The following is a 60,201-nucleotide window of genomic DNA, read 5'->3' as shown; positions in this document are numbered from 1 at the left end:
TGCATAACTGCCGCTGAACTCTGCCGACACACGGCAGTAACTGTCACCGCTCGCCGAAATGAAAAACTCCGTGTGCGTTTTTCTTACTTTAAGTGCTCTCATTATATACCAATGGTAAACATACCTGTTAGTCTTCGAAGTGTCATCAGGCGTCTGAATACCGACTGCCAGTGAAGAATTAAAGTCGAAGCTATACCACAAGTCTGCACCGAGGCGTCCGAAGTATTCCAAAGTATATTTTTTTAGGCCTAAGCACATAGCTGTACCTTCAGGAACTTCCTCGAGCACCTTAAATGTAAATTTGACTGAGCCATTCAAACGCCCTGAAAAGAAGACAGTAAAAATCGAAATAACATATTTATTGTTCAGCGTATGGATATTACAAAAGTTGCTTAGGAAACACGTTCTTATTACAACAGTCTAAAAGCACAGATATATTCTAACAAGATTCAATCAGAAAAATCATTTATATGCTAAACATCAAGTATATTAATGAATACAAACCAGAATGAAGACACGTACTGTGCGCGGATTTTGAACTTAGTAAGGCCTTTCTACGTCTGACGAAGAACCACATCTAAGGGTATAGAGAAAGAGAAAGCGGAGGGCGTGATAACCTGGACGTTAGAACCCATAATCATCATCGACATCGAAAAGAAGAAAATTCTCAGATAAAATAATCAAAATTATTAAGTTCTCTTGCTCAATATTAATTTCATTAATTGTCTGTAAAATATTAAAATGGGCATATTTTTAAATACCTTCGAAAAGTTTGACAAACCTCAACATGTGATCAGAACAGGTTAACAACATCGAGTGCAGTGTTCGATTCTAGTTTTGTTATGTTTCAATCTGATTTTCTTAGAACAAAGGTATCTCCTGACATGTTCTAAACACATGTTGTATCGAGTACCGTGTTCGATTCTAGTCTTTATCACTTATTTAGTGTTTTGAACACATCAGTCAATGTTCTAATCACATGTTGAAGTTAACGGCATCGATTCTAGTCTTGTTATGTTTTTAATCTGATTTCCTTAGAACAAAGGTATCCCCTAACATGTTCTAAACACATGTTGTATCGAGTACAGTGTTCGATTCCAGTCTTGATCACTTATTTAGTGATCTGAACACATCAATCAATGTTCTGATCATATGTTAAAATTAACAGCATCGATTCTAGTCTTGTTATGTTTTAATCTAACCATCTTAGAACAATGATGTCCCCTGACATGTTCTAAGCACATGTTGTACAGTGTTCGATTCTAGTCTTGGTCACTTATTTAGTGTTTTGAACACATCAATCAATGTTCTAATCACATGTTGAAGTTAACAATATCGAGTGCAGTGTTCGATTCTAGTCTTGTTATGTTTCTTTTGTAATCCACAAGTCTAAACATGCACAATGATGTTATCGCTGCACACTTTTACCCTCGCGATGCATGTTCGATAAAGCTATGCCTTGATAGAGGATGAGGAGGAGGTGGTGGAGGAGGAGGAGGTAGCCATAACAGCCGCCGCCATCTTGTGTAGTAACCTCTAAGTAGTAATTAGCATTCGAAAGGTCATCTAGTCGTATAGTCTCCTTCAAGATAGTAGATGAGAGGTTAGGTTCGCGAATGCACTAATGTTTAATGATGATAGCTAACGGAACATTTTTCAAATTATCCGCCACCACATTTCTAAAGTAGTAGCTAAAAATAGCAGCACGGTGCCCTGTTGATTAAAGATGATATCTGGATAGAATTTCAAACTGCCGCCACTACATGTTAAATGTATGTAGCTAAAGATAGCAGCACGGTGCTTTGTTAATTAAAGATGGCAGATGACAGCTGTTTAGAATTTTTCAAATTACCCGCTACTACGTACGTAAGGTAATAACCGTAAAGATAGCAGCACGGTGCTCTCTTTATTAAAGATGGCGGATGATAACTATCAAAAAAGCACGTGGGTTTGTTTCCAAACAAGACCACGCGGAATTTTTCAAATTGCTGCCACCACATTTTCAAAGGTAAGTAGCTAAAGAGTGCAGCACTGAGGTTTGCGATCCAAGATGGCGGATGACAGCTGACGGAATTTTTTTAAATTACCAGCAGTGCCGTAAAGAGGGCAGCACTAAGGTTAGCGATGCAAGATGGCGGATGACAGCTGTTACGTAGAATTTTCCCGCCACCACATTTCAAAAGGTAAGTAGCTAAAGAGGGCAGCACTGAGGTTTGCGATGCAAGATGGAGGGCTAAAGAGTGCAGCACTGAGGTTTGCGATGCAAGATGGTGGATGAAAGCTGACGTAATTTTTAGAAACTAGCAGTGCCGTAAAGAAGGCAGCACTAAGGTTAGCGATGCAAGATGGCGGATGACAATTTAAAATACCCACCACCACATTTCAAAGGTATGTAGCTAAAGAGGGCAGCACGGTGCTCTGTCGATTAAAGGTGGCTGCTGTCAAATAGAATTTTTCGAATTGCTGCCACCATATTTCAAAGGTAAGTAGCTAAAGAGTGCATCACTGAGGTTTGCAATGCAAGATGGCGGATGACAGCTGTCAAAAAAGCACGTGGGTTTGTTTACCAATTCAAATCTCGCGCTAGTAAGGTTTAGTTGGCAGAATGAGTTTTAGGCCCGTCAAGATGGCAGCAGTGAGGTTAGCGACGCGTTGTTGTCGATAACAGCTGTCAAAAAGCACGTGGCTTTATTTACAAATTCAAATCTCGCGCCAAAATTTAAATTTCTCGCGGGAGGAGGAAGAGGCCCCTGAGGAGGGCCCCCGGAGATGGCGGTGGAAGAGGCCCCTGGGGAGGGCCCCCGGAGGTGGCGGTGGAAGAGGCCCCTGGGGAGGCCCCCCAGCAGGTGGCGGTGGAGCCCTCTGCGGAGAGCCGGTGGCGGTGGTGGCGCCAGAATCCCTGACTATCTACTGGCCATTACCAGATAAGACAAATTTACGATGTAAGGATTTGTCTGGTCCGAGGGGGACCGTGTTGTCTCCAAATGTTCTCAAGCATTTGTTTCCGTAAGTTTCCTTCATTCACCAATGCAATATCAATCCCATGCTAATGATACATTGTGAATAGCGCTGATAATGTTATGATTCTGCGAAGGACGTATTCCTCCCCATTTTTATGTATCAAATTAGCTCGTGATAGGAGTTACAGATGTTGTACCTCGGAAGCTGGAGAACGTGGGTTCGACCCCTGTCGGAACAATGGATTTAATCTGATACTACATGGCTTGACTATGCCATACCTTTAAGATGTATTGTTTGCTATATGTTTGATATTTTTTGTATGTAATGTATTTATGTATTTCGTTATTCACAAGTGTTTATGGTATGGTAGGATACCAGCGTTGGTTGGTTTGCTTCGAATAGGGTCGGGTAAACCCAGGATACATGTATGTGTTCAGTATAATATGTAATTGATGTGGTAAAATAGACTATGTGTTTGATATACGGCGATGCAATCTCGTGCATGAAAAAATGTATTGATCAATACGCATAAATTCCACAACCATGACAATTAACTAACAATACGATTTAATGAGAGAATGCCATCCTGACTTCTGGTCAGTTCATTCAGATAATAGATACCATCGAGTATCTTTGCTTAGAGATAAATAAATTTGCGTACGTGAAATGTGTATATAGTATCAGTGCGCGTTAATAAAGTGATTTAAAGTGTGCCAAGCGATAACCACAACAGTGAACAAACTGAAAAAATGTTAAGGCATCTCTCTCTCTCTCTCTCTCTCTCTCTCTCTCTCCAGTCGTTCAACACATGACTGAGTATCGTGACCCAAGGACTTTGTTGTTTCTTTTATAAGCTGATACCATTCTGTACGTACTTGTGTTTTCCGGATAGTAATTCTCCATGGTAAATCCATGACCTCTGTTACTTGATCAACCCATCTTTTTGCGACCCGTCCTCGTGTCCTTGTGCCACAAACTTTTCCTTGGACAATTAATTTTTCCAGTTTGTCATCCTCTCTTCTCATAATGTGACCAAGGAATTGCAGGATTCTCTGGTACACAACTTGGCATAAACTTTCTTGTATTCCAATTTCCCGGATGACAGAATAATTTGTTCGCCTGGCTGTCCACGGTATTCGCAACATCCTTCTCCAACACCACATTTCAAAGGCGTTGATTCGGTTCCTGTCTTTAGCTTTTATGGTACAAGTTTCACATCCATACAGGAAGATCGAGAACACAAGCGAATGGACTAATCCTTTTTTCGTATTCATAGATATTGCTCTATCTTGCCAGATCTTCTTTAATTTTGCCATAGCTGTACGTCCTAGAATGATGCGACGTTTGATTTCTTTTTCATAGCTACTTTTATCCTCGATTATTGAACCAAGATAAGGAAACTGACAGACTCTTTGGAGATTGTTAAGGTGCTGTGGCAGCTGAATTTCTGCACCTTTGTTGACAATCATTAGTTTTGTCTTGTTCCAATTAATTTCCATGCCAGGTTTGTGACTTTCCTGTTGTACACGATCCATTATCTTGACAAGCTCCTGTACACTGCTGGCTACAAGTGTGGTGTCGTCTGCAAAACGGAGGTTATTAATTCACTTCCCACCAATCGAAAATCCTCCTTCCCAACTGTCAAGGGCATGCCTCATGATATATTCACCATAGATGTTAAACAATTGAGGTGATAAGAAGCATCCTTGTCTCACACCTTTGGAGACTTTGAAACTTGATGATAGATCACCATCAACTCTGACTTTGGCCAATTTGTTATCGTATAAGCCTTTTATAAGTGAAATGAGATGAGATGGAATTCCCATTTCCTCTAGAACACACCACAACTTCGGTCGCAAAACACAATCGAAGGCCTTTTGGTAGTCAACGACGCACAGAAACAAAGGAATGTTGAATTCATATGCCTTTTCAACCAACTGACGTATATTTAGAATCTGTTCTCTAGTTCCTCTTCCCTTGACAAAGCCAGCCTTTTATTGATTATTTCCTTTGTTTATGTGTAACAATATGGCATTATCTCATGTATTTATCGTGTGGTTCTATCAGTTTAATAAAATGTTTAGTAAATATTCTTAACGAAGATTCTTCTCATTTAATGATATTAATGTATTCCTCTTACATTATAGAGAACCCTACTTTCTTTATATTTAATGTAGTGCCTATTTTTCTTTTACGAACATTCCATTACCCGTATGCTTCTGAGCTTTAGCCGTCGATGCAATGAAGGTAGGGAGGATGGGACTTCGAGCCCCGGGAAGTGATTTCCGAAGGTTCTCATCCAGGAATTCCATTTATATATTTGTTTGTGAAGCCGAATTATGTAATTGTTGTCCAGATATGCCCGGGATGGGTACAATATTATGTAAATACTTTTACAGGTGCATGTACTTCAGTAGATAAGGCATACCACAATCATACGTAATAGCAACTTCTGGCTCAGTGAGGAAGGCATCGGTAAACTACATTACACCTTCCTGAGTACACTTTATAGATGAGTAAAACAGTCTATGGTTTGGATTTTGAATAGGACTGTATGTCCAGAGGGATCGAATGTTAGTCTAGTAACTCCATTAATACCAGTAAAACGCATATCATATTCCGTAGGTGTCATTAGACTTAAGTTAATTGTGAGAGAAATAACGTTGACCTGTCAATTTTTAGATATTTCGTAGTTATTTGGACATAAATTGTGATGTGGTTAAAATGTGTCTGAGAGGAATTGATTTGCTCACAGATAAGCCAGGTTAACAGGTGTTCACATTTATACAAGGCGGACTACTTCTGAAATAGAAACGATGACACGGGGCGTGTTATAACATTGTTAATTGCTAGAGAATGGGAAGTTAGTTGAATTTAATTTTTATTTCATAGGCAAAGATAGAGTGGATCCTCAGTAACAGTTCCGATCATTTGAATTAGTATCCCTTTTCGATATTATCATGACACAGTGCTAGTTCGTATTCCCATTGAGTAATGTATTATAGTGGAAGATAGGAAGATGTCTTTAGACATTTAGGATTTTCATTTCTTTGATATGTTCATATTGTAGCTAGGTGTTAAAGATTGTCTGTCGATGGTGTGTTCTTGAATGGGGACGTAGGTTGGTGGTTGAAGTTCATTGAAGAGATTCATGGGATAGCGAGGCCATGCTAGGGTCGGTGAAATGATGTAGCTAGCCAACTCTTCCTAAACGAGAGGTGAGCTTCCTAGTTTGACACAGGAAGTCGGTGCTACATAAAAATTCTACAGGATATAGTAGCACTTCACCATTAGTCTACGTGATACCAAATACAGTAGAGACAATACGCGACACTCAGCGAGATATCGAGGGACAGCTATTGGAGCTCACTCTAGCGGATATACCTGAACAGTACTGATTCTCTCATAAGAGCACGTGTACTTTTGTTTGAAGTTTTTGGTGTTTTTTATGCGTTTTCAGTGAGTTGACGTAATTAAATAGTAGCGTGCGCCATTCCTTAATATCTCCCCTCAACATGAGGGGAAAGGTATGTGCTGTGTTTGGCTGCAGTAACTATGAAACAGAGAAGAATGCGCGGTCGTTCTTCAGGTTCCCTCGTGACAAGAACATGTAAGTAATATTGTGTTTGTATATATATTCTTCCAGTGACAGAGATTTTTATAGTACTTCATAATCTTCTGACCTGCTCGACCCATATTTTAACTGGCATAAAATGTAATACGCATATTTTATTCTATAGTGCAGCAGTTAACCTTCAATACCGATGTGTTGTTCTAGGTGTGATCTGTGGGTTTTGAAATGTCACAGAAGCGATTTGGATAAGGTGTACAAGAAAGAAGGGACGTTACGCTTATATAATAATTATAAGATCTGTTCAGATCATTTCCAGGCCAGCGACTTTAGAAATCCTCGACAATACAGCCAAGGGTATGTTACATTTTTGCTCTAATTGTACGTAAATATTCCTTAAAGCATCACTATCGACAACATTTTCATACTTTTCTTTCTTTTATCCCTCTTCTCAGATTAAAGACGAGATTTTATAGATTTTCTTTCTGTTAGTAGGCTTCATATTAAGAGGAAAATTGTCCAGATTTTAATTGTTAATTTATTGCATCATGTGTGTAAGGAATGTGCTGATATTTTTATTGACAAGTGTCTTAATGTGATGATAAAATGTTTTTTTAAATGAGAAAAAAGACAAATCCAACCGTAAAAGTTCAGGCTGGAATGCTAAAGCTAAAAAAGTAATGCATAAATGAAAGATCAAGCCATTTCACAGCAGCCCATTTCATATCTTGTTTATGTGTCTAATTTCAGTCTTTGAATAATTCTTCTTCTTTTTCTACCGCTTTTCCCACACCTGTGGGGTCGCACATGTGGATTTGGCCCTGTTTTACGGCCGGATGCCCTTCCTGACGCCAACCCTATATGAAGGGATGTAATCACTATTGCGTGTTTCTGTGGTGGTTATTAGTGTAGTGTGTTGTGTGAATATGAAGAGGAAAGTGTTGGGACAAACACAAACACCCAGTCCCCGGGCTAGAAGAATTAATCAGAGACGATTAAAATCCCCGACCCGGCCGGGAATCGAACCCGGGACCCTCTGAACCGAAGGCCAGTACGCTGACCGTTCAGCCAACGAGTCGGACCAGTCTTTGAATAATAACCTTTTAAATAATTCTTCATTCATTTATCCAGAATTGCTTTAGCAACTTCGAAGTTAATATCTCAATAACACTTTCTTTCTAGACGTAATTTATTTATCCATTTCCGTATATACATTTTCATTGATATTTGAATTTAGTGCGATTTGTTCAGGTCAAGTCACTAGGAGCGCCACCGTCGAATTGTCTCCCATTTTAGCAAGGCGAAATCCGTAAGTGTCGCGTATTATCTCTACTGTATTTGGTGATACTCTGATTTACGGTCATGTTGTATATAACGTAGTTGAAATGTGTTTCGTGTTCACAATTTTAGTAGAATTATTTAAGAGAGTGTAGTTTAATTCCGTGAGCAGGTGATAATCAAGGGCAACCCGTGAGTCGAGTCTACTTCAATATTTTATGTTACAATTTGAAATAAGGTTATAACGAAATGATAGCAGGGTTAAATTGTTGTAGTACAGGATTTCTTTTCGCAGGTCTTCAGGGATTCAACCTAACAAAAATGTGTACGATGACAGAATTATATTAAGTTCGGTTAACTGCCGTAGGGAATTATCCAATACTCTGAAAACCACTTAGTAAATCCGGAATAGTGTTCGTTTACCATCAGGTGTTGGTCAGAATAGTTATTCATTTTTTCTTATTAACTCAGAATCGACTTGCCTGTGTTCTGTTAAAGCCAAGTGTTCAACTTAAAGTTATCATGGAGGTTATAGCTGTACCTTTTTGTTTCTGAATTAACTTCATTCATTTAACTTAAATATTACTGTTACCGTGTTTTTGCGGTAGTTAGAGGTGAAAGAAGGTGCGGGTGTGAACGGGTCTCAAGCTACGAAATTAGAGTTCATGTAAAATTAACAAGGTTATATTTTCTTTTCAAAATAAAGAAATAACAAGCATGGCAGGTACAGAGTAGCAAGGCAACAAAATGTAGTTACAATATTTACCGGATTTGGGCTTCGCGCCCCGACTTCACAATTCTTGGGCAGTCAGCCCAACCTTACTCCAAAATAAGTTTTAACAGAGGGGCAGAAAACCCCATTCATGCTCAGGAGCACTTGCTCCAAATTACACAGAAAAGCCTCCCCGAGGCATACAACACTCAATTTTCGAGAAAGAGCCACTCGCTCTCAACATTAAGCCTATTAAAGGCCATACCAAACTCCACCTTCAAGTTGTCCTCTAAGGACATAGATACAGGGGTAAAATACCCAACCTACTGAGGTCTATTAAGTAAGAAAAAAGGTTAATTACATGACCTCTAAAATAACCACTTGAGAGGAGGCGACCTGCACTCCTAATACATTTGTTTAAAACCTACTTGGCACTAGGCCCATTAATGCAGGGGCTAATCCCATACTAAAGAGGTGACTTTAGAAAGGAACAATTTACATTACGTTAAAGAAGAATAGGTTGAGAAAACATAAGTTCACCTCAAACAATATGAGTGGGAGCTCGAGAGGGTTAAGCACTCTCTATCCCGATATGCAGTTTAAAGATAGAATAGATACCAAGGGTCTTTACATTTTAAGGAAGGTTACATTATGGAAAAACTTCGGACCCGCCCCGAGAGTTAAACTGCTGAGCTAGCAAAGAAAGAAGTTATTAATCGGCCATTACCTTGTTGTTGACGGCTGCCGAAGAAAGAGGCGCTTCCCGCCCCCTGCTATGTACTTTACACACTAAAAGATGGAACAGAAGTGGCGCAGAGACCCAAAAATCAGCAGTTTATATACTCTCGCGGAAAGTTCCAGGCGTTTTTGGAATGAGAACACCCTCCCACCAAAACTTTATTGGTTAGGGATAAGCAGCATATTCAAGTTGGGGGAAGATACATCAGATTGGTCAGAAATTAATTAAAGAAATTCGGGATTGGCTAAATGCAAAACAAGGGGAAAGAGAGGGGTATACAGCCAACTTAAACAATAACAGAAAAAATTTAACAAGAAACAAACTTTTGAAATAAAAATTTCTCCAAAAAACAGTTCCTTCACATCGCACTAGGGTGCACCATTGTAGTTTTTCAGTAGTGTCCTCTAGAAGAGAAAGTTCACACTTCTTACTAACGGTAAAACAAAAATACATCAAAAGTGGCACAGTTCAAAAACTCCAAACTTTCCACGTAGTGACATCTTCTGAGAAACTTGAAAATTAATACCGTCGATAAAGTTCAGACTTCCTCCAGCAGAGGAGTTTCAACTGGCGCACATTTTAAATTAGCGGCGTGGAGGTGTACCGCCCGGTACAATTACTATTTTTCTTTGAACAGTTTTTGTAAATGCAGTGGTGAGTTTTATATTATTAATTCACCTGAAGTGCATATAAATTCAGTATACTTATCATACCGTGCTCTTGCTTTGGAAAGTTACGTTGGCCAACGGGCTCGTTTACTTAATCTTAACTTAACTTCATTGAATGATCACTTTGGCCATCAGCCACGTTCACTTAAATTATGTGAAGGATCACTTCGGTCGTCAGCCACGTTTACTTAAGTTTAATTTTATTGGATGATAATGATAGGACCATGATGAGAATTGGAGGTTACTCAGATTCAATTACGTGTCCAGGTAACTCGTCCTACGCTGATTGTCAGTTAGTGGACAGCGTTAATGAAAGAGAAAGTCTGGAGATCAGTTCCTGATAATTAGACTTTCCAGAAATCGGAAGTTAACTCACAGTTGTTTATGGAGCCGAGCGGATGGACTTCCAGGATGTTGTTGTTGTTTTCGTGTTAACCTCAAATAGGTTTTCTGTAAATAACTCCTTCGGATATTCTCTTGCAGTGAATACTAATTTCATCTTGAAATCGTCTAGCCTCAGCTTTATATTAACATCATTGAACTCAGAGCATTATTTACGTTCATATTTTAAACACACCCGTCATCAAATTTCATTGTTTTTGATTTAATAGTCAGATTATCTCAGTTTTTGATTTAAGTAAGTAGGTCTTCGCTGATGCCTGATAGTCATGTCGGCAAGTGACGAAGAGCCATTAACACTCCCGAGACACAAGAGTCAACGATTTATACTGAAGACCTACAATAGGTAACAGTCTTTATGACATGACGACACCAGTTCATTATAAAATAATGTGTCAACATTCTGGCTGATAAAATGTAATTTCACCATCTTTAATTATCGTTTCCGATGTAACTACAAAAATGACAGTCTATCACATGCAGAATTTTATCTGCACAAGAAGATGTTAGAGGAGCATTGGCCCACTGTAACGGACTCCTCACTTCACCGGCAACTACTGTTATGAACTTCGCCACGCACATAACCCTTTTTTCTACTATTCATATGGACTTACCCTCATCTTGATATAAACCGTACTTTCACTGCAACTGGGACTTGCATACTTCAGTGAATTTGGATACATCATATTTTGCATGAACTCCACTCTATCCATCTCTACGATCTACGATAAACTGACTTCCTTCTCGCCAGCTGACGTCATACGACATCGCCCGGTTTGTCGCGCATGCTCCAGTAACCTCTGGAATCGTCCAGATATAGTATTTTCTCATATTTCCCCTCTACTCCACTGTATAAATACCTGGCCTCTCTCTGGATATTTTGAGGTGAACTTTGGCCTGTGTGGAGGGAGGAACATCTAACGTCGTCTCCGTCCTTAGCGACATGTGCCCAGGAGTCTCCATTTTCGGGCAGTACTACTTGTTTCATGATGAGGTATGACAAACTGATAATTTATTTTCTGTAAATACTTCTAGTTGCATCGGGAGCTACTTTCCTTGCAAATTCTGACAGGGAGCATGGCATTTCCAGGCCGAGATTTCACTCGTCTTTCCAATATTTGAAGGAACCTAGTAACAGCTTTGTTTCTAAATGTGCGTGTGGTATATTGGCAACTCCGCGACTCCTACACACACTTGTATCTTATCAAGTGCTACGCCATTTGTTTCTGAATGTCTTGAAACTGGTTCATTTGAAGTATATAGTGATTTCCGCCTTATATCAACGTTACTTAGTGTCAATTCGGGTGGTAACTGAAGAGGTTATGACTTGCATATTACATTTGGATTTTGCTTCGAAGATTTCCTGCTGGTATACTCTGATTTTGTAATTGTGAACATATTTTTTTATTCTTGTTGTTGTTCTGGGCTTCTCTTCTTATAGCCGTATTTATCCTTTCCTTGTTTGTCCCTTTCCATTCCCGTGCTATTCTCATTTGCTTTCTTTCTCTTGGATATCCTATTTTTGTGTAATAGATTTGTATTTTGTATATGTGGTTGGGAAAATTCCATATTTGTATATTCTTCTTTTTTTGTAAATTTCTATAGTTTTGATTTAATTATTTCAATATATCTGTTTCCAAATTTTATCTTGGTTTCTCATCTTTTTTCACTCGCCATGTCCCTTATTTCTCCTCACACTCACCTCTAATTTTCTAATGTTATTAAGCACTGATTCCTACTACGCTATGTGTTGTTACTCTGGAATGCTTGTTGGAGATTTTGATTACCAGTCCGCATTTACTTCACGGCGTGAATATTACTACCTACTGATTTGAAACTATTCGGTGTCATCGATACATTGAGATCTTCCCTTGGCACTATTATACTTATATATGGATATAACCCCCATGACGGGTTACACCACATAAGACTGCATTCTAAAGTATAAAGTTAAAGAAAAATGTACAAGCTTACTCACCTATATGAAGATCTGCATTACATATTAAAACATTCTCTTCGGGAACGAAGGAAGGTGTGCAATTGTAGATCTCAGAAATGTCCTTAAGCTCTCTGTGGGCCGTGTCTGGACACATGAGAGATAGCTCTTCACTCAAAGTTATTTTACACAGCGTGGTTATAAGTTGCACCACCTAAAGGAGAAAGAAAATGTATTTGTTTATTTATTCATCTAACTTATGATGTACAGAGGAAATGAAGAAAACAAATTTAATCAAATGTAAAATACTGAAGGGTATAAATTGGCCGGGATGCATTCATCTGGGTGGAAATGTAGTAAGCAGTTTGGTCTTTCCTCTGGCATATATTCTGGAGTCATGTGAAGTGTTTGAAGGAGAAATATGGACTGGAGCATAGAAGGTAAGGGAAGCAGAGGAAAACCAGGCGACGATTGTCAGACGCGGTATTTAATAATGAAGATAAGAGGTGAGAAAGCAAAAGTTGCCACACAGCTAGTGTTAGTGCACAGAGGCTTGAAGACTGAACGCTGTAAGCCCGAGCTGAGTGACTCAGATGGTTGGGGCATTGGCCTTCTGACCCCAACTTGGCATGATCGATCCTGGCTCAGTCCGGTGGTATTTGAAGGTGCTCAAGTATATCAGTCTCGTGTCGGTAGATTTAATGGCAAGTCAAAGAACTCCTGCGGGACAAAATTCTGTCATCGAGGCGTCTCCGAAAACTGTCAAAATTAGTTAGTAGAACGTAAGAAATAACATCATGATCATCAATCAATCATAAATTATCTGTATTTACGGTGGTTGCCCAGGTGGCAGACTCCCTATCAATTGCTCACTACCATCAGAATCAGTCTGAGAGGGTCACATAACAGGTGTACGCAACATTGACAGGTGTATGACACTGACACAAGCCCGGAATGTAACATCTGGCGATGAGGAACGTACGAATTTCGTTTCGGTGTTTTCCAAATTCGAAAGTTCCTCGTCGCCAGATGTTTCATTCCGGGCTTGTGCCAATGTCATACACCTGTTATGTTATGTAACCCTCTCAGACGGATTCTGATGGTTCCGTCAGCTTCCGCTTCGAACGCTAGCTCTGTACAGCGTCCGGGGGGCCATCTGGTGACTAATGAACGTACCATTTCCACTTCTATCATAACGTCTAAATTCAAAGCTCATTGTCTGATAAGCCTTTCTCGTGGACAGTCGAAATTTTCTTCTGATGACGCAGAGCAAAGTTCTCTGCGAAACGTAAAGAATTTCACCTTATTTTCTTGACACGGCATAAGCCTATATCTTGTCAAGAATAATTTTAATTGCTTTACATCCCACTAACTACTTTTACGGTTTTTGGAGACCCCGAGATGTTGGAATTTAGTCCCAAAGGAGTTATTTTACGTAAATCTACCGTCACGACGCTGACGTATTTGAGCACCTTCAAATACCACCGGACTGAGCCAGGATCGAACCTGTCTAGTTGGGGTCAGAAGGCCAGCGCCTCAACCGTCTGAGCCACTCAGCCTGTCTTGAGCACTATTTATCACATCGACCTGTCTTGAAAGAGAACAGCACCACCAAGATAAGACTCGTTTTTGACGCCTCTGCGTAGCAGAGGAACGTCCCGTCTTTAAATGATTGTATTGAGAAAGGACCTAACCTTATAGAGTTGATTCCTATTTCATTACTGATGTTCAGAGAAGATGATATTGGAGTGATTGCAGAAATAGAAAAAGTATTTATCCAAATAAGCGTCCATGCTAGAGACCGTGACTTTCTAAGATTTCTTTGGTGGGATAAGAAAAGTACACGGAAGATTAAAGTGTTTCATTACAATAGAGTTGTTTTCGGTCTTGCATGTTCTCCTTTCTTGTTGTCAGCAACAAGAGAATTCCATTTGAACGAGATGAAGAGAGAGGCAATTGATAAACAATCCCTACTTGATTCCGACAAAGGAAAGGCTGAGAAAATGCTTCCATGTAGACAATTGTACAACAAGTGTCAGCAATGCAACTGAACTCAATTCATTCATGGGAGAGCAAATATAATTATAAGGAAGGCACCTTTCAATCTGCGAGGGTGGAAGTATTTTCACGACAAAACAACTGAAAACCTGTCGCAAGTGTTACGAATCATTTGGAATGAGAAACGATACTATTGAGTTGAATCTGACACATGTCTTTTATTTCAAACCTGACATAATAACAAAGAGGACAATACTAAGAGCTGCCCATAGAGTATTTGATCCTATTGGTTTTCCATGGCCTGTATCTCTCTGCCCTAAATTATTCTACACGAACTTTGAGCCTCTGAGCTGGACTGGGACACTATAGTAAATGACTCATCAAAAGAAATGTCTCTGAAATGGTAGGCAGAACCACCACATCTGGCTAAGATTAAGATTCCTGGATGTCTGATTGGAAGGCTCCCATCGGTTGAACATATCTCTATACATATATTCTGCAATGCTAGTCAAACCGCATATGCCGCAGTTATATTCTTGTGAATACAGAGAATTGATAACGTGGATCTACCATTTATACAAGCAAAAACACGAGTGGCACCCAAGAAGAAGGTCACCAGACCACGTCTGGAATTATTAGCAGCTACTGCAGGTATTCGACTTGCCACATCAGTGTTACAATCATTAACGGCAAAAGAAATTACTGTTCATTATTGGAGTGACTCATCGACAGTGTTATCTTGGATAAAATTAGACGAACCTCGAGGAACTTTCGCATGGAACAAAGTTCAATAAATCCTAAGATTATCCAGAATCGAACAGTGGCGACATGTTCCTGGAACCATGAATCCAGCTGACCACACATCAAGAGGATGTGATGCAATGTATTTACTATAACAGCGATGGTGGGAGTGTCCGAAGTGGCAGAGACAATCCCCTACACAATGGCCCTGTTCCGAAGAAAAAATCAACACTATAACCGCATTATAAAATAAGTCGAATACGCCAGAGTGGCACCTCGACTATTCCTCAAGTTTTCGGAAAACAGTTCCTATGATGGGGTGGATCTTGAGATTTCTGTACAATTATCGACAGCAGAAATTTACAAGGAAATATTCAGAATTAACAGTGGAGGAGACGACAAGAGCGGAGAAAATCGTGATGAAGTTCATACAGAAGGACAGTTTTGTTGATGTAAAGGACGAGATATTTAGCATACTCTGTATTTTCATTGATGACAAGGGAGTGATGAGACTGAAAACAAAGATAATAGCACGTCGGAATGATTACACTTTCCGCTGTCCTATTATCCTTCCTGCAAATTATGCTTTAGTTCGTGATCTCATTAGGGAAAAACACAAAGACTTATGTCATGCTGGAACAGAGATTCTACTCAGTGGGCTCCGTCAGAAATACTAAATCCTCTGTGGAAGAAGAACGGTAAAAAGTGAAATAGCACCATGTGTTGTCTGCCTAAGATACAATGGAAAACATCTTGAAGCGGAACAGGCTCATCTACCCGTTGACAGAGTAAGAGAGTCTTCGGTTTTTGAGATATCAGGAGTAGGCTTTGCAGGACCCTTGATTTTGAGAGGAGGAGAGAAAACCTGGGTCTGTTTGTTCACGTGTGCTGTTTTCCGTGTGGTCCATCTGGAGCTTGCGACGACTTGGGCCACCTCAACAATCCTCGAAGCTTTTTGACACTTTGTATCCAGATGTGGATGGCCAGCAATAGTCTATAGTGAAAATGGGACGAATTTTCATGGCGTCTATAAAGCCTTGGAGACGATTCAGTGGGATAAAATTGCGTAATATAGCACTGCAAATGATACTGAATGTAAATATATTCCTCCCGCTGCACCATGGTGGGGAGGTTGATTGGTAAGCAAATGCTTAGGAAGGTTTCGGGAAATTCATGTCTGTCGTACCAAGAAATGATTGAAGTTTTGTGTAACATCGAAGCTGTGATGAATTCTCAGCCACTTACTTACCTGTCCAATGACGGAAGTGACCTGATGGCAATAACCCCTGCGATGTTTCTGCAAGAGGTCAAGGAGGTCGGAATGCCCGATATCGACATGACTGAATATGTAAGATTGGACAAAAGATACTGATATAGACAGAAAATAAAAGAAACTCTAAGGTTGAGATTTAAAAATGGATAACTTGGACAACTAATTCAGAAGATCCACCCTCCAAAAAGTCCGTACAAACCCTTAGTGGGTGAAGTAGTGCTAGTAGACAACGACAATCCCAAGAGACTGAATTGGCCATTGGCAAGAGTGATACAAGTTATACCTGGCAAAAATGGTTTTGTGAGACTTGTTCGTCTGAAGACTTCAAGAGGGGAACTCGTGAGACCCACTCGAAATGACTTCTGCAGAATACCATGCCTTCAGACAATTTAAGCAGTGTGAAGATGAAAAGAAAGAAAGTGATCAAAGGAGAATTAAATCATCGACCAGTAGTTCCAAACTCAAAACTAGTAGTGCGAGATTGGTGATTAAACCAAAAAGATATGAGGATTGCGTGACATTTTTCTCTAGTGTTCTTTTATTTTGAGTTCTAAAAAGACAAAGAAGGGAGATGATACTGAATGGAAATTTAATCCTCCCGCTGCACCATGGTGGGGAGGTTCATTACTGTTCTCAAGCAAATGCTCAGGAAGTTTCTGGGAAATTCATGCCTGTCGTACCAAGAAATGATGAAAGTTTTGTGTGACATCGAAGCTGTGTGCTGTTTTGAATTATGTACAGTAAATTCAACTTTTTGTCCTTTAAATAATGTCATTTTGTATTGATCAATTGTTATGTAAATGTGGATAAATGATATGTTGAGTTTTTCCCACAACTAAAGGAGGGAGGATGTTGAGTTGGTAGCATGTTTAAAATTAAATTTAATACGACAGGGTTGGCGGCAGAGAGTAGAGAGAGTGAGTGTGAGAGAGAGAGAGAGAGAGAGAGAGAGAGTGAGTGAGTGAGTGAGTGAGTGAGTGTGTGTGTGTGTGTGTGTGTTTTTCAAAAAGAAAAAATGAATGACATGTATAAGTACCTGTTTTCTTCTGAATTTATAGTGAAAATATATTATTCCAACGGGGTGTTTACAATTTTGAATTGCTGAACCTAACAACATTATTAGCAAGAATTTGAATACGATGACCATTATGAGCAGTAGAATTGTTAACTTACCAACAGGGCACTCGTAGGAAAACTCATTTCTTCGTGAGAGTTGATTATCACTGGAGTAAGGTCTGTTAAAAATGTATTTGTTTTGGTTCTCTTCAGTGCATCTGAGTACAATCTAAAACGAAAATGAGAGAGAAATCATTAGCAGAGAATAATTGATGACTAACTTTTAAGGAGAAATTGAAAACGTATTGGAAAGTATACACATACATTTCTAGCGTTAAGTTTGCTAGTATCCGTTAATAATTTCCGACCTTCCATGTTTCATATCCTTTTGCCGTACGAGGAGTAATACGGAAGATATTCAGGATTATTACATTATTCAAAAATCTCCCAACTACCCTCGGAAATGTTAATTCTATCAATGTACAACAATTGTCATAGAAAAAATATATTTATGTGTGATACAGTACTACCGTAAGATCTGTAATAATGGAAGTAGACACGAATGTAGTATTTTATTGCCGAGTTCACCAACGGCGAGCATCGCTGACTTGGACAAATTATTCATTCGTCATGGTAACGAAATTGCTAGCTGTGGTGTAGGTGGTTCTTGTGGATTTTATAAGCAGAAAAGACCACGTGGTCATTAGCCAAGAGCTACCAACCGCAGATAAATTTCACAACGCAAACGGATAATCTTCCTTGCATGATAATTGTAAGGATGTAGGAACGGACTTCACAGAACTCGGCGGAAATGTAGGAAGTGATACATTTGTGATAATAAAAGGAAGTGTTCGTGTGTGTGTGTGTGTGTGTGTGTGTGTGTGTGTGTGTGTGTGTGTGTGTGTGTGTGTGTGTGTGTGTGTGTGTGTGTGTGTGTGTGTGTGTGTGTGTGTGTGTGTGTGTGTGTGTGTGTGTGTGTGTGTGTGTGTGTGTGTGTGTGAAGCCCAGACAAATACATGGCACGTAGAGATCTGAAGGTTTTAAAATAGGTAGATGGAAGGGAGTTTAAATACACCTCGAAGTTGAATTTTTAATTTTCGCGTTCGTTGGTGAGTTATGAACTAAAAACTGGCCAAAAACTTGTGTTGGGATATCAAAATCCAACGTGCTGTCACCAGGATTAAATTTATACATTCACTGTATCTCGGCAACGTAGATACGGAAGGTAATACAAGTCAACGAGCCAATTTAAGTCCATGGCGTAGGAAGCTATTTTATGTCCCCGACGCGAGAAGCCATACTCAGTCCGTGATATTCGGAAGTGTTTGGGTATGTGTGAGATACCCTAGCCAAACCTACGACACGCAGAGATCTGAACATAGGAACATTTATTTATTTCATCACGACGGCGAATACTTTTGGTGAAGTTCAGTGTCATATTTATATGATAAAGTGGCAGAAGTTCAGACTAGCTAATGCACGCGTTCTGGTTTGGCTTAGAGACACCTTACACGTACACAGAGTTGTTGACTTCATCAGTGTGGAAATCACTGATCCAGAAGAAGACCAAAAACTTTGAATACGGTAACGAAGCAGGTGGTGCACGGCCCCTTCAGTTGCAGAAATATCCGCTCTTCATGCATGAAGGATGGAATGTGCACGAAGCGATACCTCCATAAGAGACTTGGACGGTGCAGGACGGATATCCATTGTATCCACCATACATGCCCACACGACGAGGAATTTACCGCAAACATCAATGTTAAAACGGCGGAGGGATTGTGGATCGTTCCGTATTGCCCCCGTCGTCAAATGTCACCAATTTTTAGAGTATAAAACATTTTACACGTTTAATGAACTTCATTTTTATCATATCTCAAACAAACACTTCAAGACGGAACCGCCAAATTGGGGTGAATGTGAAAGTCTGCAGAAAATCATACATACCTGTTATTTTTGTTGATATTTAATTTTCAGTTCGTTTTGGGGGATACTATGTATTACCAATAAGAGATGTGTACGAGATAAAATGTTCCACAAGTTTTATCTAAAAGGCTTTGAGGAACGGAGCCATTACGTTCGGGTGAAAATGGAAAATGACACATATCAAAGTTAATTGCATTTATTAATAACTAGCAAATATATCCGTGTTTCGCTACGGTATTCTATATTGTATACGGATATCGAAGTAAATTACAGTACACGCAGTGAATCAGGTTCTTTTTTAAGTGCACGTCTCTTAGCGTTATCCAAGAAACAGTTGTTTTCAATGTAAAGTGCGAGTTGTGGAGCTCTGATGATAACGGCAGGCTCACTTGCTTATTGCCATTCACAATCGAGTTGGGAAGTTTTCATTTTAACAGAACGCCCCCTTGTCTACTGGGTGGTCTTAATCGATTTGGGGAGTTTTCGTTACAATGGTAGGCCCCTTTCCTACTTCCACACATCATCAGGTAGGGGAGTTTTGTAGAAAATTGCATGGTCTCTTGCCTTCTGCCAGTCAAATCGGGAAGGGAATTATTCATTATAATGGTAGGCCCTCCTTACTAATGCTAGATACGCAGGAGTTGGAGAAGGACCCCATTCCTACTGCCAGTCAATGTCGATGTGGGGAGTATTGATTACAAAAGCAGGCGCCAACCTGCTGACAGTCAATATCGATTTGTAAAGTATTAATTATAATGAGAGACAAACCCCCTCTGGATCGCTACAAATCAACTTCAATGAATATATATAGATCAACATACGAAAGTATATGCATGTTTACAATATTGCAGACCTTCATTTACAGAATAACTGCTGCTAAAAGGTACGTTATATGGACAAACGGATTGTACCATAAGACGCCTCTTCTAGCTATCGAAATGGCTTATTCTGTGACATTTCCTCGTATCTCTTCTATTTATTGGTTAGACTGAGTTAGAAACTTTGAATAGGGAGAAATTAGGGTAAGGTTTTCACACACACTGCATTACTTTTTGGATACTTATTTGATAGCTAGAAATGTAGAATTTGGCACACATATGGCTACTGGGAGGGCCAATGTTCCTGCCGAATTTGATGACTCTGTATTTAACTAACGCATAAGGGACAGAAATACGACAAAAAGTCATATGACCAAAGTTGTAGATCACGCCAAATTAAACTGAGATTGTGCCATCCGTTTTGTGATACGACTTACCATTCATCCACGAAATACCTCGAAACGAAGGACTGCACGGTCATTAAAATTACCTCCATATTTCGATATTTTCCAGGGGTAAAAAGTGAAAAATGTAAACATCTTAAACATCTTGGAAGTTTTCTGTCGGTTACAGACTAAAACATATAATTTTGCCAAATTTCAATTGTTTACCTTGTCGGGCAGATTGTTTCGCCATGTTGATTATGGGAAGAGGAGTAAAAATATGGACCTTCAGCAAACGAAAGTTAAAATATATACAGATGGTCATTATTACACCTGAAACGGATAACTGTACGAAAATTTCGCCAAAATAATCAATGTACAGGCACACGGTCGTTGCGATTTTATTTATATAGATAAGTATCATAATAAAAATACTTCAACCGCTATATCACTTCTTTTCAAGCCCTCCACCCCGCGACAATTCAGTGAATTTTCCGAAAACAAAAAGTACGTGTGTCTGTATTTTAAAGGAGATTCAAAAATAATGTTCATGTCTGTAACATCTTCAGTTTTTGATATATGTGTATCCTCATAAGAGGTATTCAACCTGTTTTCAGTCCATTCTACAGCCCCCTCCCACATCTCTTAGGTGGATTTTGCGAAAACAAAAAATACATGTTTGTTTATTTTTATAAGAGATTCCAAATACGAATTTTCACGTCTGTAATAACTTCAGTTTTTGAGATATAAGTATTCCCATAAAAAGAAGTCAAATCATTTTTCACTTTTCTTCACCCACCCCCTTAAGAGGATTTTCCGAAAACAAAAGAATACGTGTTTCTTTAATTTTAAAGGAGATTCCAATTACCAATTTTCACGACTGTAACATGTTACATTTTTAAGATACACTCTTGATATACTCACTTTAAAAGTTCACTCACTTTTCACTCCTGTTCACCCCCCGTTAAGTGGATTTTCCGAAGACATAAAGATCTGTCTGTCTGTTCAGTCTTCAGCCCTAAGGCTGGTTGGATCCTCAACAGCTCCGCCACCAGCTGTCATAGATGGCCTAGGTAGTGTCCCGTTGCTTTCCTCACTGAGCCAGAAGTTGCTATTACATATCAGTCTGCCAAGCCCCCTGAAATGCATGCACCAACCGACCCTATGAGCAACATTTTCACACCATTCATAGCAGGGACTGGCTGCAGAAAGAATGGCATTACTATCATCACTCATACCTCAGTCACTTTCATATTGTCAAAGCCAAGTATAAGACAGAGACAGATCAATGAAAGTAACAAAATTACTCTAGCCTATACCGGAAGACATAGTGCACTGTAAACACTAGGTCCTGCCAGCAAAGGCAAGACAAAAAAATACGCGTTTCTTTATTTTTAAAATAAATTCCAAATACCAATTTTCATGTGTGTAACATCTACAGTTTTTGAGATATAAGTATCCGCATAAAACGCATTGAACCACACTTTTTTTCATTTTAACGCCCCCCTAAGGGAATTTTACGAAAACAAAAAATACGGGTTTTGTTTATTTTTAAAGTAAATTACAAATACCAATTTTTACGTCTGTAAACTGGTAAATGTTTGAGATACAGATGTACTCATTTAAACAGTTCACCCCCCTTTTCACCCCTTAGCGACGGAATATCCAAAAATTATCTCTCTTTGTGAGCCCCTACACTGTGTATAAATATATCCCCAAAATTGCATTTCTTTATGTCACGTAGTTTTGGCTGGACGTTGATTACAGCCAGGCGGAGTTAGCCTTTTATATATGACTAGCAAGATACCCGTGCTTCGTTACGGTTTTAAATTGAAAGTTACTTTTAAATGTTCTACATTTTTTAGAGTCTACTGTATACTAAGCGTGTAAAATACACCCTCAGTTCGTACGTCAAACGGTTTTGGGGTTAATTTTCTTATCCAACGCGCGTTCCAACCCCGTACACAAGAATTGGAGAGTTCTTAAAACCGATCTTATTTAACATCTAGGATGTAAAAGCGATCAACCTGTGATATTTAGATGCTCTACGTAGAACAGTAATGGAGGAATGAATGTTTCTTAGGCGGTGAATGTTTTAAAACATTTCTTAACATCTAGGGCATAAAAGACCATTCTTCACGTAAAATTTTAAAATCGTGTCTGAAACAGTTTCGGAAGAATGGATATTGTGTTTTTGAGAGACAAGCACCATTTAAACCCCTTAAAGGAGAAATATTTTGAAGTATACGATATTTTTACATCTAGGACATAAACAAAGAGCCTTCTCGTAAAATTACAAATTTGTACGTCAAACGGTTTAATAACTTAGGGGAGGAATGTTTTAAAATATTTCCTATTTCATACTTAGGATTTCAAATATATGCCGCTAATTGGAATTTTGTCTACCTACGTTAACCGGTTTCGGAAGAAGGAATGATTACATCTGTTTTCGGATTTTAACCCCCATTTAACTCTCTGAGGTGTTAAATTTATTTCAAACTTTCTGATACTTAAAACCTAGGATGAGATTTGAAATTTTAACTTCGTCATTCAAACGGTTTCATAGAACTGAATATTTTTGTTATAATTCCTCATAACCCCAGTCAAAACCCCTTTGCGGTTTATTTTTTGAAGACCTTTTCTCATTTAAAATCTAAGACAAAGAATTTAGTATGTATAGAAGGCAGCACCGAACTCTGATAAAAATCGAAATGAAACCTTTGTTATTTAAGCCTATTATCTGTATTGAGCTTGTGGAAAGTGATTAGTAATTTGAGAAGTTTAAATCTTGAAATATTGGACATTCAACGTCCGCATGAATTCGTAGGTACCATTGATGGCATACAGTTCCAAAAATGTGTCCTCCGGTTGTGTATCATGTTCAATATTATTTCCGTTAAACATCTTAGTTCTACAAATAACTGTTTTTGGCAATAAATAAAAGGAGTCGGAAATTCGGTCGAATACCTTGGCTGTTGTGGAGACTTAGTTGTACAACTTCAACAACTTCTACCTGATCCAAATCCTTATACGTGAAAATATTTTGAAATATATCATATTTGACACCTACAACATCCAAAGTTCTTGTAAAATTTTAAATTCATGAGTCAAACGGTTTGTAGTGATTAATCATGTTGTCATAAGTCGTCACCCTGACCCCGGCCAAAACCTCTTAGGTGTATTGTTTTAAGACCACTTTTTATTTTAAAATCCATTACATATAGCAGCAACCATCATGTGAAGTTTCAACCTCGTAAGTCAAACAATTTCAGAGATACGAATATTTATTTTTCAGGCCTTTCCGCCCCGGTCAAAACATCTTGAGGATGCATTATTTTAAGACCACTTTTATTTAAAATCTAAGACATATAGGACAACCATCATGTGAAATTTGAAGCTCGTATGTCGAACGGTTTGAGAGAAATGAATTTTTATGTCGTCAGCAACCCCTCACCTCCAGTCAAACACCCTTAGGTGTGTGTTGATTTAAGACCACTTCTTATTTAAAATCTATTACATATAGGAGCAAACATCATGTGAAATTTCACCTCACATGCCAGTCAATTTCAAAAATATGAATATTTGTGTTTTAGGCCTCATCCTCACAGTCAAAACCCCTTATGGGTTTATTATTTAAAGACCCCTTTTTATTTAAATTCCAAGACATATAGAAGCAACCGCCATGTGAAATTTCAAACTTGTACGCCAAATGGTTTGAGATAAATGAATATTTATGTCGTCAAGACCTAACCCCCTAGTTAACCTCCCCCACCCCTTAGGGGTGTATTGTTTAACGACCACTTCTTATTCAAAACATATAGGACAACCAGCAAGTGAAATTTCAAGCCCATATGTCAAATGGTTGGAGAGGAAAGAATATTGTATGCTGTCAGCCAACCCAACCCCCCCCCAGTCAATACCTCTTAGGGTTGTATTATTTTAATACCACGTTTTATGGAAAATCTAAGACATACAGGAGGAACCGTCATGTTAAATTTCAACCTCGTATGTCAAACGATTTCAGAGATATGAATATTTTTGTTTTGGGTATTAACCCCCATTTAACCCTTAAGGGCTGATTTTTTAACTTGTCCTATTTAAGATTTAGTACATAAAGAAGAAATCATTGAGTGCAATTTCAACATTGTCTGATAAACGGTTTTGGAGAAATGACTATTTTGGTTTTTAGGGAGTTTTCCCTTTTCATCCCCTTTGGGGTGGAAGTTTTTGAAATCCTTCCTTAGTGTGCGCCTACTGCCTTTTACATATATAGATATACCAATCTTCACGTCTGTAACGTCTTCAGTCTTCGAGATGTAAGTATCCTCTTAAAAATAATTCGATCTATTTCACATCCCTCCCCACCCGTAAGCCCCTTAAGTAGATTTTCCGAAGAAAAAATGTTTCTTTATTTCTAAAGGAGATTCTAAATACCTATTTTCACGTCCGTAACATCTTCAGGTTTTGTGATATACTATACTGTTACTCATTTTAAAAATTCACCCCAGTCTTCGCTTCTGTTCGTCCCCCTTAAGTGAATTTTCCGAAAATGAAAAATACGTGTTTCTTTATTTTGAAAGGAGACTCCAAATACCAATTTTCATGTCTGTAATTAGTTTTTTATTTATAATTAGCCTCATAAAAAGGATTGAACCCATTTTCACCTGTTTTGACCCCTCCTTAAGCGGATTTTCAGAAAACAAAATATACGTGTTTCTTTATTGTTTTAAATAGATTCCAAATACCAATTTTGACGTCTCTAAATAGTCTAGTTTTTAAACAATTCACACACACACACACACACACCCTTTTCACCCTCTTAGCGGCAGAATATCCAGAAACACTCTCTTAATGAACACCAACACTGTAACATAGATGTATCCCCAAAATTTCGTTTCCTTTCTGTCCGGTAGTTTTGGCCCGGCGATGATGAATTAGTCAGTCAGTCAGTCAGTCAGTCAGGACAAGTTATTTTATATATTTCAGTGATATGAAGTGGACTAATAATAATAATAATAATAATAATAATAATAATAATAATAATAATAATAATAATAATAATAATAATAATAATAATAATAATAATGGCTTTACGTCCCACTAACTACTTTTACGGTTTTCGAAGACGCCGAGGTGCCGGAATTTAGTCCCCCAGGTGATCTTTGATGTGCCAGTAAATTTATCGACACGAGGCTGACGTATTTGAGCACATTCAAATTCCACCCGACAGAGCTAGGATCTATCCTGTCAAGTTAGGGTCAGAAGGCCAGTGCCTCAACCGTCTGAGCCACTCAACCCCTAGATATTAAGTAGGATAAAAATAATATTCATACATACATCATCATTATAGACAATTATGCCTTTCAGCCTTCAGTCTGCAAGCCACTGTGAATTTACTAAACGTCACCACAACCCTCTATTTGCAACTAGTGCTATGGTCTCATTTAGTTCTATACTTCGTCTTGGTCGTCTTACTCTCCCTCTATTTCTCTTACCTTTCATAACAGAGTCCATTATTCTCCCAGGTAACCTATCCTTCTCCATTCGCCTCACATGACCCCACCAGCCTGTTTATGCGCACAGCTTCGTCCATCGAGTTCATTCCTAACTTAGCCTTTATCTCCTCATTCCGAGTGCCCTCCTGCCATTGTTCCCACCTGTTTGTACTAGCAATCATTCTCGCTACTTTCATGTCTGTTACTTCTAACTTATGAATAAAATATCCTGCGTCCACGCAGCTTTCTCTCCCGCAAAGCAAAGTTGGTCTGAAAACAGACCGATGTAAAGATAGTTTCGTCCGGGAGCTGACTTCCTTCTTACAGAATACTCTTGATCGCAACTGCGAGCTCACTGCATTAGCTTTATTGCACCTTGATTCTCTAGCGACATCATCACAGTGATGTCCGACTTGTTGGCCGAACGGTCAGCGTATTGGCCTTGGGTTCAGAGGGTCCCGGGTTCGATTCCCGGCCGGGTCGTGGATTTTAACCGTAATTGGTTAATTCCAATGGCACGGGAGCTGGGTGTATATGTTGTCTTCATCATCATTTCATCCTCATCACGACGCGCAGGTCACCTACGGGTGTCAAATAGAAAGACCTGCACCTGGCGAGCCGAACCTTTCCTGGGATATCCCGGCACTAAAAGCCATACGACATTTCATTTTTTCATCACAGTGATGCTTGCCTTGACATTTAACAGACAGACTGATTTGAAATCTACTATCTACTGAAAACAATAGTTTGAAAAAAAACATTCCATTGTTATCAGCAATCCCTAAACGCGTAACAAACGTCAACATTGGACGTTATAGTCGATATATTTATCGGAAAATGTGATAAAATTACGCTGTTTTATACGATATGTCGTAACATCGATGCCCTACTAAGCTAATTTTTTTAATACAGTGTTTATATAGATTTTATACAGTGCCGTTGGACTTCATCGTTATACCGGTATCCAGTATGTTAAAAGGGATGTTGCAATAAACGTTTTAGACTGTAATAATAATAATAATAATAATAATAATAATAATAATAAGGAGTTGATATACGAGTTAACTATCAGAAATGTGCAATCTGGAGGCACGGTTGCAATCGACACCAACAAGCTTAGAGAGTCCCTTGATTTGCCCATTTCCATCCCCAATTTGGGAGAGAAAGAAATTGATGACTCTCTTTCCACGATCGTCGAGAATATTACTGGGCTAGCATCTGTAGTCAGCTTTTTTGATGAAAACGATCCGTCTCCTAATCAAATTAAGCGTGTGCAAGGCAGGCTGTATCACTTTGCAAATAGAGTTAATGATCTGTTGTCTCTAAAGGTGAATGACGTTCAGAGGAAGGACGCTAATACGCTCCTTGAAACTATTTCTGAATTGTCTAATAAGGTCACTCAATTGCTAACCGGCGAAGTTCCTCCCAAAACTGATCAACCCGCCACGGTGAATGTAGGTAACGAGGAAGAGCCTCCTCAGGGAGAAGTCAATAGGATAACCGTTGCTGCTCAAACTATCTCTGCCCCATCGAACAACGAATCTGAACGCCGTGCGTCATTGGGTAACATCCGCTCTGAATTAACTTCTTTGCCATTGAAACCTTTAACGACTATGTCACCTGGGTTCAGTAGCTTGCCTCATCCATTGGCAATGTTGCTTAGAGGTATCTCTAAGTTTTCCGTCAACACCACCAGTGATGTAATTTCATTTTTAAGATTTCTAGTGGAATTTCAGGATCATGCTCTTGTTTTTTCTCTTTCGCCATGTCAAATTTTGCAAATTATCTATCCGTATGCTATTGGTATTCTCTCTGATAAAATCGTAAGAGCCATTGCCGAGCAATCATCTATTGAGGATTTCCATGCCCATTTGCTAGCTAACTTCATCCCGGCTAGGGCCAGGTCCTCCCTGATTCAGAAGTACTATTACCGTGTACAGCGCTTGGATGAAAACTTGGCTGATTTCATTCAAGATATCAAATTCTACACTAGGGTGTTTGCTCTGCACTTTCCTGAAGATCAGATTGTGCAGGCTATTGTAGAAGGTATTTCGCCATCCTACAGGTCATATTTGTGTTTCGCGGCGTGTCCGCAAACCTTCTCTGAACTTGAAGCATTGGCCGTCTCAGCGGAAGGGGTTAGATACGCCGATTCTTTGCGTGTCGCGAAAGAACCCCCGCCTTCCTTTAGTAACACTCGGCCTCCACCTCGCCGACCAGTCAATCCCCGTAAATGATATGCTTGCGGGTCGCCTGACCATCTGCGGAATAAGTGTCCTCTGATCAAGTCAAGTGGGACAAGGAATGGAGCAGGGTCATCACAAGGCTGTTTTAAGTGTGGGGCCTTCTCACATATCGCCAAGAATTGCCCAAACTCAAATAGCACCCCCTCCTGCTCAACTTCTGGTGCAAATTCCAGCTATGCCAATAATAAAAAGTGACTAGTGGCGTCGGCTGAGCCGACTAATCCATCTTCCCGAGACTTAGCCCCTAGTAAACAGGTTGTAAATGCAGAGAACGACCAGCCTTCAAATTCATCTTTTGAATGCCCTAAAGAGTGTCTTAGGATTGCGGCGGATACCCCCGCACCTGTTCCTTTTCTTAAGATTGAGTTAAATAACGAGCCTATAACAGCTCTCTTAGATTCAGGCAGTGTTTGTTCCATTATTTCGGCTGATTGGTATTCTAAATTGAAATCTGTTTGTAAACTCCCTGACTATGACTCATCTCCTGTTAAATATGTTTCGGCTAATTCATCTCCATTAGAAATTCTAGGTTCCTTACATGTCAAAATTCGGGTTTTTAAATTTACATGGAAGATCAAATTGTTTGTGGCCAAGCGTTTGTCTTGCCCCATCATATTGGGAGCGGACTTCATTTCTCACACTGGTCTTGTGCTCGATCTCCAGAGTAGGTCGTGCACATTCAAATTTGCGTCCAATTGTAGAATTCCCTTGTTAAAGTGTAATTCTGTATCATGTTCATCTATTTCGCCTACCCAGGATGAGATGTTGTTAGACCTTAGACATCTACCTGAGGAGCAGGCTGATAGTATTCGGAAACTGTGTCAGTCGTTTCCCGAGGTGTTCTCTGATACTCTTGGTGTTACTGACCTTATTGAATACAAAATTGAGGTCACGGATTCGATTCCTGTCCGTTTTCCACCGTATAGGCTATCTCCACCTAAAATGAAGGCTCTGAAAGAAATCATCGATCAGATGTTGAAGGATGGTATTATTAGGCCCTCTAAGTCAGCGTATTCTTCGCCTATTTTTCTAGTCCCGAAACCCCAAGGAGGCTTCAGGCCTGTCATTGATTACAGGGCTCTCAATCGGAAGGTGGTGTTGCAATCTGTGCCCCTTCCCGACCTTCATTCTTGTTTTTCATGGTTTCGTAAGGCCAAGTTCTTCACGATCTTGGATTTGAATCAGGCCTACAACCAAATTCCCCTTGCCGAAGAGTCTAAACATCTTACAGCGTTTGCCACGGACTGGAATTTATATGAATACAACCGCGTGCCTTTCGGGCTCCCCACGGGGGCAGCTGTGCTCACTAGGCTACTAGATAGGGTCTTTTCCGACATCAAATTTGAGTACTTATATCACTACTTGGATGATGTCGTCGTATTTTCCGAAACCTTTGAAGAACATCTAGATCATTTGCGAGAAGTTCTCAATCGCCTTCGTAAGGCTGGGTTAACTGTTAAGTTGTCCAAGGTTGCCTTTGCTAAGCCCTCTATGTCATTCCTAGGGCATATTGTGTCACCTGATGGTGTAGCAGTCGATCATTCTAGAACACAGGCCATCCGTGATTTTAAACCTCCCAGGGACATTAAAGGTATCGCCAGGTTCATTGGCATGGTGAATTTCTTCAGGAAGTTCATTCCTAATTTTGCTAATAGAGCGGCGCCCTTAAACCTTCTCCGTAGGAAAGGCATCAAATTCGAGTGGGGACCGTCTCAACAAGCCGCTTTTGAAGACCTTAAATTAGCTCTCTGTAATGCCCCTGTACTTGCTATGCCTGATTTCTCGAAGAAATTCATCGTCCAAACCGACGCGTCGTCGTCGGCGGTAGCTGCAGTCCTTCTTCAAGAGACTGAACTAGGGAGGCGCCCCATCGCCTATGCATCTAGGACTCTCTCGGCTCAAGAAGCAAAGTACTCCATATATGAGCTTGAAGGTTTGGCAGTTTTATTTGCCTTAGAAAAGTTCCGTCTCTATCTGGAACATGTCAAATTCGACTTGGAGACAGATAATCAAGCCTTAAGCTGGGTCTTAGGTAGGCCGCGTCGTACTGGTCGTATAGCCCGTTGGGCCATCCGTATTTCTGCCTTCCAATTCGATGTACGACATATCAGAGGTACTGAAAATGTTGTTGCTGATGGACTCAGCCGTATGTTTTCTAACGACGTCGAGACCCATGAACCTGTCGACAGTTCATCACCTTCCGAGTCCATACTATCTGAGGTTAATGCCATCCTAACAGATGCTCCCATGCTCTTTAGGGATATCGAGAAATACCAACGTGAAGATCCGACGCTGGGTCCGATAATGGAAACCCTTTCTTCTGGGGAACATGTCGTCCCTTATGTTCTGAGGAATGGTGTTTTGTGTTGCCCATCGAGGCATGATAAGATGATGAAGGTTGTCGTGCCAGCGGTTCTTGTGCCTAGGATCTTCAAGTATTATCATGAGACCCCATTAGGAGGGCATCTTGGAATCTTTAAAACCCGTGAAAAAATTCGTGAAATGTTCATTTGGAAAGGTATGGACGGTGAAATCCGTGAACTTGTAAAAGCTTGTAAATCTTGTTTGCTTAGTAAACCCACCATGTCCACCAAGGTAGGCCTTTTGTCTTCGCATCAAGCGTCGCGCCCCATGGAACGCCTGTATATCGATTATGTAGGACCCTTCCCCCAGTCAAAGGGTAATGCTAACAAGTTCATCTTTGTGTGCGTAGATGGCTTTACTAGATTTTCTTGGTTATTTCCGACTAAGCTGGCTACCGCTCAGTCCACCATTACTTGCCTAAATTCTATTTTTGCTTCTTTTGGTCCGTGCCAATACATTGTATCTGATAATGCTAAAGCTTTTACATCAAATCTGTTTCGTAAATTCTGTTTTGACTTGTCCATCTCTCATGTAACTACATCTGCTTATTACCCTCAACCATCTCTGGCTGAACGGGTTAACCGTAATCTCAGGTCCGCACTTATTGCCTATCATCATGAAGATCATTCTAGGTGGGACACGTCCCTGCATTGGTTAGCTTTTGCTTTGAATTCGGCGGTTCATGAATCACACAAATTTACTCCAGCTTCTTTGATGTTTAAGTTCGTTCCCAACACGCCGCTCTCTAACCTCTGGTCTCTGAATGACATTCTGCCCGAGACAATAGATCCGGACAACATTAAAGATCTTTGGAAGAAGGCTAAAGCTAATCTTAAAGTATCTCATGAAAAGGTTAGGGAAAGGTATGATCGTGGACGGAGACCCACCACTTTGAAGGTAGGTGACCAGGTTATGGTCAAAAATTTTGTTCCCGCGGGCAAGCTTGCCCCCAGATTTCATGGGCCTTGTATCATTCTCGATTTTCTTACGCCGGTTACCTTATTGCTAAGTAATCCAGCCACCGAGAGGATATTTAGAGTTCACCTGTCCCAGGTGAAACCGGTGTAATTTCTGTGTTAACTTGCTTCATATTATTTTGAAAGGATATGAAGGTTATATTTTTTTTTTTTTTGAGTTTCACTTTTAAGGCATTCTGCCCCTTCTGTAATATTTTGGTTTTAGATGTAAGCCTTGTGTAAAACCTGCCCCGACCCGTTAAACTGCCATCCTGTTCTTGCCACGGCCATTACCACGCTCCCGTCTCCTGCTCCACCTTACACTGTGGCTTCATAATAGTAAATGCCATGGATATCTACACGCCGCTGGCCCCTCAACCTCTCCACAAGCCTGTACCCTCAAAGAAGATGATTGTCCAACACAATTCTGCCGCCTAGCTTTAATGTTTCAGCGCCCCCGCAGCCGCGCAGCGCCGTGCAGCGACTGGGGAGGGGGATGGGCCCCCTCCTCTCCAGCGAGGACGACATGTGCACGGCGAGCCGGAGCTCTCCTCCCGGCCAAGGCTGATGTGCGGCGCACGACCTGCTACATGCCCGCAGCCTGTATCTGTTCACCGCGGGCGCGGCGTACTTCAACACCTCTGCTCCCCTCATAGTGCGGGCGAGCGGTATCTCAGGGTACTTGAGGGGTCCGAGCGGCCTCCGTTGGACGCAAGCTGCAACGGCCGGTCTGGCCATCCGACTCAATCTACATCAACTACATGGACAGTCACCATAAGCAATAACTACACTTGGGAATTCAACAACAATATTTGGTGGACATTGCAAAATTTTTCTTCACCTTTAAGTATTAAAAGTTTATCTTCAGAAATTCAAATTCTACAAACATAAAGACTTTCATTCACCTGCAACAACAACATTTTGAAACTGAATTAAGAAATCTTGTAAATGCTTCTGCTATCTATCTTCGTATCAACATCATTACTTGGACTTTGTTTCAAACTGAATTCATGTGTCACCCCTGGAGGAACTTTTGGGGGGGGGAGGTCTGTACCGGGCGGTACACCTCTACACCGTTTATTTAAAAGTTGCGCCAGTTGAAACTCCTCTTCTGGAGGAAGGTTGAACTTTATCTATTCTATTAATTCTCTACTTTCTCAGAAGATGTCACCACGTGGAAAATTTTGAGTTTTTGAACTGTGTAACTTTTGATGTGTTTTTGTTTCGCTTGAAGTAAGAAGTGTGAACTTTCTCTTCTAGAGGACACTACTGAAGATCAACAATAGCGCACCCTAGTGCGGAGTCAAAGAACTATTTTGTTGGAGAAATTTTTATTTCAAAAGTTTGTTTCTTGTTAAATTTCTTTCTGTTATTGTTTAAGTTGGCTGTATGCCCCTCTTTTTCCCCTTGTTTTAGATTTATCCAATCCCGAATTTCTTTTAGTAATTTCTGACCAATCTGGTGTATCTTCCCCCACCTTGTATCTGTTGCGGGGTCCTATCCAATAAAAACATTGTGGGCGGGTGTTTTCATTCCCCTAACGCCTAGAAACTTCCGCGAGAGTATATAAACTGCTGATTTTGGGGTCTCCGGACCACTTCTGTTCCATCTTTCAGTGTATTAAGTACATTGCAGGAGGCGGGAAGCGCCTCTTTCTTCTTCAGCCGTTCAACACCAGGTAATGGCCTATTAATAACTTCTTTTCTTGCTAGGTCGGCAGTTTAACACTCGCGGCGGGTTCGAAGCATTTCCATCATGTAACCTTTTCCTAAAATGTAATTACTCTTTTCATCTTTTTCTTGTAAAGCTACATATTGGGATAGAGAGTGCTATCCCTCTCGAGCTCCCACTCACATTTGTTTTGAGGTGAACTTATTTTCTCAAACTATTCTTCGTTTATGTAATGTAAAGTGTTCTTCTCTAAGTCACCTCTGTAGTATGGGATTAGCCCTTGCGTTAGTGGCCCAGAGCCAGATTAGGTTTTAAAAAACAAAGTGTATTAGGAGTGCAAGTTCGCCTCCTCTCAAATTGTTATTTTAGAGGTCATGTAATCAACCTTCTTTTCATGTAATAGACCTCAGTAGGTTGGGTATTTTACCCCTGTGAATACGTCCTTAGAGGACAGCTTGAAGGTAGAGTTTGGTGTGGCCTTGTGATAGGCTTACCATTTTGAGAGCGGATCGCTCTTTGAAATTTGTTTCTGTATGCCTCGTGCAGGCTTTATGTGTAATGTTTGGAGCCAGTGCTCCTGGGCATGAATGGGGTTTTCTGCCCCTTGGCTAATTTTTTTTTTTGGAGTAAGGCGGGGCTGATTGCCCAAGAGTTATGAAGTAAGGGCACTGAGCCCGAATCCAGTAATATTGTACCTACTTTTTTGCTACTCTGTACCTGTTATGATTGTTATCTCTTGTTTTTGAAAAGAAAATATAACCTAGTTAAATTTTAAATTAATTTTACATTGCACGTTAATTTCGTAGCTTGAAACCCATTCACACCCGCACCTTCTTTCACCTCTACCTACCACGGATATCTCCGTAACAATAATAATGAGCTCATAGTTCTGTATAAATTTCTCGCCCACTGTCGGCAGCCCTGAAAATGGTTTTCCGTGGTTTCCCATTTTCACACCAGGCAAATGCTGGGGCTGTACCTTAATTAAGGCCACGGCCGCTTCCTTCCCACTCCTAGCCCTTCCCTGTCCCATCGTCGCCATAAGACCTATCTGTGTCGGTGCGACGTAAAGCCAATAGCAAAAAAAAAAAAATTCTTGCAGATACAGTTTTCTCATAAACAATAATTGGACCTACAGATATAAAGTGTTTGTTGTGGACGGTGACGTGGCGTAATGATTTGAGGGCTGTATGGTCAAGCTATTAAAAATGATACGTATTTCTGTTTACTTGTACATCAGATCAATTGGGTGGCCTTTTATTTAAAAAAAACATATTTAATGGAATCACAGAATTTCGGTCTTTTCTTCACATTTCGAAGCAGAATTTTCCTCTATTGCCATCAAAAACAAGTTGGACATTCTACTCTGTCCCTGAGTGTTTCGGCGATATGTGTATATCAACCACAGGGCAGTAAATGACCGTCTCTGCAGAATACTCGCCACTAGAGGTTTGGCTGGTCCGGAAACTGAACCTCTGTCACCAGACGAGTGACAGCGTTTAAAATTTTAGGATATGCTGACCGATTGTCTTATATCCTCGATCGACTTGAGAATCGGTGAGCGTGCAACGTTTGGTTAATTCCAGGTTGATTTTGGTATTTCTAATTATGAGCGTTGGTATCTTAAAGTCCTGGTGACCTGGAGTGTGTTAAAAGGAAACAATGTATATGTAATTCTACCGTATGTGAGAGCCTCCGTGGCTCAGACGGCAGCGCGTCGGCCTCTCACCGCTGGATACCGTGGTTCAAATCCCGGTCACTCCATGTGAGATTTGTGCTGGACAAAGCGGAGGCGGGACAGGTTTTTCTCCGGGTACTCCGGTTTTCCCTGTCATCTTTCATTCCAGCAACACTGTCCATTCTCATTTCATGGCATCTATCAGTCATTAATAAAAGTCACTTTGGGAGTGGCGACCCCATCGTACTAATAGCCTATATATGATTCATTCATCACATTACTGACCCGATCAAAGACTGGAAAACAGGATGTAGGTTTTCTACTGTATGTAAAGTATAAGTACATGTAAATTAAACCTAGAACTATATGTTTTAAGTTTTAATGTACTCTTCCTCACTAGGGTAATGCTCCTGTTTGAAAAGTGAGTATCACAAATTGCAACATACAAACTCAGCATTCTACGGGAATATCTGACGCACAGCGCCCTCGAAAGAATTTAGAAAGTAAAACCACGCTTCCTGAAACATGCACTGAGAGTGGTGAATGGTTTGTGTGTTTACAAAAGAAACCTTATGCATCTAAGATCTCTCTTTCAAAAATTCTACTGCCATCTACCGGACCATCCAATGAAATTCTAAAGAGTTGAATCTCGAAGAAAGCGAAATAGAAGTAGATTTCCGCGGCTGAAGTGTAATGATAGGAAAGAAGTGAACTAAAGAACATGAAGAACAGAGACATTTCATCATAGAATATATAAAATCAAGACGTACCATAAAGACACTGATAACAATGCCTGTTTGTTTTCTGTGGGAAAAATCCCATATAACGCTGTATTCAAAACGAGTGAAATTCTTGTCCGAATAGAGCAAAAACTGAAAGGCAAAATACAGATACTCTACTTGCCCATTCGGGTGAACCTTAATTAATTAATTATTTTTAACATATGCATATCTACTTAATTGAACTAACCTAAATCAAACAGTAAGCAGTAATCTGTTTCTTTACAATGTTATAATTCTATGCTGTACGAACACGACTTAGATTATTTTCACCGAGCTCGATAGCTGCAGCCGCTTAAGTGCGGCCAGTATCCAATATTCGGGAGATAGTAGGTTCGAACCCCACTGTCGGCAGCCCTAAAGATGGTTTTCCGTGGTTTCCCATTTTCACACCAGGCAAATGCCGGGGCTGTACCTTAATTAAGGCCACGGACGCTTCCTTCCCACTCCTAGCCCTTTCCTGTGCCATCGTCGCCGTAAGACGATATGTGTCGGTGCGACGTAAAGCAAATAGAAAAAAAAAAGCGAATATGGTACTTAGAAATTCTCGACAGAGTTTTCGTTTAAAAGATTTTTACAAATTTGCTTTTCGTCGCACCGACACAATAGCTCTTATAGCGACAATGGTATAGGAAAGGGACAGGAGAGGGATGGAGGCGACCGTGGCCTTGATTACGGTACATCCCCCGGTATTTATTTACTGTGAAAATGGCAAACCACGGAAAACTATTTTCAGAGCTGCCGACAGTGGGGTTCGGACCTAAAAAGTACTCAATGAGTATTGAAATAAATTATTCACCATTGACAACTATTTTTCTTATATTTTTCTGTTAGTGTCGGTAACATGCACGCCATGTATGCGCGGAGTTTGTATCAAAATAAGGGGAGGGAACTATTTTTTTTTTTTTTTTTTGCTATGGGCTTTACGTCGCACCAACACAGATAGGTCTTATGGCGACGATGGGATAGGAAAGGCCTAGGAGTTGGAAGGAAGCGGCCGTGGCCTTAATTAAGGTACAGCCCCAGCATTTGCCTGGTGTGAAAATGGGAAACCACGGAAAACCATCTTCAGGGCTGCCGATAGTGGGATTCGAACCTACTATCTCCCGGATGCAAGAACTATATTTTGATAATAATTACAGTTAAGTCTAATGTCCGACTCGTTGGCTGAATGGTCAACGTACTGCCCTTCGGTTCAGAGGGTCCCGGGTTCGATTCCCGGCCGGGTCGGGGTTTTTTATCGCTTCTGATTAATTCTTTTGACTCGGGGACTGGGTATTTGCGTATGTCCCAACACTCTCCTCTTAATATTCAGACAACACACCACGCTACCAACCAGCACAGAAACACGCAATAGTGATTACATCCCTCCTTATAGGGTTGGCGCCAGGAAGGGCATCCGGCCGTAAAACAGGACCAAATCCTCATGTTCGACGCAGTTCGCACCCGCGACCCCACAGGTGTGAAAAAAGCGATAGAAAATATGATGATGATGATGATGATGATGATGATGATGATGATGATTGTTGTCTAAAAGGGGCCTAACATCGAGGTCATCGGCCGCTAATGGTACAAAATGAAATGACAACAAAAAGTTCAAAAAATTCACTGACCAAAATATAAAAAGGTCATGAAAAATGAGTGGATGGACATGAACGCAAAAAAAAACAAGAAACAAACGAACAAAACAGTGGATCCGACTCAAAAAAGGTCATAAATAATAGTATTAATGACTAAGGGACCACTTATAAAGCACAGACCTTAATCCAGGTCTAAGGCCCCTCTGAATGGTTCATGTCGCGAGTAAAGTAGAACCATGGTATTTGTCATGTTGGGGTACTAATCAAAAGTAGCGAAGACTCACGGTGTTCGACACAAGATGGTACTATTCACAAGTATTGTACTTTGTATAGGTAACGCAAACCTATGGTGTTTCTCACACAATGGCATCACTCATAGCCAACGCAAACCGATGAGGTTCTTCACCTAGGTGTAGGCTACTAACCACAGAGACTCGCACTATCCCGTTGTGTTCCTCACAAAGTGGGTACTAATCACAGGTAACGCAGACCCACGGTGTCGCTCATTTAGTGGTACAACTCACGGGCAACGCCCAGACCCGCGGTGTTGCTCACATGGGTACGACGCACGGGTACTGGAAACCCACAGGAGAACCCCCTCTTGCTGCTATTAATCACAAACCTATTTCGTACCTAATATAGTGGTACTACTCGCAAATACAGGCAACCCATGGTGTTCCCCACGTGATGGTAAGAATCAAAAATAGTTTCATGGTTCTAATTTAATCATCCCTTGGTCACCCCTTTTAGTCGCCTCTTACGACAGGCAGGGGATACCGTGGGTGTATTTTTCGTCTGCGTCCCCCGTCCACAGGAGGTAGAGAGAGAGAGAGAGAGAGAGAGAAAAGAAAAAATGAGGTAACGGACGAAGAAAGGCAAGGGCCACGAAGGGCGTGAAAATGAAAGACCCCCTAGGCCTCGAATGCTCTAATACCGTCGGGGTCGGAAAAGAACAAGAGTTGAAGGATAAACGAAAGTGAGAAGTCTGGCACAAGTAAGTGGAAGCAATGTCAAGACTTAACTAAGGGGCCCGTGGTCGCCAATCCACACTCCCAAGTTGAGAGCCCCTTGGGCCCCTGTTAGTCGCCTCTTACGACAGGCAGGGGATACCGCGGACATGTGCGTCCCCCACCCGCAGGGGGTGACAGAAAAAGAAGAATTACAGTTAAGTCTGATAAAATACTAAAGGATAAGGTGCGTACATTTCCATGTTCTCATTCTTTTCTTGAGTGACGGCATCTTATCACCAGAGAAAATGTATAATAGACTGTCAGTTTATAAAAGAGGTTTAACATTCAGTGTGCAATTGAACACATAATTTCAAGACTGGATTGCATAAAGACAGTTGTTAGGTCCGTCCAATGCACCAATCAACAATTATTTTGCATTCGACATAACTGTGAATTGCACAAATCTCTTGAAAGCTAGGATTCTAACAGGGAGAAGCGTAGATAATGGAAACATATAAAGAAAATTATCGAGTAGCCATGTTTCAACAGAAAATATTTTTTGTTACAAACTAATGTAGTGTGAAAGGAAATTTTCACTACTTACAGAATCAAAGTCTTCCTACTGCACAAAGATATAGCAGACTGTATCTGCTGCAATGAGGAAATTGCCTCATCCTGAATGTAATCTTGTTTGAACTTCCTTCCTCAGAAGCTCATATGACGCAGATGGCCATGCATCACACAGGGCAGCCGCGGCTGAGAGACGACCCAATGCACTCTATGGCAAAAGACTGTCACAAGCCGTCTAATGCGACTTTATGTCTGAGACTCAAAATAAATTAATCCCACACATGCAACCATAGTTTCATGACAGGTAGGTAAGACCTTCAGATCATATGATCTCAGTAAGGAGTACAAAGTGCTGATTTACCTGTAAGTGTCAAGGTGTTGCACAATCTGACAGAACTCTTGCACTAGACGTAAAATAATAAAATTATTAAATTACATGTTTACGAATCCCTCTCTGACCTGCTTTCCTTTCACGCGGATCGCAAATATCAGGTATGAAAACCGAAAATAAGTTTAATATTCGATTAGTACACAGAGATGCTTATCTATGGCGTGTCTCCCTCTATGGAGCAAGCATTGTAAATGGCGGGCTACGGATTCCAAAGTAGCGGGTTCAGACCCGGCAGAGGTAGTTGGAATTTTGAAGGGCGGAAATAAGACCACTCGTACGACGTCGGCATGTGAAAGATCTCTGGTGGCACATTTGGTGTTTATTAGAAAAGTTGATTAAAAATGAGTCACTGATCACCGAAGAGAGATCCGGTTTATTCTGTAATCTGGTAGACTAATACGGAACGCAGATTGCGACAAATCAAAATGCCTGATCACGGTAGCTGAGGCCATGCGATTATTATTATTATTATTATTGTTATTATTATTATTATTATTTCTTCGTTAGAGTCTTCTAGGGACCACGAGGCAATTTCAATGCTTCATCCTTTGTTGTTCCTTCATCTGCTCACTGTGTCTCCTTTTCCTGTCCTCAGACCATTTTCAGACTTTTCTTTCCCTCTCGACCTTGGAATCCTTCCATTTTTGACAATTTCTTTCTAAAAATCTCTCTCTCTCTCTCTCTCTCTCTCTCTCTCTCTCTCTGTTGGTTCTTCTTCCCTTATGTTGTTTCTTTCCAAATCTTTCTTGACTTCATGAATCTAGGTTGTTGTTGGCTTCTTGTTCCAAATGTCATCCATTCTGTATAAATGTCGAAAAAATTTCAATCGCCTCTTCCGCATTGTATCTTATGTTTTCTATGTTCCGGTATATTTCATCATTACTTCTTGATTTCCAGAATTCTGTACTTCTTAGCGGGCCGAGTAATTTCCGTATAAATTTTTTCCAGTACTTCTAATGATATTATTATTATTATTAGTAGTAGTAGTAGTAGTAGTAGTAGTAGTATCCCGAATACAAGTTGACAGATTTGTGAGGGATATATCATTCTTCCAATAAATCTATATGGTATTTAAATATTTGTCCTATCCGGGTGTCCTCAAATTTTATCTTACCTTAAACTATTTTCACCTTTCCATTTCTTCGTCTCTTTCTTCTACCGCTTTTCCCACACCCTTGGGGTTGCGGGTGCGAGCAGTGACGCACAAGTGGATTTAACTCTCTTTTACGTCCGGATGCCCTTTCTGACACCAAACCTGTGAGGAAGGATGTAATTACCATTGCGTGTTTCTGTGGTGGTTGGTAGTGTGCTGTGTTGTATCAATATGAAGAGGAGCGTGTTGGGACAAACAAAATCACCCAATCCCCGAGCCAGAATAATTAATCAGACGAAATTGAAATTCCCGACGCGGCCTGAGACCGAACCCGGGACCCTCTTAACGCTGACCATTCAGCCAATGGGTCCGATTATTTTCATTATTTGAATTATCCCGGAATTCTCTGAACGCTGACCATTCAGCCAATGAGTCCGATTATTCTCAACTTTCCTGTTATCTGTCTTTTTTAATGCTATTTGTTCGGGGCGTCGACCGTTAGAGATCTTTTGCCCCTACCAGCACCATGTGATATGAACCTGGGTGTAATTGGAATGGAGGAAGTCTAGCGTGTTGAGTGTGAGGAAAGGAACGTTAAGGACAACACAGACACCCAGTCCCCAGACCAGGGATATTTATTTATTTACTTATTTATTTATGTAATTATTTATTTATTTATTTATTTATTTATTTATTTATTTATTTATTTATTTATTTATTTATTTATTTATTTATTTATTTATTTATTTATTTATTTATTTATTTATTTATATTTATTTATTTATTTATTTATTTATTTATTTATTTATTTATTTATTTATTTATTTATTTATTTATTTATTTATTTATTTATTAGTGCCTTGTTCAGTGGCGAAGTTAGGACTCGAAGACCTCTCTTACACTAAACCACATTTCGATTCCAATCTAAAGTAATTAAAATAGTTATAGTTATTTAGTATTTTTAAAACAAAAACTGTATCGAGAAATACCACGAAACGGTAAATAAAACCAAGCAGGCAGGCGTGTTTGGACTGGGTTGTCCGCTTCCAAACGCGACCACGAATTGCCTACGTAGTCCCTTACTGACTACCCTTTGAGGAGGCGGGCGAGGAGGGAGTGAGATATAAAAACAATCGGAAATAGTGTCGAATCCATAGTTTTCGGGGCCGCTGAGATGAATAGTGACACTCCGGATTTTTTATAAGTCCAAGTTCAGCTCCCTTTGTGGTAGTGTGTTAGGATGGAGTGAGAAATATATATACAATAAACGAAATTAGTGTCGAATCCAAAGTTTTAGGTATCACTGACATGAATATGACACTCCAGATATTTTTAAGTCCAAGTTCATCCCCCTTTGAAATAGGGGTGAGAAAAGGTAAAACAAATAAAATGACGTAATTGGCCGAGATTATGGATGTATATTTGTATTTTCCAGCATAGCTGACAACTAAATTTGGTACAAATATTACTTACTATTTGTGAAAAATGTTTTTGGGGCAAGACACTCCTAGAACCCCCAGGTGAACGGGTGAAATATACATATAACTAAAAACGACCGATATTAATCTAGAACCGTAGTTTTCCAAACTTGATCAACAAGTGTCCGTGTCATGTCCGTACATCATAGAACTATAACACTGTAATGAAGGAGATCACTGTTTAATATCCTTGAATAGACATTTTGTTTCAGGCTAGTTCAGTTTAAGTACGGTAGATATGTACAGTACATACAGGGTGTTCGGAAACCACGTGAAGAGAGTACATAAGCGTTAGAGCGTTGGTCACACTGATACGTAATTTGAAAAAAAAAACATCGATATTTCGCGTCGTTGTCATTTTATCAGCTGCTGAAATTAGCCAATCAGATCGCTTCGCGTGTGAATTCAAACGGACTTTACGAGGCGGTGTCGCTAAGTCTGCACGTGGCTTGAGATCCATGCTGAGAAATGAGTATCAAACACTAACACACCGTGGGTTTCAGCCAATACCACCGTAGCGTGCTTACTGTGGGCCGAGCCTCTCAGCAGGGAGCTCCTTGTTCAAGACCCTCCCCTGGAGATGTTTGTTTCTTCTATTGGCGCTCTCAAGCCGGTCATAACCCACATGCACATTTAGCAACACAACTTCCCAAAGCCCATTTGAATTCGCCCGCGAAGCGATATGATTGGCTAATTTCAGCAGCTCGTAAAATGACAACGCCGCGAAATATCGACGTTATTTTTTTAATTACTTATCACTATGACCAACACTCTAACGCTCATATACCCTGTTCACGTTGTTTCCGACCACCCTATACGTGAACTGTATAAGTAATAAATGAATTAAGGTTCGCCTGAATGGGCATGTAGTTAGGTAGAGCTCCTTTTTATTTTTTATTTTTTTAGTTTTTGCTATATCCGGACGTGGATTTCACTCGTCGTTGGTAGGTCGTTATATGGTATTTTTCACAATTACAGGCTTGATCATTAACCTATTCACCGAGTTTCGTCGGTATTTGAAAGCACAGTGCTGGTCATTGAGTATGTTGCGCTAATCTTCAGGAGCTAGCATCATGCTTCAATCAAGCGACTCGTCTTCGACTTCTACACAATTTTGGGACTTCATATTTATTAAATTGTGTTGGGACTTCGCGCCTGATAGTATATGCAGGCTGGCTCACTTAACTGTTCACCTCTCCTCGTAAACATTTTGAAGCACAGTGCTGAACATCGCGTGTGTTGTGCTACTCTTCAGAAGATTGCGCCCTACTTCATATAAGTGACTGACCTTCCACTTCTTCTAGATTTCATGATTTAAAATCGCGCAGTGTTAATCCCCATTATCTTATATTGCTTCTTCAACTGCTTTTGTGAAAGACTCATCCTTTAATGTCCTGTTTTCCTATGCATTGTTTTTGTATTTTTATTCGGCTGATGATGACCCAGATTGGTGGTCGAAACCGGTACCGCTTCCACGTAAAATTAAATAAGAATATAACACTATATTTCTTATTTACTTGTATTGAAAAGGTTGAACCACGTTATTTGTTATTTCAAATTAATTGTGCCACAGATCACACACACACACACACACACACACACACACACACAGTTATCACTGGGTAGGACTAAATGGCTCAGACGGTTGAGGCGCTGGCCTTTTTACCGCAATTTGGCAGGTTCGATCCTGGTTCAGTCCGGTGGTATTTGAAGGTGCTCAACTACGTCAGCCTCGTGTCGGTAGATTTACTGGCACGTAAAAGAATTCATGTGGGACAAAATTTCCGCACCTCGGCGTGAGCGAAAAGCGTCAAAATATAGTTTGTGGGACGTAGAAACAATAACGTTATTATAATTATTTATCATTGGGTTGATCGTACGTCTAGATTTTATACATTCTATGGTGGAATCCGTTTATAGCGTACCTCATCATGAAATGTCTTCGTTATTGATGTTCTTCATTCCATTTCCTTTCAATCGACACACTTAAGCCATGAAATCTAGTTTTATTTTGCTTTCTTCGAGGTTCCTCTCATTAGAAGTTCATTGTATGATCCGTTATATGACAGTAGCATTTTGAAACTGAGATCTTCGAAGTAAAAGGTATCTTTGGCTGACTCAAATTATTCTTGAAGGCGCTGTTCTCACTACTCTTAGTATATGTTTCCGTAGCGTGGTTTTACTTTTTAACTCCTTTCGAGGTCTCTTCATGTCAGATTTTCCCGCATAATGTTGAGTCTGTATGTTGCGATTGGTGATATTCAGTTTTAAAACAAGCATTCCTTAAAATTCATAGTTCAAGGTCTATTTCACATCTACATATGTACTGAAATCTCTACAAAGAACAAAATAACATGTTAATACCTAGCTTTATTATTTATTTCCTTTTAACACACCCCTAGACACGAGGTTTGTTAAAATATCGACTTTAATAATTATAAATACCAAATTCAGACGAAAATTTACCAAACGATACACGCTCTAAGAGTCTCATATTGAGCTAGAATTTAAGACTAAATCAGTGAGTAATTCCAACACTTTTAAACGCTGTCACTATTGAGGTGACAACAGTTGTAAAATGAGGTTCAGTTTTAGCCAAAGGTCTATTGGTGAGTATTCTGCAGACATGGTCATTTCCTGCCCTGCGGTGGATACACACATATCAGCGAAACACTCAGGGACAGAGTAGAATGTTCACCTTGTTCTTGATGGCAATAGAGAGAAATCTGCTTCGAAATGTGAAGAGATCGAACTTCTGTGATTCCGTTATATATGTGTCTGCCGAGAGATAAAATCCATCGATTTTAAGTGATGTACAAGTAAAAATGTCCACAGTTTAAGCCCTTCAGGCAAACAACAGCCTAGGGATATGAGCTATGAATCTTAGGTAAATAAAATGTAATGTAAAGTATGAGAATATATCTTTATTTATTCCTAAACATCACAATCCTTTTCTTAATCATCGTTATCCGTTCAATTAGATTAACAGTTTGCCTTTTCCTACCACTACGAGCGCTAATGTGAGTCAATGCAGAATTTTACTTTAACCCTTATAACTACGTTCGGTGTGGAATTGAGCCAGAGAACACATTACAGAAAGAATTATGCAAGTAAGTTAATTTGGCTAGGATTTGAATGAAGAAAGAAGAAGAGTAAAGAAATAAGTGATTTCAGGCAGTTTTTCTGGAACTGCACTTAGGCCGGAAGTGATTTTTGAATTTTTTTTAGTTGGATAGAGCTTATCGAAGATATGAAACTTTTCTGGGCCCTTTAGCCCTTCAACGTTTAGCACAATTCAGGAAATTGCTTAATTTTACGTTTTTCGTACTATGGGGATCTCTACTTTGCCTGCTAAGAAATGTTTTCAACAGTAAAATACTCCTTAAGTGTTATTTTCTTTTTATAGTGTAAAAACCTACCATAACGCATCATTTTATAAATGGCTTGACAAGTAACAATTTTCAACACTTTACACCACACCATTCCCCAAAACAGGTTCAAGTGTTTGTGAGAGAAGAGTATTTGCGATAAACGTACACAGTGCCCAGCGCTCATTAATCAATTATTGTAACCCATCTGGTGGCCATAATCGTTGGGCGTCAAGTCTACATGATATGACATCGTGATACACCTCTTCGAGTCCCGCTGGTGGGGAAAACACACAAAGACACTCCTGCCACACAAATCTGTACGTCATACAAATTTAAAACATCTCCGTTTGAGTGACTGAAGCTTATCCATTTACACCCGCGGTGTCCCCTGCCTGTCTTAAGAGGCGACTAAAGGAAGCTCCAGGGTCTCTTTAACTTGGGAGCGTGGGTTGGTGACCACGGGGCCCTCATCTGAGCCATAGCATTGCTTCCACTTACACGTTCCAGGCTCCTCAATTTCGTTTATCCTATCCAACCTTCCTTGGTCAACTCTTGTTCTTTTCCGACTCAGACAGTATTAGAGCCCTCGAGGCCTAGGGAGTCTTTCATTTTCACACCTTTCGTGGTCCTTGTCTCTGGCCAATATCTTCATTTCTCAAGGTGTCGGACCCCTTCCATTTTTCCCTTTGATTAGTGTTACATAGGGGACGGTTGCCCAGTTGAACTTCCTCGTAAAACAATAATCATCACCACTACCACCACACATATTAATTTTCAATCACAGTGGTCTATTAATATTCTGTTACAAACTTTGTGTATTCATTCAGTGGTTAAGTAGCACAACATAAGCTTACCATGCAAAAGATCGTGTAGTTTTGATTTTTGTACGGTATATTCCATAACTTGGTATCGCAGTGAAAAGTGCAACATTGATACCCTCGTGCACGAGCCGTCATATTGAAACAAGCGCAGAAACTAAAGTATACAATTCACTCAATATTTCAATTTCAGTGCGCTTTTGAGAAATATATGTTAATTTTTTCGAAATTTTCTTGCAAATTACGTATATATACGTAAAATGTTTTTCTGTGTCTCTAACAGGTGCTAAGATACGGAGCGGTAAACATCACATAGCTGCGCAAGTAAATTATGTTCTTGTTCCATTCCTACTCTTTCTGATCCTACACTAACAACTTTACAAATAAAAAGTATTATATAGCCCTCCTTTTCAACACAAAACAACCATCTATATTAGATGGGACGATATCTATACATGTTTCAGCCAATCTGAAGGCCATCCAAAGTAGAATCTCAAATAGAAAGCGGAGGTAGTTAATGAGGGTTGGCAGTGATTGGTTCTTATCCATTTTGAGAAATTACGTAAGGTATGCACAGCAGCAGAATGGTGTAAATGTGGTTTTCTTCTCCAATGTTTTCCCTGTAAAAGGTCATCAAAGTGACGCTAACCCGCTGAAAGTACTCGGTGTTCAAGAATTCATACTTCTGCTGAGGTTACCTTAAATGGCACCATGTTTCCACATGCCGCAATAATTTTTGGGTATAAATGTGAAAGAACAAATTACGCTTTATTTCTAAGCTCACAAATGCATTTGAACGAGCACACATGATTATTATTCTCGTGTCAGATACATAAAAAAAAAAGTTACAACAATTTCAAGTAACATTTAAATAATCTTGGACCAATACAACGCTACTTCGAGTCCTCTCTTCGTAGCTCGATGCAGGTCATCTTGCGTGCACGAAGATGGACACAGCGGACACTGAAGCATATGCTGGATGGTTTGATCTTCTCCGCAGTCACACTTGGTGTTGTCGCCATTGATGAAGCCCCATCTTGCCAAATTAACTTTGGAGCTTCCCATTCCTGATCTCAACCTATTGAGAGATTTCCAGATTGTCCAGCTCTCATTGCAACCGGGTGGCAAACGTTCCTCAACCGCCATCTGCTCAGAGCCTTGGGGGATCTTCGTCTTCCATAGCTGTATCTTTGCCTTCTCAGCTGGTACTATAAGTTCCTGAGATGTTCGTAGGTAGCTCTTCCTAGATATCAGTCTCTGTACTGGAAGCTCATGTCCATGCAGTAGATGAGTACTTTCGTGCTTAACCTTCGTCCTTACCTTATTTGCAGCTACTTCTCTTCGCACACCGGGTGGTGCTATCCCTGCAAGACAATAGAGTTTTTCAGTTGGAGTAGACTTTAGACAACCTGTGACAAGTCTACAGGTCTCATTAAGTGATATGTCTACCTGTCTGGCATGAGATGAATTGTACCAAACAGGGCAGGCATATTCCGCTGCAGAATAACATAGTGCTATGGCGGAAGCACGAATAGTTTTTGGTTGACTGCCCCATTCTGATCCAGATAATTTACGTAGAAGAGCACACATGATAACAAAGGAGGATACATAAGATGCGGATGTGGTGAGAGTTAAATATAGGCATCCTTTCCATTCTGAATAAGACGCTGTTTTTTTAGGATCGACTTTACGTAGCACTGACACAGATAGTTCTTATGGCAACGAATTCTGAATAAGATTCTATCATAATAATCGGTAAAGAAGTTGACCTTTCAGTTCTTCAGGTTGCTTTATTTCCATACAACATCTATTGACGAAAAACATGGAGAAGTAAACTGCTTGATGCATTGTACTCCAATATCAGTTGTAACTACAAGGAAGTTGTTCAAAACATCCTCTTCCTTCATGCTATAATTGGCCGTGACACAACTTCTTCTATTGTCAGTCAGGGGGAAACGAAGTTTTGTAACACGCTTCAGAACACCCATTGCTGAATAACCAGATAAGTCTTATGGCGACGATGGGATAGGAAAGGAGGCGACCGTGGCCTTAATGAAGGTATAGCCCAAGCATTTGCGTGGTGGAAAAAGAAGGAACCACGGAAAACCTTCTTGAGGGCTGCCGACAGTGGGGTTCGAACCAACTATCTCCAAAATACAGGCTGACAGTCACTTAACCAAAACTACGCGGTCACTTGATCGGTGAATGAAGTTGTTCATGTCTTCCGAAATCCAGATGCCGATAGAGAGGAACTCATTGAAGCCATAGAAAGATTTTTTCGCGAACTTGTACGGACGCAATATAAACGACAATTGTGATGAATTGAGGTACATTCGTTCCGCAAAAGCTGTGAGAAAGAAACATTTCATTTAAGTAGACTGACACACAGTAGAAATGCTGTTCAATTTCATTCTTCAAAACTTATCTCCAAGTCCAATTGTGACTTGCAAATGTGACCTATCCCGTCGAATGTCACTGGAATCGGGATATGGTTAATTCCTGAGTTATTTATAAATTTCATACTACACTAGTGCGAAACAGTTTGTGCCAGCAAGTTCAGTTGCGTGCGAATTGTAACGGCCAGACTTGTAAAAATGCACAAGCAGTAGCGGCCTGCCCGTAAGCACTCCTGGACGGTGTCCTCCCTAGAGAACAAAAAGGTTCTTTTATTTTCTCTCAACATTTAAAGTCAAATATTAGACTCGAATAATGCTAAGAAAATTAATTTTCATTGTAAAACTGTAATTTCTCATCAATAAACAAGACTGATCAGCAATATCAAACTTAGGTGACTGACTGACTTTCAGCGCGCAGTTCACTGGTAAATGTCTTCAGGTAAAGTACGGACTATCGGGCTTCCGTCCGAGGATATAGTGTGGGTGAGGGGGCTGAGACGTAAGGGGAATCGCGCTGATGGACGATTTCGGGGGAGGAAGGGTGCGGGAAGAGGCTTTCAGGTGGGCAAAGTCTGTAGCATTGTAGGGGTAAAGATATTCTTATATACGCCAGCCAAATCTCCATTTTCGCATACAATAAAATTAAATAATAATTTATGACCTTGTTTGCCCTATTATTTATATTTTAAGAAGGAAAATAATAAATAATTATTTTGAATTGTAACATTTGAGACCAGGATGGTTTATTCAAATTGGGCCTCTGGCTTGTATCCCGCGTTTTGAGAGGGTTGGCAGCAGTGAATTAGGTTTGTTTTTTTTTTTTTCACGCGGAAGACTTGAATGAGTGTGGTGGTACAGGTACTGGTCAGTAGCAAAGCAAGATTTGTGGAAAAAAGTACTGTGGCCGCCCCTCCGACTTGAGAGACCACCGGCCGCCACTGTAGCACTAGAGATTTTTATGGAAAGCGATAATGACAGCAATGATCATGTGGGTAAAATTCAGTCGACTGGTGAAATCGAGAAAGATAGCGGTACGTATTTCGATGCTGGACCAATTAAACGACAAAATATACAAGTTGTGGTGTCAACTCTAAATTTAAGTTCACCGTACGTAAATATTGCCTTTACGTATTTCATTTAACTATTAATGAGTAGTAGTAGTAGTAGTAGTAGTAGTAGTAGTAGTAGTAGTAGTAGCATGGGCGTAACAAATGGTATACGGGCCAACCTGCAAAAGTTAAAATTCGGGCCCCCTCAAATAAAATTTTAAAACCTATGAATAAAACCAAACTCCATGGCGCAACAGCCCCCAAGGACCATGGCCTACCAAGCGATCGCAAACCTATGAGTAACTAATAACAATTCAATTACAGCAGGAAGAATTAATGCAATATGTTGCCAATTTATGCAAACAAAGGGATTATTCATTATAGTAAGATTTCAAAGAAGAATATTTAATGGGTCATGGGAGTTGATGCCATCCTGGTCGGAACGTCCAAATGTTGTCATCAACTCATCAATAACATCAGAGGGCAATTAAATTAAAATTACCAATCTCTATTCTCTAACAGGCTGCGTGGATATAGAAAATATTATCCGCATCCGCGAATTGTAATCCGCGGATTTTGCAAATATTTAACTACAGTATATTACACCCGAGGTATTGAAATGGATAGATCTGTTAACATAATACACTTCGTGTGACACCTGGCACCAGAACCTCTACAGTCACAGGATTATGAGGGCTTTTCTCTTACGGCAACTACCGACGTATTGACCTTTGTTTCTTCCTTCCACTAATTGCGGGCAGGAGCCAATTAGGCTTAGGTCAATTTACGGCTTTATGATGATGATGATGATGATGCTTGTTGTTTTAAGGGCCGAACATCGAAGGTCATCGGCCCCTAATGGTGCGAAATGAAAGAACAAAAATTGCAAAGGCATCCACTGACCAAAATAAAAATAAAATATGGCATGAAGAATGAATGGATGGACAGGGACTCAACAAAACACAAAACAAACGAAAACCAGTGGATCGGACGCAATACCGATCGAAAATGACATTATTACCGACCAAGGAACCACTTATAAAGCACAATGATGCTTGGTGTCTAAAGGGGGTGCAAAATCCACGTCTAAGGCCCCACAGAATGGTACATGTCACGAGTAAAATAGAACCATGGTATGTGTCATGTTGGGGTATTAATCAGAAGGAGCGAAGACTCACGGTGTTCCACACAAGATGGTACTACTCACAAGTATTGCAATACGTACAAGTAACTCAGACCTATGGTGTGTCTCACACAATGGCCCAACTCAGAGTCAACGCAAACCGAGAAGGTTCCCCACCTAGGTGTACTAAACACGGGCGCCGGTATTCCCGTGGTGTTCCTCACATAGTGGGTACTAATCACAGGCAACGCAGACCCACGGTGCTGCTCATATAGTGGTACAACTCACAGGCTACGCCCAGACCCACGGTGCTGCTCACATGGGTACGACGCACGGGTACTGGAATCCACCAGGCCAGGCTTTTACTGCTACTAATCACAAACCTATTTCGTACCGAATTTAGTGGTACTACTCGCAAGTACAGGCAACCTATGGTGTTCCCCGCGTGATGGTACGATTCAAAATTAGTTTCATGGTTCTAATTCAATCAGCCCTTGGTCGCCCCTTTTAGTCGCCTCTTACGACAGGCAGGGGATACCGCGGGTGTATTCTACATGTGCGTCCCCCACCCGCAGGGGGTAGTGTGTTTGGTCCGCGAGAGGTATTTTATATCCCTCAAGTCCGCCGGCAAGCCGGTTAGGACCCCCCTATCCGCCACCTGGGACGCGCCACGTGGGAGTATCACCTCTCCCCCTGCTACGCCTGCGTTGCAGGTTCGTGGTACGGCTTTATGGTCTCAAGAGTCTTTTTGTATATCATCCACCATTTTGCTGGGAAGGCTTGGGAGAAAGGAGACCAGCTGTTCGACTAAATGGTATATTCCGAGCTGTCAGTGGAGAGATGGCGCGGAATGACATTGTGGCGATTGTTTACCCCACCGAATTCCTCTGACAGTTAATCACACCAACATCTTATGTAAACAAAATTAGAAACGAGCAGAGTGACAGGAAGCTACACTGGGAGAGAGGGGGAGAGGTCCGTGGTAGGTACACAATAAAAAAAGATGACCATTTGATAACGCACATAAACGACTATATTAGATTTTAAAAACTTTGCACAGTACACACACACATAACATAGGACCTGAAAATATCAAGCATAAGCGATCATTACTACTATTCCTACTTTGTTTTAACAGAACAAAACTTAGCTATTCACCTTGAAAGTGGAAATACAATAAGAGAGCAGTAAAAGAACAACTAGCCAAGATTTTTTCAATTATCAAAATTGTACACACATTATCATGTCATATAGCATTCTTTTCAGGAAAACGGACGGAAACTTTTTGAAGAATGATATCTTGCCATAACAGAATAATATTTGGACAAAGACAAAGACACTTTCGTACAAGCCATGAAAGCCCTTGGAGGAGTGGAAGGTAAAGGCTTCCACCATTGTTAATAATAACAATGTTATTTGTTTTACGTCCCACTAACTCCTCTTTTACGGTTTACGGAGACGCCGAGGTGCCGGAATTTAGTCCCGCAGGAGTTCTTTTACGTGCCAGTAAATCTACCGACACGAGGCTGACGTATTTGAGTACCGAACTGAGCCAGGATCGAACCTGCCAAGTTGGGTTCAGAAGGCCAGCGCCTTAACCGTCTGAGCCACTCATCCCGGCCCCACCACTGTTAACCGCGGCACGTGATGGGGTAGAGTGGCTAGCTCTACGCCCGGCCGCCTTTGCCCCCAGGAATTAACCTGGTAGGCCTACTCATTTTGGTGTAGGCTGAGTGAACCTCAGGGCCATATGCACCTCCGGAAGTGGAAATCTCCTGACGGGGATTCGAACCCACGTCCTTCCGGGCGAACCGAGCACGCCTTTACCATCTCGGCCAGGCAGCCCCTGAATAATATTTGTCCACGTTTTAAATATAACACCTGCAGGGTGTTTTATAAAAACCTAACAATCAAGGTAAAAACATCAAAGTGAAAGAAGGGGGGGGGGCGGGCTGAGTGGCTCAGACGGTTAAGGCGCTGGCCTTCTGACCCCAACTTGACAGGTTCGATCCTGGCTCAGTCCGGTGGTATTTGAAGGTGCTCAAATACGTCAGCCTCGTGTCGGTAGATTTACTGGCACGTGAAAGAACTCCTGCGGGACTAAATTTCGGCACCTCGGCGTCTCCGAAAACCGTAAAAGAGTAGTTAGAGAGACGTAAAACAAATAACATTATTAAAGAAGGGGGGAGGGTAAAGGTGGATAGTAATAGCAGGGATAAGAGAGGAGAGTAAAGTCCGAATCCGACTACGTAAACTTAAGAAAGTCCATTTACCCGTTACTGTCCTTATTAAATCCATTGAGCAAATTACGTCGACGATGGTCACTCTTAGTCCGCATTAAAACTTTTCAAAACACATGGCGTGAAAATTTAAATCAGCAGCAGATAGTAACAGTTGAGGCACAGATCAAGGCCTCCAAAAACTAGAGAATATAAACAGACAGCACGCCTGAAGGGCTAATTTAGAGTTCGAAAGAATAGCATGCGGATTTTTAGCTCACCCAGATCCCAAGACGACGATATTAGAGTTCCAGTTGGACGGGTAAGAACACGCATCGCACGGCAAGCCGCACCGTGGTTCGCTACGGGATTCTCAGAAAGACTGTCTTTGTGCTTTTCTAACTGAAGTCAACATTGGTCATTATAAAAACGTCAGTAGGAATGGAGCGATTAAAAGCAATGTTATCACATAAAATACTCGATCAAATGAAAAACCGCCGATTTTCTCACTTTAACGAACAGTACTACGGTACCGATCTAACAGTCCAAAGTCCCAGTGCTGGAATGACCAAGCCGCAGATAGCTGTGAACATTCCTCTGCCATTATTTATGTAAGTGTGCACACTGCTCATTCCAATCAGTGCCTCAGAATAGAGATTGAATAGCTCGAATGCTATGATGAACCAGTGTGTTACGTACCACGAGTATCAGAGGAAATGTATGAACCAGAGGAATGGAATGCCAAGGAAGAAGGTTATCCAACTCCCAAGCTAGTTTCCGCCAATATACGACCGGGCGAGTTGGCCGTGCGGTTAGGGGCGCGCAGCTGTGAACTTGCATCCGGGAGATGGTGAGTTCGAACCCTAGTGTCGGCAGTCCTGAAGATTGATTTCCGTGGTTTCCCATTTTCACATTAGGCAAATGCAGGGGCTGTACCTTAATTAAGGCCACGGCCACTTCCTTCCCACTCTCAGCCGTTTCCTATCACATCGCCGCTTTAAAACATGTCTGTATCGGTGCGACGTAAAGCAAATTTAAGAAAAATACTCGGTACGCAACAGTAATACCATCTATCGGAGATGAGTGGCAACAGAAGGCACAAAGCACATCACAACAAACCATGGTCAATGTAATGTTATTGTTGATCAATTTTATGAGTTTTTCTATATTGTAGGCCTTCAAATTTAGTTGTCTTTCGACTCTGTGATATTAGGGTGTCATAAAATTATTTATAGCGGAGACTGTAGTTCCTTATTACCCGGCTTTACATACCGATTTTCATTACATTCTGTTCACCCATTTTCTCGTGCCTCGATGCTGATATGGACTTAAGCAACAAAAATCCAAATTCATGAATATCTCTGTTATCATAAGTGGTACGGTAAAAATGTGTAAGACATAAATGATCGGAAATTACGTAGCATTTATCGACAGGACCATTTACTATTAACTTAGGTTACGTAGTATTTATTGACAGGGCCATTAATAACAAATATTTAAGAATCAAATTTTAGGCCTTGCCCTAAACTACCATTTCAGTCAGCGTGAATAAAATTGTTTATTGCCTAGATTGTAGCGACTTATTTCCCGATTTTTATTCAGTTCTCGTCAGCCGTTTTCTCGTGATACGTGTACATACATACATACATACATACATACATACATACAGACAGAAATTACGGAAAATTAAAAAGTGCATTTTCCTGTTGCTGTGGACACGACCGATACAGAAATACCATCCTTTTTAAATTCTGAGCAACGTACAGACAAAACTCTTTTTTATATAAGTAGTATAATACAGGGATTCGGCCGCCACCGCCACCTCCGGCTCCCAGTGGCCACCTCCACCTCAGCCAGTGGCCTCTTCCAGTACTGCCAACTTAACCTAACTAGCGCGACAGTACTGCCAACTTAACCTAACTAGCGCGAAATTTGAATTTGTAAACAAAGCCACGTGCTTTTTGACAGCTGTCATCGACAACAACGCATCGCTAACCTCAGTACTGCCATCTTGACGGGCCTAAAACTCAGTAGTGCCAACTTAACCTAACTAGCTCGAGATAAACAAAGCCACGTGCTTTTTGACAACCACGTGCTTTTTGACAGATTTGTAAACAAAGCCACGTGCTTTTTGACAGACAACAACGCATCGCAAACCTCAGTACTGCCATCAAGACGGGCCTAAACCTCAGTAGTGCCAACTTAACCTAACTAGCGAGAGGTAAACAAAGCCACGTGCTTTTTGACAGCCACATGCTTTTTGACAGCTGCCATCCGCCATCTTTGAGCACCGTGCTGCCCTCTTTCGTCACCTGTCATCGGCAGTGCTGCCATCTTGACGGGTCTAAACCTTAGTGCTACCAACTTAACCTAACTAGCGCGAGGTAAACAAAGCCACGTGCAGCTGTCATCCGCCATCTTTGAGCACAGTGCTGCCCTCTTTAGCTACTTACCTTTGAAATGTGGTGGCGGATAATTTGAAAAATGCTTTTTGACAGCAGCCATCTTGCATCGCAAACCTCAGTGCTGCCCTCTTTAGCTAGATACCTGTGGTAGCAGACAATTCCACGTGACAGCAGCCATCTTTAATCAAGAGAGCACCGTGCTGCCCTCTATGTGGTGGCGGCAAATTGAAAAATTCCACGTGCTCTTGTTTGGAAACAAACTCACGTGCTTTTTTGACAGCTACCATCCACCATCTTTAATCAACAGAGCACAGTGCTGTACTCTTTAGCTAGATACCTTTGAAATGTGGTGGCGGCAATTTGAAAAATTCTATGTGCTCTTGTTGGGAAACAAAGCTACGTGCTTTTTTTTGACAGCTGTCATCCGCCATCTTTAATCAATAGAGCACTGTGCTGCTATCATGCGGGCAATTTCGTTAGCTGTCATCCGCCATCTTTAATCCAGAGAGAACAGTGCTGCCCTCTATGTGGTGGCGGCAAATTGAAAAATTCCACGTGCTCTTGTTTGAAAACATACTCACGTGCTTTTTTGACAGCTGTCATCCGCCATCTTTAATCCAGAGAGAACAGTGCTGCCCTCTATGTGGTGGCGGCAAATTGAAAAATTCCACGTGCTCTTGTTTGAAAACATACTCATGTGCTTTTTTGACAGCTGTCATCCGCCATCTTTAATCCAGAGAGAACAGTGCTGCCCTCTATGTGGTGGCGGCAAATTGAAAAATTCCACGTGCTCTTGTTTGAAAACATACTCACGGGCTTTTTTGACAGCTGTCATCCGCCATCTTTAATCCAGAGAGAACAGTGCTGCCCTCTATGTGGTGACGGCAAATTCCACGTAGAAACAAAGCCATGTGCTTTTTTGTCAGCTGTCATCCGCCATCTTTAATCACCGTGCTGCCCTGTGACGGCAAATTCCACGTGGAAACAAAGCTATGTGCAGCTGTCATCCGCCATCTTTAATCACCGTGCTGCCCGGTGACGGCAAATTCCACGTGCTCTTATTTGGAAACAAAGCCATGTGCTTTTTTGACAGCTGTCATCCGCCATCTTTAATCACCGTGCTACACTCTATGTGGTGGCGACAAATTCTAAATGCTTTACAAACCCATGTGCTTTTCTGACAGAGCTGTCATCCACCATCTTTAATCACCGTGCTGCCCCGGTGACGGCAAATTCCACGTGCTCTTGTTTGGAAACAAAGCTTTTAATCCAGAGAGAACAGTGCTACCCTGGTGGCGGTAAATTCCACGTGCTCTTGTTTGGAAACAAAGCTTTTAATCCAGAGAGAACAGTGCTACCCTGGTGGCGGTAAATTCCACGTGCTCTTGTTAGTTCGTGATTTAAAATCTAAGCTAGCTGTAAATCCCCGATTCTCGACAGATTCTTAATCCGAGTTGTCAGGAAGGGCAACCAAGAGCTTAGATACTACTAGTTTTGCATCAGGGAGGACGACTAGTCTTAAAACAAATTCTTGCGATTTAAAATCTTAGTTTTGCGTCAGGAAGGACATCCGGCCGTAAAACAATAGTTCGTGATTTAAAATCTAAGAAGTGCATCTAGCTGTAAATCCCCGATTCCCCGTGTTAGACGTTGTAAAACAGTTTCTTAATCCGAGTTGTCAGGAAGGGCAACCGGTCGTAAAACTATGGTGTATGAGGTTAGATACTGCTAGTTTTGCATCAGGAAGGACAACTCAACACATTCATGTGATTTAAACACATTTTTATCCCCAAGAGAATCGAACCCGAGACTACCGGGTGAGAGGCATGCATACTGTAGGCTATAGATTTGTTCTACAGTCCTCGAAGTATCGGCACAGTCATTCTGAGCGAGTTGTGTGGAATGCGCGTGTTAGCTGAAATTGTACACGTATCTTCCGGCTCGACCTTGAGCGAGGACACTGATAAGCGGCTTGTAACTCGCGAACGTCGTCTTAGCTGAGTACCATTCAAGCTCTTAAAACACAGTACTAATTAAGGTTGTAAAATATTCTGAAATAGTCCTCCTCTGTAGTGCAGTAGTTAGCTGCTACCCTCGGAGGTCCGAGTTCGATTCCTGGCTCTGCTACGGAATGTGTAGCATTTAGCCTATGTAAGTTCCTAACGTAAACTATCATGATTGTACGGAGAGGTTAAAACACACACAGTGCCTACTCCTATCGAAAGAACCTGCACGGTACCGGCATGTAGGCTTCTCCTGGTGAAGGAGCTTGCACATGGTTTAACGCCTCCTATCAACAGCCCTTACTTAATGCTGGCTTTTTTGCACACCCCGCCTCACACCATAGTTTTATACGACCGGCTGCCCTTCCTGACTAGGATTTTAAATCGCAGTATACGTGATAAATTTGTTGTAGCGGGTTTTATAACTAGATATCCCGGTACCGATACATAGCCTACTCCACTGAAGAAGCCTGCACAAGGCTTATTGCCTCCATCCGACAAATGAATCAGCATCAACACTCTTGTACTCAAAAAATCATTTTCGAAGGAGTCTGCACAAGGTTTAACATCCCCATCAACAGCCCTTACTTATTGCTAGCTTTTTTGCACACCCCGCCTCACACCATAGTTTTATACGACCGGCTGCCCTTCCTGACTAGGATTTTAAATCGCAGTATACGTGATAAATTTGTTGTAGCGGGTTTTATAACTAGATATCCCGGTACCGATACATAGCCTACTCGACTGAAGAAGCCTGCACAAGGCTTATTACCTCCATCCGACAAATGAATCAGCATCAACACTCTTGTACTCAAAAAAATCATTTTCGAAGGAGTCTGCACAAGGTTTAACGTCCCCATCAACAGCCCTTACTTATTGCTAGCTTTTTTTTGCACACCCCGCCTCACACCATAGTTTTATACGACCGGCTGCCCTTCCCGACTAGGATTTTAAATCGATATCCCGACATAGCCTACTCCTACCGAAGAAGGCAGCTTAACGCCTCCATCCAACAAATGAATCACACTCAAACACTCTTCAATCATTCTCGCTACTTCGGAAGATAGCGGGTTCGAACTGGAAGCCGTAAATGCTAGGCGAGGGGCCTGCGCGATCGTCATTACATGATCTAGCTTTAGCTCAATACCTACAGGTAAGGAATACCGCGTATGTACCCTCGAGAAGTCGAGGATCACACGCTAACTTTCCAAGGATCGAACTCTTAAATTCTGACACCTCGGTATCAACAGGAGGTTTGAATACGTCAGCCTGCAGGTAGGAGCTCTTGTTTGCATTCGTTCCGACTGTACCGCAGTTGTCAGCTCAGCGATTATCATATCCGCTTGGTAACAAGCAGAATATTTAGCCGCTGCAGTCTGCGCGAAGTGCTCACAGTTCTCTGTATGCGTTTATTAGGTACACACACATCTCCCGTCTGCAGTGAATATTATTCTTCAGCCTTTATCTTAAGGTAAGGTAGAACTGTTAATTACCTTTTTTTTATTTGCAAAGCAACTTCTACGCTAGACATCTACATTCATATATGTTTGTTCTTTTTTTAGGTACCGTTCGAAAGTACGCAACAATTTTATTCATCCGAGTAACAGTCTGCAGCACGTGCATTTTTTAAAAAGGTATGTTTTCGAACTTTGAGTTGTAAAGATAACTAGGTTAGATGATGCACCCTACACTACATTCATATATGTTTCTTCTTTTTCTTTTAGGTACGGCTAGAATATTATCATTCGAGTTTCAGGCTTGAACGCACGCATTTTATACATCAGAGTAACAGTTTGCGGCGCGAAGATTTTAAGGTATGTCTGACCTCTATTCGTTGAAACTTGGTTTCTTCTAAAACATCGTAACTTTAGTCTATTGATAAATAGTTGTTCTCTTTAATCCTCACGCGAGGTGCGTGCATAGCTATGTCCGTCCTCAGCAGGCTTAAACTTGGTTTCTTCTGTAACTTTAAGCTAATCATAAATAGTTGTTCTCTTTAATCTACATACTATAGACGTGGTATAATTTCAAACACGCACACATAGCTATGTCCGTCCTCAACAGGCTTAAACTTGGTTTCTTCCGTAACTTTAAGCTATTCATAAATAATTGTTCTCTTCAACCTACATACTATAGACGAGGTGCGTACATTGCTATGTCCGTCCTCAACAGGCTTAAACTTGGTTTCTTCCGAACATCGTAACTTTAGTCTATTGATAAATAGTTGTTCTCTTTAATCTACATACTATAGACGTGGTATAATTTCAAACACGTACACATAGCTATGTCCGTCCTCAACAGGCTTAAACTTGGTTTCTTCCGAACATCGTAACTTTAGTCTATCGATAAATAGTTGTTCTCTTTAATCTACATACTATAGACGTGGTATAATTTCAAACACGCACACGTAGCTATGTCTGTCCTCAACAGGCTTAAACTTGGTTTCTTCCGAACATCGTAACTTTAGTCGTTCTCTTCAATCCTCATGCTATAGGCCTAACTCACAGCCATGTCCAACCTCTATAGGTTGAACATCACAACTTTAGGCTAATCTCTATTGGTTGTTCTCTTTTCAGAACTTGTTGCATACGCTGTTCACCTAAACACTTTATTCGAAGAAAGAGAAGACACTATGTTCCCATGCGAGCTGTGTAAGGCAATGTTCACAAGACGTGACAGCCTTGCACGCCATGTAAAAACAAAACATCATCAGCTATCTGCTTGCGACTATAACCCTACTATGTTCCCCTGCGAGCGGTGTAAGGCAACGTTCGCAAGACAGGATAACCTCGCACGTCATATAAAAGCAAAACACCCTAGCATAACATCTGCTTTATGTGATGTTTGCGGGCTGTACTTCGCTAATGTAGAGCAATACCAGGCTCACTTAGCAGAGGTACATCAAATATCTACTTGCCCTCAGGTAGTAGTAGGGAAAAAGCGTGCAGCTACTGATGTAGCTGTAGAAAGTACTAGTAGTAAAAAACCTAGGAAAAATGAACTTCAAACTATTCACTGCGAGCACTGTAACACTGATGTACCATCTTCGCATTTTCAGGGACACTTACGGAGTAATGTGCATAAAAATAATGCGTGTAGAAGTGGTA

General features: G+C 40.8%; 1 long non-coding RNA gene across 1 annotated transcript; it reads right to left on the bottom strand.

The window, feature by feature from the left end:
* Positions 1-12,318: 12,318 nt before the first annotated feature.
* On the bottom strand, positions 12,319-38,805 carry LOC136884264 (uncharacterized). The gene is made up of 3 exons (XR_010861331.2): positions 38,783-38,805; positions 17,450-17,561; positions 12,319-12,478 (listed from the first exon to the last, which is right to left on the bottom strand). It is a non-coding gene; the product is annotated as an uncharacterized lncRNA (long non-coding RNA).
* Between the last annotated feature and the right edge of the window lie 21,396 nt (positions 38,806-60,201).

The sequence above is a fragment of the Anabrus simplex genome, chromosome 12 (assembly GCF_040414725.1).
Source record: "Anabrus simplex isolate iqAnaSimp1 chromosome 12, ASM4041472v1, whole genome shotgun sequence".
Lineage (NCBI taxonomy): Eukaryota > Metazoa > Arthropoda > Insecta > Orthoptera > Tettigoniidae > Anabrus > Anabrus simplex.
The sequence above is the reverse complement of the archived record's forward strand: the minus strand, read 5'-3'. Positions and strand labels throughout refer to the sequence as shown.